This window comes from Vicia villosa, linkage group LG7 (genome assembly GCF_029867415.1).
Source record: "Vicia villosa cultivar HV-30 ecotype Madison, WI linkage group LG7, Vvil1.0, whole genome shotgun sequence".
Classification (NCBI taxonomy): Eukaryota; Viridiplantae; Streptophyta; class Magnoliopsida; order Fabales; family Fabaceae; genus Vicia; species Vicia villosa.
In genome coordinates, this window is record NC_081186.1 from 4,060,326 (window position 1) to 4,132,414 (window position 72,089).

General features: G+C 37.1%; 2 protein-coding genes and 1 long non-coding RNA gene across 15 annotated transcripts in view; 1 reads left to right on the forward strand and 2 right to left on the reverse strand.

Moving 5' to 3' along the window:
- The first annotated feature begins 17,109 nt into the window (after positions 1–17,109).
- On the forward strand, positions 17,110–21,348 carry LOC131620275 (uncharacterized). Of its 13 annotated transcripts, XR_009289042.1 has the most exons (7): positions 17,110–17,391; positions 17,499–17,593; positions 17,921–18,020; positions 18,129–18,156; positions 18,318–19,042; positions 19,224–20,599; positions 20,691–21,347. It is a non-coding gene; the product is annotated as an uncharacterized LOC131620275 (long non-coding RNA). The 13 variants fall into 13 exon arrangements; XR_009289041.1 differs by having other exon boundaries at positions 17,921–18,498; positions 18,911–19,042; positions 20,691–21,348; XR_009289036.1 differs by having other exon boundaries at positions 17,499–17,762; positions 18,129–19,042.
- A 25,249-nt stretch (positions 21,349–46,597) lies between these two features.
- On the reverse strand, positions 46,598–58,008 carry LOC131617019 (uncharacterized). Its single transcript, XM_058888410.1, has 3 exons — positions 57,867–58,008; positions 47,240–47,388; positions 46,598–47,104 (listed from the first exon to the last, which is right to left on the reverse strand). The coding sequence occupies exons 1-3, from the start codon at positions 58,006–58,008 to the stop codon at positions 46,598–46,600; spliced, it is 798 nt and encodes a 265-aa protein (XP_058744393.1).
- Positions 58,009–71,907: 13,899 nt separating this feature from the next.
- LOC131617022 (uncharacterized) overlaps positions 71,908–72,089 on the reverse strand; it is a 1,976-nt gene continuing 1,794 nt past the window's right edge. The window contains exon 5 of the mRNA XM_058888411.1: positions 71,908–72,089. This exon is cut by the window's right edge and continues 120 nt beyond it. Within this exon, the coding sequence (XP_058744394.1) occupies positions 71,908–72,089 (182 nt within the window).

A 72,089-nucleotide genomic window follows, 5' to 3' on the forward strand; every position in this document is an offset into this window, starting at 1 on the left:
TATGACCTTCTTCCCCGCAGTTGAAACAAGTTACAGTGTTCCCTTTGCACTCAATAGCAATGTGACCTGCCTTTCCACATCTATAGCACTTCTTTTCCTCACTTTTGCACTCGTGAATGCGATGTCCAGGTTCTCCACACTTGAAGCACTTAATAGGGGCACTAGAGTCTCCCCCACTAGGTTTCTTCCAGCCTCCAGCTTTCTGGTTACCCTTACCATATGGCTTACCACGATCCATATGCTTTTTCCCTTTCCTGTCGACTAACTCGCGAGAGTGTGACGACTTCAGCTTAATATTGTCCTCATCAAAGATTCGGCTGCAGTCAACCAAATCGACAAACCTGCGAATCCTCTGGTATCTGATACCCTGTTTAATCTCATCACGGAGACCATTTTCAAACTTAACACACTTCGAGAACTCGCTAGCCTCATCATTATTGTAGTGGACATAATACTTTGCCAGTTTAACAAACTTAGACGCATACTCTGGCACGGTCATGTTACCTTGTGTCAGCTCCAAAAATTCAATCTCTTTCCTGCCTCTAACATCCTCAGGAAAGTACCTCCGCAAGAATTCTCTCTTGAACACAGCCCAAGTGATTGCAACACCTGCAGCTTGCAGTTTGTCCCTACTAGCCATCCACCAATCATCAGCTTCTTCAGACAGCATGTGAGTACCATATCTCACCTTCAGATTTTCGTCACAATCAATCACCCGGAAGATCCTTTCAATTTCCTTTAGCCACTTCTGGGCGCCTTTGGGATCGTGAGTGCCTTTGAACAACAGAGGGTTGTTCCTCTGAAAACTGTTCAGCTGCCTGTCAGCACCAACACCAGCTCCATTGGCATTCCCTCCTAACACACCAGCAATCATACCGAGAGCCTTAGCAATCGCGTCGTCGTTTCTTCCTCCTCTTCCGGCCATTGTTCTGCTAAGTATAAAACAATATTTATTAGAACAAGAAGTATCGACAGTGTCAATCTTACACTAATCGCATACGAGGGATTAACCAACACTAAGACTCTGACTCAAACGACCGACTATGCTCTGATACCACTATTGTAACACCCTTCTAATACCCCGCATAATATTAAACAAATATCAGAGTAAAACATGAAAATGGCATTACAACTTCCATATAATTAAAATAATACTCATGCCATGCCATAAAAGGAACGTTAAACTCAAATATCATTCAGATCGTCATGTCAACACAGCGGAAATATATTTAACATCTGAACAATGCAACATCCAAAGTCATAGACTTAAGACACCACCATAATAAAATACTGAAGTAAAAAGAGTTCCACAAATAACTCTAAACAACGTCCCCAGTGTTACATGACCAGAGCATGACACAGACCCAACTGACTCTAACGAACTACTTGACAAGCTAATCCTCACCAAGTACAAGAGCTACTCCTCAATCTGAAAAATAACAACAGTAAGGGTGAGTCTCATTCACATTTAACTAATGTTATAAGATATAGATAATAGAATATCATTTCACATGCCATTCACCCAATCGCAGTTATGATCAGATTCAAACCATACAATCAGTAAGCAAACAACCAATCACACATATTATAACATTGGACAATCTTCCATTCATGTTATAATAGCACAAACAGCCTAATGCAATGCAACTACATGCATGTGGTACAAAAATCTGGGATAACCCAACTCACCGACCCGTCATCGTCAAGGATACGGTAACGCCCACTCACTAATTCCACACAATGGGAATTAGCTACCACTGATCCACCATCGTCAAGGACCAGCCACAAAATGATTATGAATGCATGCATCAACCATAACATGCTCATCACCCACATAAATCGACCAAATGTCATAATCATCAATTACCATAATAAATGGCCACACACAATCATACTATTCCTCAATCAATGTAAAACACATATTTTACACCAACAATACATGTATAACAACACCGGTTACAACCACAACATCATACAGGTAAAACATTCATTAGTGTACCTATAAGCATAAACCACCACAACCAAATAAAATCGAGTATTTTAAATAATTTTGAGTCACAACTCAAAACATCATTTTATTATGTAAATTATCTGATTAGCTTCACCATGCTCGAAACGACACCAAAATCCGGTTTACGGTTTAAAAGTTACACATTTTTAAACTTTCAAAATGGCCTGTCACCAACAGCACGCGGCGCCAACCTTGGTTCGCGACGCGAACTGAGCGAGTCAAAAATCCCCAACATTCTGCCAAGCACTTCGCGGCACAAACATGTGCTCGCGGCGCGAAATGAGAAAAGAAGTACGCCTTCGCGGCGCGGCCATATGCTCGCGGCGCGTACTGAACACAACAAAACTTCCTGGCTTTCTGCCAAGCAGTTCGCGGTGCCAACTCCTGGACGCGGCGCCAACTGGCGATTTCCAGAACTCCGAATCGCAGAAAACAGCCTGCGATTTCGCCCTTCCTTCACCCAGTCATTACCAAACCAATCCCATTCTAACCAGATTTCGAATATGATGAAACAAACATAGATTATAACACATCATAATACATTTAAATCATCTAATTGACACCATACTTGATCAACACAATCATTACCAATCAATTCTCCCAAAACCTAACATTTCTACAACCTAAGCATAACTCAATTGGTACGATTAACATGATCAATTCTATCATACTACCTATAATCCCATAATAGAAGATAAACGGAAGAGTCCCCCCTTACCTAAAGGTTGATTCTTCGCTCTTCCTCTTGTCGCACTTCTCCGCTCCTCTTCTCTTTTCACGTTCAGGCTCTTTTTCAAAATGCTGTAACCCTCTCTATTCCACAACTCCTTCTATTTTATTAAAAAAAATAAAATAAAATTATTTTAATTAGTAATAGGGCCTACCAATGCACCCCCTTCCTTACTAACCACAACTCAAGCCCAATTGCTTAATTCCTCATAATCTTCCATAATTCCAAATAATTCCCCATAATTCAATTAAATTAATTAAATTAAATTATGAAAATAAATGGAGTGTTACAGGCCATGGTTCCCATACGCAATCTACATGCTCCAACCTGCAAAACCATATATTCAAATAAACCAAAACTGTAATTTTCAAAAATGTTACCATAAACTATGCATGTTCACTATCCAAACCATACAAAAAAGGCATATCAATTCATATTCGAATGCTATTCGGGTTCGTACCATGTCGTGTTCATAGATTCACAAACTGATCTAAAGCACCTACCTCAGTTCCATTCAAACTTCAATCGAGCACAAACTACCACCTTCCATTCTTGAACACTTCAAGATGAATCAATCATGTCCTGCATTAATAAAACAAGCCAGTGTATTCACTTCAAACTGAAACAAAAAAAAACCAGTTCCATAATCTCCTTGAAGTCAGAAACAGAAAATCAGAAAAAGTAACCATATATTAGGTCACATCATAATACCCATGCTTTAGTCAGTCCCAGTTCTAACAGAACTAGCATTCATCCATCATCTTCAATTTTGTTTACACTAACGTAACAACTTAACTATAAACAAGAACCTGCACTTAACCATTCAATACACATCCAACTTCGTTGATTGACTACCCTTAGGGGAAGGGCCTGAATATTCTATTGAGCAGATACAATTTGATTGATTTCCCTGAGGGGAAATGTTAAAGGCTCCGTTGAGCGTGATAAAGTTGCTTCCACAATTTGCTTGATCATAGTAGAACTTGAGGATTCTGGTAATATGTGCATAATTTGGGGCAATCAAGTCGAGGGATTTTTCTTGAGTTCAACCAATCTGGGGCAGTTACGTTGAGATTCGACAAATCTCTTCAAGGATATGTTGATCATGAGGGACTATTTCAAACGCTGGAACATACTGGAGCATATTATCTCAAGTATTTATGGTGCAAGGATCCTTTGGGCAAATTCCTTTGTAGGTCATGAAGCTAGGCGAACAATCTTTTGAGTTGTATTATCTCTCCCCGATCATAGGAGTTTATTTCTCTTGGAAATTTGGTCTCTCCCCAAGCACATGAATTTATTTCTCCTTGGAGTTGTTCCACTTCCACAACCTGGTTTCCTTATCTTGATTTTTCATCCCCAACATGGTGAATCGAGGGAATCTCCTCAAGCTGGAAACCCTCCAAGCAGTGGCACATGGATAGAAGTCAAAAGTTATTCTACGTTCCAAAAGGCAACAACCAGAAGGTGTACCTTGCAAAGTTAAAGTCCAATGTCTATTGGCATCTCTTCAGAGTTCACAAGTGTGATTTGCAATTCCCCACCCGAGGTTGGAGACGATGGTTGATCGGCAAGTTAGTGGAATATTCCCTACAGGGCCCCCATCATTTTGCATATAGTAATCATCATTATATTGCATCTACAAAAACGGGTAGCATTTCCATCAACATGGAGCATTACACCATAGAAAAATTCAAACATGCATACGAAGCATAAGCCAGATAATCAGAATCAGTACTCAATCAAGACAATAATACAACCCCGTGGAATGTTATCCTTACAAACCCTAACTGATATCTATCATTATATTACACACCTTCTCAAGCCACGGTGCCAATACCTGGCATTCTCAGTCCCCAATGATGTTTACCTTTCTACTATTCTCCAACCTTAGTATTGATGTCAGTCGTTTCTTTCCCCGACCTCAGTGTCGATGCCAATCGTCATTTCTAACCTTAGTGTTGATGCGTATCATTTCTTGTCCGACCTCAGTGTTGACGACAACTGTTTTTCGAACCTCAGTGTTAGTGTCTATCATTTCTTCCAACCTCGGTGTTGATGTCTATCGTTTTCCCCCAACCTCAATATTGATGTCGATTGTTTGTTTCTCCAACCCCAGTGTTGATGTCAATCTTTATTTCTCTGACCTCAGTGTTGATGGCAATCGTTTTCCTCCAACCCCAGTGTTGATGTCTATTATTTCTTGCACAACCTCAGTGTTGATGTCTACCATCTTTTTTTCAACCTCAGTGTTGAAGTCGATCATTTCTTTTTCCCAACCTCAGTGTTAATATTAATCTTTTCCTTCTCCAACCTCAATATTGATGTTAATCCATTCTTTCTCCAACCTTAGTGTTGATGTTAATTCTTTCCTTTCACTAACCTCAGAGTTGACGTCAAACATATCTTTTGTCCCCATCCGCGGATATGTTGAAAATCATTCGTTACCCCAGTCACCGTACTAATCTTTCTATCTTTTGGGTCATAAATCATGTGTCGATCTTACTCCAGGATTGTTGATCGTCTGTAGATCTTATCCACATTTCAAACCTTGGATCGTAGATCGCCCGTAGATATTATCCTCATTTCCTTCAACCTAGATCGTAGATGGCCCGTAGATCTTATCCTCATTTCAAACCTGGATCATATATCGCTCGTAGATCTTATCCTTATTTCAAACCTTGGATCGTAGATCGCCCGTAGATCTTATCCTCCTTTCTTTCAAACCTTGGGATCGTAGATCGTCCGTAGATCTTATCCTTATTTCAAACCTTGGATCGTAGATCACTCGTAGATCTTATCCTTGACTCCCTAAAATCTTCTAGGATCGTAGGTCGTTCGTAGATCTTATCCTTGTCTCTTCATTTCAACCTTTAGTCATAGATCACCCGTCGATCTTACCTTTTTCGTTAGACATACTTGCAATCACTATTTCATATAGCAGTCATTTCCTTTAAGAACCTTGTATTGGCACCATTACCATGTTACAAGCTATCACCATTCAACCATCACTTACCGTAAATCCTTTCATCATAAAAAACAATTTATTTTCCCAGCAGATATCAAAACAAAATATGAAAAAAAAAAAGATAACATCTACACCATCTTTTTAGGACAAATTTCAGGTCTTTATATTTAATCTTCTTCTACCTTGAATGTTCAAAAGGCTATAACGTTGTAATGCCCCGAATTTAATTAATTGGTTAATTAAATTAATTAAGGATTTAATTATTGGAAATTGTCGAAATTGAGATCTATCGGTATGATTTTATGAGGCGCAATTGGATTAATATGGCGATTGGAGTTGTTAAGTATAAAATTGGATTAATTAATCGGTTTAATCGAAGAAATAATATTATAAATAATATTATTATATTGGACTAGTTATTTTATTAAATTGGTTTGGTTGTTGTATAGGAATTAGTGAATTTGGAGGTGTGCCAAGAGTAAGCCCAATGTGACTAATACAATTGATAAATGGAATTATAATATATTATGAGGAAAAATAAGAAATAAGCAAAGAGGTTAAGTTTTTGGGGATGTTGTGGCAAAAAGAAGAAAGAAAAGAGGAATACATGAGAAAGCATGGAGGCACAAGGTATTGGTGGTGGTAGGTGAGCTTTGCCAAAAGGAGGAAAATTGAGAATTATACGAAGCCGGCAATTGGGAAATTCGACCGGAAGTTGTAAAGTGGACTCCAAATCCAAGGTAAGGGTGGGGTTCTTGCTCTATAAACGGGGATATGATAGACCGTATGTGGGGTTTAGGGTATTAATATTATCTCTATGTTGGTATGATTTTTGGTGTTAGTTGTAACACCCCAAATCTACCTGATAATTATACGGAAAACCAAAGTGTAAAATTCAAAACATGCAATCATTTGGGATATCACATTTTCATCGTCTCAAAAACATTTACGGCTTACTTGCCTTCATATAGATACATAGCACAGGAATTTAAAACGATAATCAGATCATTAATAAAAATCACTTTGTTCAAATTCAATAATTAACTCGCAGCGGAATCATCAAACTTCATAGATATTCAAATCAAGTCGTAGCATCATTGCATGGTAACTTTAAGTTACAATTTAAAAACATAATTCACTTAAAAATTCAGCAAACAAAATAATAAATAAAACAATCACTTTATCCCCCCGAGTGCTACGTATTAGAGCAAGACACCAACTCGAATAATAGCAACTAAAGACTTCATAAAATTACTTCAAACTTCCACCGTTATCTTGAGTACCTGTATGTTTCCCATGGTAGGGGAAACATCAGCAGAAGAGGTGAGATATCGAAAAATATAAACAAAAGTATGATAGTTAATATATTAGATCAGATCATACAATTATCACCACTTTCAAACAACAGTTATAATAGCAACTAGCAACAGTTTGTAACAACAATTATAACAACCACCGGCAACAATAATTATCACAATAATTACAATAATTATTTTGCAACTCAAACCAACACAATTTATATCAACAATAGCTCATAACAACATTAACTTCACAAAAACTCAAAATGCGACACAACTATTCACATGCATGTGGTACCCAGGGCTTCAGCCCCCATCGCCAATTGCCAGTTAAACTAAGGCATCAAGGCATAAGCCTTCGTCACTAATTTGCCAATCCAGGCCATCGCCAAAAAAATGCATATGCATATGAATGCAACAAACATATACAACAACGTCATTGTCACAAAGGAATAAGCTTATATCGTCGCTATACCAATAAATAGAGGTATACATCGTCGCTGAAATATCCTACAACTTCGGATAAAACAACAATAATATACACACCGCTGAGAAATCACAAGGAAAATAACAACACAACATACTCCTCATAATTCACAAAACAAGTCAATCACGATCGCCTACTAACATATACGAATTACCTCTACAATTTTCAATTAATTTTGGATAACTAAATTTACCGCTTGAATCTACTAATTATCACTTTCGATACTATTTTATTTTACAACTAACACTGTTACTTAATTATATCTATATACTACTTTAATATCAATTCTATATACCTCTGCTAAATTACTAGTATTCTGCTTCATAAAAGAATAATTCTACAAGAGTCCCTACAGTCCCTACAAATCTAAAGTGCTCAAAAACACCTTATTAACAACCCTTACATATAAGGATGACTCTTATGAATTTAATTGGCTAATGGTTTGACTCAAGTAATAATAAGACAACTCTAAAGAGTCAAATACCTTCAATTTTATATAAAGTATTTTAATTTATTAGATCTTACTCTAAACAATTCGAAAACAACTTTGACAACTCTATTAACAACTCTAACAATCCTATTGACATCTCTAACCGGACTAACAATAATTTAAATTAGCCAAATAATTTAAATATATATCTTTAACTTAAAACTCCTAAAAATTATTATTCTAATATTACCAAATTATTATTATTATTATTATTAAACAAATAATCTAATTTACGCTACATTACCATTGTTCTAAACATCTAAACTTAAATGCCACTTTCATGTATTGTTCCTAAACATTATCACGCTACAGTACCACATCAATATATGGTTCATCACAGAGTTATATATTACATAATATAGATTTGATAAAAAGTTATGCTACATGAGGATATATATATAATAATGAAAAGTGCCATTGCCCCTCGGCACAATTGCCTTGTGCCACTCGGCATGCACTTCTTTTATGTGCCCTTCGATACACTCTATGTGCCGTCCGGTACAGGATTTTTCGTAACCTTCAATTTCCAGTCTGTTATGAGTTCAACACAGAATTTCTTCGATGACCGTTTCCGACCAACGCAACATAATTGCAGCAACATTAATTTTCACAGAAAATAATAATTTTACAAATTGGTATCAACATGAAAATAACAAGGATTCAGTATTTTCTTCGACACAATTTACACACAATAGCAATTTCTATACAAGCCAATCCCACATACTAATTATCATATTCTCGGTTATATAATTCGAACCTCACCCTTACCTTAGATTTAACGGCCTCCCTAACTCCGATTGAAACTCCAATTCCAGTTCCGACTTGCACTTCTCGTATTCTCTCCTTCCAAATCCTTGTGCTCTAACTTTTGTTCTTCTTTTTTTTCTCTACGTAAAAACCTAATATTTTTCTTTTCTACTACTACATAAAACCTAGTATCTTACTAATAAATCAATTAATTTCCTTAGCCTATATTCTTAATGGGCCAACTAAATACACCTCCACTTCTACTACTCCCAACACTAAATAATTCTACTAACTTATTTCCAATATTATTTTCTTAAACTCCATATTTACTCGTTATCTCATATTTTCCGATCTATTTTTATTTGCTCTGAAAATTTCCAAAATAATACACGACACTCTAATAATATTTCTAATACTAAAAGTATTAAAAATCTCGATTAATTATCGATCTGCTATCCCGAACTAATACCGACTAAATCGTCCCAAAATACGAAAATTTCACTAAACACTCCAAACGTCTAGATTAAGCGAATAATCGAATTTCTGGGTGTTACATTAGTGATGTTACTAGGTGAACTTTCTGTGAACCGTATGTGAAAATTTTGTTATGTGAATATTGATTGTTGTGTTGTCTATAAAAAATTGATCGATGAATCGTTCTATGTTGTGTTTCTAAATAACTCTGTGATGGTTGTAGTGATCAATTTTCTGGAATTGGAATTGTTAATTAATACTGAGACTGGGAGGAAAATATAAACTGGAATGAGGAAGGAAAATAGGTGGTACGGGGGCCATAGCTTAGTGGGACTAGGGGTGTTCGCGGTGCGGTTTGGGCGGTTTTAGCTTAAAAAATCATCCGAACCGCAAGAGAAAAAGGCATGCGGTTCGGTTGGCTTTAAAAAAAAACCAAACAAAACCAAACCAAACCAAACCAATGCGGTTTGAATTGGTTCGGTTGGTTTGTTTTTTTAAAAAAAAATACAAACTTTTATTTTATATAATCTAGTAGGTTGTAATTTTTGCACCTCTTCATAATCAAAGCTTACACAATAAAATCTTACAAAACCACAACAGTAGGCGACATTCAATGTAATCTTAAACTACACAACCACAAAACTCCAAATTAATACATAATAAAGTCTTACAAAACCACAAAACCAAGCAATTCTGTTAAAGTTTCAATATGTAGACAAAACTCCAAATTAATACATAAATTAAAGTTCAACCATTCAAATCATAAATCATTCAAAATTCAGTTCACCCATCTTGTATGTTCAACCATTCAAAATCCAGTTCAACCATTCCATATTGCTTCATGTTGTTTTCTAGCATCCATCCTGATTGTCTACAAATACAACATTCAGTCAATTATTTCCATAATTGGATTTTAGTATCCTATAAGCATAAATCACTTAGTTATTTAAGCATTTCCATATTGTCATTAACTTTCATAGTTCATATCATCACTTAGTTATTTAAGCATTTCAATATCATTAATTAATTTTTATAAACATAAATCAATGTTAAGTGCATCACATTCTAGAAGAAGACCAGACCATGCATCTTTTGAAAACTAGTTCTAGAATATTGCTGTTATGCTGTATTACAAATCAAATAAAGGCAATGCCATTCAAATTATAGTTCTGTTATGCTGTATTACGACTGACATGTTATAGTAATAAATTATAGTAACAAATTATATTAACAAATTATAGTATCAAATTCATACCATTTTTTTTCAAGCATGTCTATTAGTCCGATTCAATGTCAGAAAATCCCTCATTTAATTGTGGGATCGGAGCCATTTCTACAAACAAAACAAACATATTAACAAACGTTAGACAAACAAAACAAACATATTAACAAACGTTAGACAAACAAAACAAACATATATATATATATATATATATATATATATATATATATATATATATATATATATATATATATACCTTGTTCGAGCTTCTCCAATTCTTCCAAGTTCTCTTCGATATCCACTTTCAAAGGGGAGGATCTTAACCAATTTTGTGCACATATTAAAGCTTCGACAGTGTGTGGTGTAAGAGAGCTCCTATAACAACTAAGAACTCGACCCCCGGTACTAAAAGCGGACTCGGAAGCAACCGTAGATACTGGCATAGCCAAGATATCTCTAGCCATCATACCAAGAGTAGGGTATTTGGTGGAATTTACCTTCCACCAATTCAAAATGTCAAAGTCTGGACTTTTCTTCTCCCTCGTCTCCATGAGGTACAAATCCACTTCGTTTTTATTTAAGTTCGAATCTTGATCCATGTCCTTCTCAAATTCATCATCCATATGATCAGAAGATGTAACAAATTCGGATGGTTCTTGTGCAACACTTTCGGTTTGGCCTTTACTTAAATAAAGTGTATAGCTTTCAAACATTTTGTTTAATGTTTGCCTTACCTTATCACACAAAGAATCAACAACATTCTTCTCATAAAACTTATCCAATCCCCACCTAATGAACTGAAACTTACGCCGAGGGTCAAAAATTACAGCAATAAATACTAACATGTTCATCTTTACGACATCCCCCCAATACTTACTATATTTTTCATGCATAATGTTAGCCATACTTGTAAGTAGTGTGTCATCTTTGTGACATTCCTTCCAAGTCTTTAATGCTCCTAATATTTTACAATGCTCCATGAAATACATAGAAGATGATACATATGTTGAACCTGACACATTCTTAGTGATTTCAAAAAATAACTTCAAAAATTTCACAAAACACTTGGCATTATCCCAATCCTCATTATTTGGTACACCACCTTCTAACATCGTATACTCAACACATTTCTCTCCTAATCTCTTAAAGGCCCTTTCAAACATCTATCTATGGTTAACACAAAATCAAATATTCTTTTAGTTTATGCCAAACAGAAAATATTCTAGGTAATAATACTCAGTTATGCCACTTTTTCTTTTTACTTTCAAACTACATAATTATTCATCACAACCATAAGTTTCATAAATCAACACACTCACACATGAAAAGGCTATGGCTGGATGAAACTGGTAGTTTCTTTCACTACACTAAAAATTAGTTTTCATTCCTAGACACATCTTAATTTTATATCAAACTCAACACTTGTTTTAACTTGTTCTTATTTTCATAATAAAAATTATTTTGTTTTAACTCAGCACTTGTTTTAACTTGTTTTCATAATAAAGATGCATAGTAAAAAATAGTTCCAAACTCAGCACTTGTTTTAACTTGTTCTTATTTTCATTTATATCAAACAATGAAATTAATTTCTACACTACTAAAAATGACCATGGAAATTAATTTCTACGGTTGTTGTGTGAAGTAATGTGTAATTAACGTATTATATTCAAAGTTTGGGGCTCAAAGACAGTTACCTGATTTTCGGCCATGGAAATGGAAAAGGAAGCATCAGAAACATCAACTTCTTTATCATTATCAATAGCCATGTCTATTACAGAAAGAGATGAATATATTAGAATCAGAAGATATAATTTAATTTTTACAATGATTCTCAACCGGTAGAATTAGAGCTCACTTAAGAAACGAAAGTTTAGAACAGATTACGGCAAGCCTGTGACAATTCGCAAGCAGCTGCAGCTCCGCTGATGAAGTTTAGAACCACCGTGTTTCTAATGTAATGGAGCTTGGAAGCCGCTGACAAATGTTTGCAATCTCAAATATCTCAACACTAGCCAACCACCGTGTAATACTGAAATGAAACTTGGAAGACTCACACGACACAACAGGCCAGGTATGGCTTCAGAATGACTTTTTTTTCTAAATATTGGGCCTTAAACTCAAATAATATGGGCCTTAAAGTTAAATATATTTTAAAATATAAGGGTTAATTTAGAAGTATTGCAGTTTGGTTTGGTTTGGGCCGGTTTCAACATATAAACCGCAAACCGAACCGAACCGCGCGGTTCTCTCACAAAATGATCCAAACTGATCGGAAACAAATGCGGTTTTTGCGGTTTTCGGTCTGGTTTGGTTCGGTTTGCGGTTTTTTATTGGGCTGGTTTGGATTTGAACACCCCTAAGTGGGACGGACATCCCATTTGAAGAAACAAAGTGGGGAAGTCTTGTAACACCCCGAATCTACCCCGCAATTTATATATCAATCAAAGTAATTAAAGATACAAAAACATGCATATTCAGAGTGTCACATTTGATCAACATAAGCAAACACAACATAATGCATCAAAGCTCATATAATGGATACGTAACAATATTCATGAGGGAATACAAAGTATCATCACAACTATGCAAAACATCGCATAATGTACCAGCGGAACACATAAATCATAACATCTCAACATAATGAGAACTTGCCAACATGGCATCCATGAAATGTCATGTCATCATACGAGTTAATATCAAAATCCAACAAATACAAGGTAACATAAAGAGACACAAATGGCGAAACCCCCAGGTGCTACGTATTAGAGCATAATACACACCGACGCGAACAATAAGCTAATGTCTACTCGTCATCAGTACCTGCAAGTTACCACCGAAGAGGTAACATACAACAGAAGGGGTGAGATATCATTCACGATAAAGAAACATATGATAATACTTATAGCGGAAAAATAAGAATCATACACATTCACCACTTCTCAACATATGCATTTTTGCAACAATCATATATATTATCAATTATCCAAGCTATATAGTATTCAAGCAACACAGCATTCAAACATCATTCACATCATATAACAAATGCAACATATTCATCATTGCATAATACCAAAATATGACTCAATATGTAACTCGACATAATGCACATGCATGTGGTACCATTTGGAGTAAAACTCCCACTTCGCTTTTGCCATTAGGGCCACTTCGCATTTGCCATTTTCAGGCCATTGTCACACTTGCCATTAAGACCACTTCACATTTATGCAATGGATGAGACTCAATGATGCAACATCCATATTCACGTCATTTATCACATAACAACTAAACATCATCAATTCAACGTCGCAATTTAACGACAAGCACAATATCATTATTGTTCATAGCAAGGAATCACTTCGCAATCACGTCACTTATCATATCAAAGCACAATAATATCACTTCACATCACATAAAGCCATCAAGGAAGAAATACAATTTTCAAAACGTTGTCAAGGGCTATTCAATTATATATCATTATATAGGAATTAATTTCAGCTTCACATAGGTTCAAACGACATATAAAACAGATCTACGAATCAAAAGTTACGCATATTTGAGTTTCCCCAAATTTGCTTCAGTTCGCGGCGCCATCCATGTTCGCGGCGCGATGACAGAAGTTTTGCTGTTCGCGGGACAAACCGAATGAAAATCAGAATTTCAGTCCAACTAACAGCTACGGGTTCCAATCAAAAATCATCCAAAATCTCATTCCAGACCAATTCCAGCACATATTAGTGATACCTAGCATGTTACCACTCATGGGCAATCATTATAACATCATTCAACACAACAATTCACAAAAACTCAATTGATTTCACTCAAAACCTAACATTTATCAAGAAAATGATTCAATACATATAACCCCTAAATCCCACCATAAACTATCATCATACATCCCTTTAGAATGAAAGAACCACACCCTTACCTTGGTTGGATTGAAGGAACCTCTAAATCTTCAATGGGTTCTCCTAGTTTCTCCTCTTCCTCCTTTCTCTTCTCCCTTTCTCTTATTTCCCAAATAACCTCTAATTCTCATAAAACCCTAGTTTTGTTAAACCCTTACTATTTTATTATTACTAATGGGCTCTAATTAAGACCCCACTCTTACTAACACCAACATAGGCCCAAATGCCAATTGTCTTACTAACTTAAGTTATTTACTAACAACATTAGCATAAAAAAGTCAATTAATCACGTAATCACTTAATTCACATATAATCATACAAATAATATGAAAATTTACCAATCACACAAATAAATAAATAAAGCGATTAAAAATGGGGCGTTACAACTCTCCCCTACTTAGAATATTTTGGTCCTCAAAAATACCTGAGACGAACAACTCGGGATAAGACTCCCGCATCTTACTTTCCAACTCCCACGTCATACTCTCGCCGGCGGCACCTGACCAAACAACCTTCACCAAGGCAATCTCTTTGCCTCAGAGAATCTTCGTTTCCCAATCATCAATTCGCACTGGCATAGTCTCCACCGTGAGATTATCCCGCACTTGTACGTCATCCATACTAATCACATGAGAAGGGTCACAAATATACATCTGAAGTCGCGACACATGAAACACGTCATACAAATTCGAAAGATTTGGCAGTAACACCACACGATATGCCACATTACCAATCCGATCCAAAATCTGATATGGTCCAATGAAACGTGAAGTAAGCTTCTTCGACTTCAACGCACGTCCAACACCGGGCACTGGCGTGACTCTCAAAAACACATGATCACCAGCTTGGAATTCCAAATCCTTCCTTCGCTTTTCATGGTAACTTTTCTACCTACTCTGAGAAGTCTTCATCTTCTCACGGATCAACTTTACTTTCTCGGTAGTCTCTCGAACAATCTCAGGTCCAAGAACTATACCCTCACTGAATTCATGTCAACACAACGAAGTCCTACACCTCCGACCATACAATGCCTCGAAAGGTGTCATACCAATACTCGAATGGTAGCTATTGTTGTAAGTGAACTCGATCAAAGGAAGATAGGTATCCCACGTGTAACACCCCATATTTCCTATTATTTAAGTTAATCAAAATTAATTATTTAGAATTAATTAATTAATGGAATTATTGGGAAATTGTGGAATAAAGAGCTATTGGGCTTAAGTTATGGTTAGTAAGGAGGGGGTGTGATGGTTAAAGCCTTTTACTTAAGATAATTTTCATTTTTCATAAAATAGAGGAAATTGTGAAAAAGGAGTCAAAAAGGCAAAAAGGGGAGAAAAAGCAAGAACACGTAAAAGAGAAGAGAAGAAGAGGAAGGACTTTCAAGACTTTGAATCAAGGTAGGGGGACTCTTCCTTTTAGTATCTCTTATGTGATTATAGGTGATAGGATTTAATAATATATGGTTTGATTTGATTGGGTATATTGGGGTTGGAATTGTTAGGTTTAAGAATGTCATAGTTAGGATAATTGATGAAATTGCATGAACTATAGATTGAAAACCGTTTTCGTTGAAGTTTGATCATGTGTGATGATGTATCTGATAATTTTATGCCTTTAATTGATGTTAGAAGGGATTTTGGGCAATGGATGTGTTGAATCGCAGGTCTGTCACAGAGGTGAAACTCTGCATAATAGCACGTCCTCTAAGCGGTCCCTGACTCGTTAAGCGGATGCTGTTTGTTTTTCAAAAATTAATTAGGCTCGCTAAGCGGAGCTAGTCCGTTAAGCGGAGGTCCCAACGTAGTTAGCTTCTGTCATACGCCGCTTGACTAGGGTTATTGAAATTTCAATTGCATAAGCGCGCTTGAAGGTCGCTGAGCGGACCTTGCTGTATGCAACTTTTTCCAAACTTCAAAATAGCGTATCTTTTGATCTGTGTATCCTTTTTAAGTGCCGTTTTGGGAATTGCAAAGCTAATTAAATGTTTTATATGATAATTTGATGAGATGGCCAGTGACCCTATTTTATTACTTTGGTAAAATGAGACATTGTGCATATATGTGATTTTATGAGTATGACAATGTATTGGTGTAGTGATGGGTGAATTGTGATTATTACTGTAACGCCCCAAATTTAATTAATTATTTAATTAAATTAATTAAGGATTTATTTATTGGAATTATTCAAAGTTGAGAGTTATCGGTATTATTCTAAGAGACGTAATTGGATTAATATGTTGATTGGAACTGTTAAGTTGATAGTCGAGTAACTAGTCGGTTTAATCGGAGGAATAATATTAGAAATAATATTATTATATTGGATTATTTAAATGATTTTAGATAATTAAGATAATTATTTATAATTATTTTTAATTAATAGAATTGAGTATTATTGGTGTTAGAGATAATAAGGACAAAATAGCCAATTGTAGAAGAGTAAGTGAGACACTAGTACAAAAATACCTTTTTAGTAGAGGTTGTTAAGTCAGTTCACCTACCACCTGACTTAAAAAGTGACACGGTGGCAATTTCGTAAATATTTGTAATATAGTTAGGTCGGGTGCATTTAAATCCGACTTAACAAAGATTAAAAAAAATATATAATTTGAATTTAATTTCTTAAGTCGCCTGTAGTTACCAACTGACTTAAGAAGTCTATTTATTAAGTCAGTTGTCAGCCACCTGACCTAAGAAGTTTTATTCATATAATAAATTAATTAAATAAGAAATAGAGTTAAATAAGAAATAGAAGTCTATTTTTCACGTGAACACTTGTTGTAAAGAGTCAGACTGCACGCGGAAAGTGAAATCCAACTTAGCCTATTATTCCTGATCGATGAGAAAAAAACCCCTATCTATGGATCTCTCTCGATTCAACTTTCCTTAACCCCTTTCAAACCTTCGCCTTGACAGTTTCAGCTTTTTTTAATACCGATTCTCATTCTCTACTCCAAAGCTTCGATTTCTTATTCTCTGCTCCGAAACTTGTTCAATTTCACATCCCTTCACACATTTTCGCAGAAGTCACTCACCAAAGCGTAATATCTGACGAAGAAGGTGAACCCTAATCTCCTATTTCATTCTCGGCATAATGTTTTCCTCTTCTAAGTTTTTCTTTTGGTTCTAATCGGAACCTTAACTTTTTCGGTATTCAATGGGTTTAGATGAAGTTGAGTTAATATTGATGAGAGAGAGGATAAAGAAGAATTTGAAATGGGAGCTGGAGATACCAACAAGGATGATGAGGATGAAGAAGAGGGTATGAACTTTGATTGTTCTGAGTTTTTCGTATATTTGTTGTTTACCGTGTGGTTACAGGTGAATGTTTAGAATATTGGTGATTTCAAATTAGGGTTTCCTACGTGGCATTGTTTGATATTGATGTGAACTATCATACAATTGCTCTTTCGGGCAGGCTGTGCATAATGGTAACGAATTTATCAAACTGTGTCTAGACCTTGCTCTTTTAGTACTGATTTTGTTCAATTTGAGATATGTTGATTTGAGAATATGTGCATTTATGGATTTATGGGTGGGTAGGACTTTCCATCAAGTTCACATTTGGATTTCTTTCCTTTTATACCAGATTGCTCTTGCATTCTTGCTTGGACAGTGAACCTGGTCTTGAGACATATCCTGACATTTGTGAAGCTGCTTTTGGTACTACTGGATGTATTGCCATTTTAGTAAGTCTATCTTCACACTCATCTTTATGCTCTTTTCTTGTATGTATTTTGAAGTTGGAGTGGTGTCTAATCTCAATTTCCATTGATTCCTCCATTTTATGGTTGCAGATAGTATTGTATGTCAAGTTATATGCAAGTACATCTTCCTTCATTCAATTAGTACAAGATAAATAGCAATCCATGATACCTTTTTCTATTTTTCAGTGTTATATTTTGAGCTTTTAAATTTTGGAGTTGAATAAATGTCACATACCTTGGATTATAATTTTTTTTCATAAAAACTATGTTGTCACGCAGGGATGTTGCATTGAGTATATAATTTTGGAAGGTGACAACTTGGCATCCTTGTTTCCAAATGCATACTTAAATTTAAGTGTATTTGTGTTGACTCCGAAAACACTCTTTGCTGTGATTACCCCATTGGTTGTTCTTCCTACAGTTTGGCTTCGTGACCTTCGTATTCTTAGTTAAATTTCAGGTAACTCTTATTTTGCGCAATAGTGACTTGATTTTTGGTTAACATTTGAGCTTAATATAACCATTTATTTACCATGTCTGTGATAGCCGGTGGAGTTATTGCACCTGTTTAAGTAATTATGTGTTTGTTATGGGTCGGCGTAGAAGAAGTTGGCTTTCAACGTTCATGGACAATGCTCGATCTTGCAACCCTACCTATTGCGATTGGTCTTTACGGATACTTTTATTCTGGACATGCTGTGTTCCTAAACATTAATACATCAATGTCAAATCCAAACTAATTTTTTAAAATACTAGTAGCATAATTAACCCAAGATCATCTTTAGTCATGGTTTAAAATTCCGAACGAATGTGTTATGAATGATTATCCTTTTAAATCTATCTAATATAATGTATGATTATTTTTATTGTAGCTTCGGAGTTTGTAGCTCACTCTATGTTGGAGGTGCTGTTATGGGATACGTAATGTTTGGAGAAGATACTCTCAATTCACTCTTAACCTGCCCCAAGATTTGGATGCAACCAAGATTGTTGCCTGGACTACGGTACACTAATTCAATATTCTATTTACGATATTTTCTCAGTAGAATAAACTTTAGAAACTGAATCGGATCGAGATCGATACTTTAGAGACTAAATTGATAGTTTATTCTATATTAGCATATTCTTGTTGTTTTATAAACCATATAAATTGCTAACATTATTTTCTGCTACTTTATTTTGCAGGTGGTTTATCCATTTACCAAATATCCTTTATACATGTCGTGTGAATATATATATGCATGAATATAGAATGAAAAAAAATCATCATGAGAAGTTTCATTTCTTCTTCAATCTCTTCATAGAGTATTCTTATATACAGATGATGAATTATGATTTTTCTTAACTAGCATCGATACGTATGCATTGACTATGTCTCTCTTGGCAACGAGTCTTGAAGAGTTAATACCATTAAACCATTCAAAGGCTTACCTATTTTCCGTTTTCATCAGAACATGCCTTGTATTTTCTACCCTTGTTATTGTTCTCTAAGTTCCCTTTTTCAGTAAGCCTTATCAATCGTTGCAACTGTAATATGACATAGTCGTACTATGTTATAGATAAGACGCATCTGATGATTTTTTGCAGGTTTGGTAATATCGTTGATTGGATCAATACTTACAATACTTGTATTAAGTTCCCTTCCTTTTTTCGGTTATTTCTCATAGTGTTATTGACTGCATCATTTTACTGACTAATATCAACCTTGCTGACTGACTTTGATTCTACCATGTGTTTTTTACCTAAGAAACTTGCGAGGCAAAGTCACGCGATTACAGATATGATAGTTCAACTAATATCACGCCATCAATTATCATTTGAAGTATCATGTAGAGAATTCTAATTTTTTTAGTGTGTTTAATGGATGCAGATTCTTTCCTATTTCACATACATGGATAATTCTTGGAACAGTCTTGTAATATCAATTTTATCACAGGTACACATTTGATAAATTGATTTCAGGATTTTAACTGCATTATATTTTATATCCCTGTTGGATATATTTTTCAAAACACTGAAAGTCCTCGTTTTTTTATTAGGCACAATTTGTTTTTGAATGACATGTTAATCTTATTAGTTGTTCTCCTAATCTGTTCATTTTTTATGACAAGCAAAGTTCAAGTTTCATATGTTTTCTCTTTAGGTTGCCCAAAATTACCTGAAAAAGATTTTCAACATTGAAACTTTTGCTTTGATAACAATGGAACTTTGTATACAATATATATTCATGAATTCTGTTGTTCAGAACTAACACAATTTCAGTAGATTATCCAAACTCTGGAGAAAATGTGATACATACATTATGTAGCATAACAACGAGAGTAATTAACTATATTGAGACCAAGGTGTGCATGTTGTGTATGGTTCTAGATAACTAGTTTTTATATAAGCTACTCTCATTTTTTTTGCATATTTAAAGTTGTATATTCTTTGAAGTCATGGTGCAATTTTTTAATCCTAACAGAGGATTATCTTTACTGACTTGCTCTAGTTTTAGTTGGCTGGCTACAAGTGTGTTCTGGCATTAGTTTTAGCTGGCATTAGTGTTGTCATGATTACAGGTATGATAGTTCAACTAGTATCACCATTAGATATCACTATTTGAAAATCTTTGAAAACATTTGAATAATGTAAATTTTGTTGCTGTTATAGGTTTTCATCACCAGTTTATCACAAGAGTTCATTGAGGATGAGAGCTTCCAATCAATAGGGAAGTCAAGTAGCTTCACAGTGTCACCAGTTTAAATTGAAACCCTTTGTTATGAAACTCAATTTAAAGTTTTCGTTATGTAAATGCACTAGACGAACTTGGTTTTTAGTTAGATATATTTAGTGTTGCAACTTGTGAATTGACCTTTGATTCATTTTGGTTGTTACTGTTATTAGTTAGTTAGCAGAGTAAAGTTGGAACATATTATTTTATTTAGAGTAAATTGATATTAGTAAGGTTAGTAGTGTATAGAAAATTATTTGACTTTTGAAGTTTTATTTCTTATTCTAGAAATAATATAAATTGATGAACTGGAATAGATATTAAACTTAGATTAAGAAATAATTGATGTAGAATAATATTTAGTTTGATGATAAAATATAATATTTTATTTTTCAAATGATAGTTAGTACGAAGGTTGAATTTCATTTATTAAAAAAATACAACTTGTTAGGTCAGTTAAGTTTATCCGATTTAAGAAAGAAACTTCTTAAGTCGGGTACATATGGCATTAGAGCTTTCTAAAAGCCTAGACTTATTAAGTCGGGTACGATTTAACAGACCTAATAAAATTTTCTTAAGTCAGGTCTAAATCCGACTTAAGAAGTCAAAACTTCTTATGTCGGAAATTCTTATTACTGTAACGCCCCAAATTTAATTAATTATTTAATTAAATTAATTAAGGATTTATTTGTTGGAATTAGTCGAAGTTGAGAGTTATCGGTATTATTCTAAGAGACGTAATTGGATTAATATGTTGATTGGAACTGTTAAGTTGATAGTCGAGTAACTAGTCGGTTTAATCGGAGGAATAATATTAGAAATAATATTATTATATTGGATTATTTAAATGATTTTAGATAATTAAGATAATTATTTATAATTATTTTTAATTAATAGAATGGAGTATTATTGGTGTTAGAGATAATAAGGACAAAATAGCCAATTGTAGAAGAGTAAGTGAGAGTAAAAGAGGTAATCTAGAGCTGTCAATATGGGCTACCCGGCCCATATGGGCTTCGGGCTTTTTAGGGTCGGGCCCAAAAAACCCATTTTTAAATGGGCTCTAATTTTACTACCCAGGCCCGACCCTGTCTGGGCTTAGGGATGTCAACGGGGCAGATATTGTTCGGAGGATGCTTCTCCACTCCCCGCCCCGCCCCTAAATTTAGTCCCCATCCCCATCCCCAATCCCCGCCACGGGGGAATATTTCCCTCCATCCCCATCCCCACAGATCCCCACGGATATCCACGGAGATCGAATTTTAAGAAAATTTCTACACTTTTTGATCAAAACTATGACACTAGTATTTTGTTTTTTTTTTTCCGTATTTTTTAAAACGCATATATTTGCATCTTTATTTTATAAAAAAAAAATCAAAATACATCTTGCATCAATAATAAATAAAAAAAGCAAAAGAACTTGATGTTGCTAATATTTTTTATGTAAAAATAAATAAATAGTAACATAAATTCTTGCTACCGTGCTTCCACTAATTTACTACCACAATACCGATGTCGTCCAGCGCAAGTGGTTGATTATGTGTGACAAATCTATAACTTCTAATGACTCTTCATTTTCTAATACATTGTAAAATTATATAATTATATATTATATAAAATATATAAATTAACATATATTTTCGGAGTCGGGGAATCCACGGGGACGGAGGATACTTTCCCAATCCCCGCCCCAAAGTGTTATCGGGGGAACTTTTCCCTCCATCCCCATCCCCACGGGGAAAAAAATCCCCAACTTCGGATCTCCGCACAGATATTCCCCACAGGGATCCCCATTAACAGATGCAATTGACATCCCTATCTGGGCTGCGTGCTACCCGGCCCTAAATGGGCTTCGGCCCTAAACGGGCCCATTTCTATAAAAAATTAAAATTTTCTCCTTATTTTTATAAGTAACCATATAATTGCATGCAAGAATACATTTTATATATATATATATATATATATATATATATATATATATATATATATATATTAAATTTTATATCCAAAATTATAATTTCTAAATAATCCATATAAGTTAATAATTAAAATGTAAAACAACACATTAACTTAATTTAAACTATCCAAAATACATCACAAATTATATAATATAGCACAAATAATTAAATAACTTGTTCCAACAAATTTTAAGTTATAAATATTCATGACAATTATAATTTTATGATAATTATAACAAGAAAATGTTATAAATTTTTATAATAATTATAATTAGGAAAGGATAAATTTTAATTATATTAAAAATATTTAATTTTTTCGGGCCGGTGGGCTACCCATGGCCCATACGGGCCGACCCATATTTTTTAGGGCTTTTTAGAGCCGGGCTAAAAAAGGCCCGGATGTAAATGGGCTTGAAAAATGAGGCCCAGACCCTAAAAAATTTCGGGCCAAATGGGTCGGCCCATGGGCTTCGGCCCATTTTGACAGCTCTAAGGTAATCCATAATGAGGGACTTTATAAAGAAAAAAAATTAGAGAATGAGAAGAGAGTTTTAAACATACGTGAAAGTGAGAGCAAAAGGGAGAAGAGGCTAGGGCAAGAAGAAGGGAGGAACCCGTTGAGGAAGAGGAAAAAAGCTTATCAATCTAAGGTAAGAGGAGTTATCTTGATTATTATAATTGGTATAAGGTTTAGATAGTTGTGGGTTTTGTGGTTAGGTTTTGGTTGTTTGTTGTTTTGAGTTAATTTGTGAAAATTGATCATAATTGATGTTATAATCTTGTTTGAATTGTTGTGTAATATGTGTATGGAATTGGTTCAATGGAGAAATTTGATTTGGTATGATTTGGGGAGTTTTGGATTGAGTTATAGGGATTTGGTATGTTGGGGTTTGAGATTTGGGATCAAAATCAATGTGTTAAAATTCATGTTTTATGGTTCCAATTCACTACTATATGTTAGGTATGAATGAATATATGTTTGTTTCATGAAAAATAATTGAATTGGTTGGATTTTAATGGAAAGATGCATAAAACCCATAGCTGTTCCTGGGCAAAAAACCGATTTTGGGGAAAACTTCAAAAATTCATATCGCTTGATCCGTAAGTCCGTTTGAGTCCTTGTTTGAAGCGCAAGAAAGCTAATAATCTGTATTTTCTTATAAAAATAGTTTCATGTTCTGGAAATAAATTTAATTGGTGTGTAATGAGGTTTTGTTGTGTCAGTGTATGATGTCGATGTTTGCGCTTTCTGAAAACTTAGAAAACTCGTAACTTTTGACTCAGGTGTCCGTTTGACACGCCGTTTGGACCGTTGGAAAACTAAAATTATTTTATATCTTGTAAAACTATTTTCAAAACTAGTAGAATAATTTTTGGTAAATCGATACGACTTTCCGTGCGTAATTTTACTTAAGTTTTGGAATGTGTGGATTTTCTCGTACGTTGAATATGTTGTTTTGTCCCGGTTCATGGGCATGTTTAAGTTGTAGGTCGAACGACCATTGTTGGATAAAGTTGATGCTATTAATGCATGTTTGAGTTGTTGTTTTTGTTGTTGTTGATATTGTTGATTGTATGTCATTCATAATGTCGCATACATTGCATTGTTTAAGTTGGCCTTGATGGCATCTGATTAAGTTGGCCTTGATGGCACCTGATTAAGTTGAAAATGCTTCGATAACCTGGCATATGTTTAAGTTGGGAGTTTTACTCCGATAGTACCACATGCATATGCATAGTTGAGTCGCATGTTGTGTCACATTATTTATGATGTTTATGTTGATTGAGTTTATTGAAGTGATTAAGTCGTTTATGTTGTTTAAGTTGATTAAGTTGATGAAGTTGTTTTATGTTGTTTAAGTTGTTCATGTTGATTAAGTTGATGAAGTTGTTTTATGTTGTTTAAGTTTATTAAGTTGTTCATGTTGATTAAGTTGATGAAGTTGTTTTATGTTGATTAAGTCGCTTAAGTTGTTTATGTGGTTTATGTTGATGAAGTAGCTTATATGATTATGTTGACGTTGAAGAAGTTGAATATGTTGTGTATATTTGTTGAAGTTGATGAAGGTGTTTATGATGATTTTATAGTTAAAGTTGATTATGTTGATTAGGTTGATTCTAGTGATCATGTTGTAAATGTTGATATGTGTAATAAGTGATAAAGTATGTTGATAAGTGGGTTATATGAGTATACTGCTATCCTACTATATTTATTCCTTACACTTTTTATAATGATTGTGATTTCTCACCCTTTCTGCTGATATTTCCCCTACCATGAGAAATGGGCAGGTACTCAAGAATAGCAGTGGAAGTTTGAGATAGTTCTTGGTGAAGTCTAGTTATTATTCCGCAATGAAGAGGGTCTTGCTCTGATAGATGTAACATCAGGTCATTGGGGATCGTTTGAATTAAATTATATGTTGATGATGATGTATTTGAAGTGTTCTATCTTGTTTTAAAAATGATTTAAACAAGATTTATGAATTATGAAGTTGACGATACATTTTAAATTGAAGTATTTTAATAAAGATGTTTTTGAATAAATTATTTCTCTAAGATGTTAAAGTATGAATTTTGAGAACCCGTGTTATGGAGCGGGATGTTTTTATTAAAAAGTTTTATGAAGAAATGTTGCACCCTTTTTATGTAACAGCCCGAGCCTTCGACGTTCCCGACACTGTCACTTCATGATCTTCTCTATCCCCCCTTACTAGTAGAGTTTTTGCCTTCTGTATGCAACTTTTATCCAAACTTCGAAATAGCGTATCTTTTGATCTGTGTATCCTTTTTAAGTGCCGTTTTGGGCATTGCAAAGCTAATTAAATGTTTTATATGAAAATTTGGTGAGATGGGCAGTGGCCCAATTTTTTTTTAAACCTCGACTTAATTACTTTGGTAAAATGAGACATTGTGCATATATGTGATGTTGTGAGTATGACAATGTATTGGTGTAGTGATGGATGAGTTGTGATTATTACTATGTTGATTGCGATAAATGTATAAATGATTGAATGATTGCGGAAGCATATGCATACTTGTTGGTGACGAATATGGTGAGTTATGGTGAGACGATCTAATTCATCGGATCGGTGATGTTGTAAGTATGTCATATGTGTGCATTCATTCATAAATCATTTGGTGATGGATCCCGGCAATGTTTGAATCATTGGTGGGCTTAATTCCAATTGTATGGAATTTGTGCCGGTAGGGCCGTATCTCGGTGATGTTTAGATCGGTCAGGTGGAGTAATTCCATGGCTTATTGGTACCACATGCATAGTGTCAGTCGATTCATATGCATTTGTCATAACATGATTGAATGAATTTCAGTGTTATGTTTGGTGATGCAATTGTTGGGGTTGACGAATGATAATTGGAAATCTGAATATATTGCAAATTGGGTGAATGATATATTATGAAGTATTGTTGCTTATGAATGCATAATATTTATTAATTGTGAATGAGACTCACCCTTACATGTTGATATTTTCAGATTGAGAAGTAGCGACATATTGCTCGGTGAGGATGGCTTGTAGAGTTCATCCGTTAATTGGTGTTGTGTCGTCATGCTCTGATAGTGTAACACTGGGGAACGATTTAGTTTAGAGTTTAACAACGTATTCTATTTCATGGTTTTCGATTTTGTTTTGTTACTTTGGTTTTGGTGATGCGTATTTTCCGCTGTGTTAAACATGATATTGTATTCTGCCAAATCGTTTCTACTAATGCATGACAAATGACATATGTTTTGGTTTAAATTAATTGTGGCACCCTTGGTTGCATGTTTTTACTCTGATTATTTTAAATATTGTCGCGAGGTTTAGAAGGGTGTTACAATAGTGGTATCAGAGCATAGTTGGTCGTTATGACCAGAGTCTTAGTGTCAGTTATTCCCTTGTATGCGACTAGTGCGAGTTATCACTGTCGATACTTTTGGTGCTAATGGAATCGTTTTGTGGATTAGCAGAAAAATGGCTATAAGAGGTGGAAGAAACGACGATGCTATTGCTGAGGCTCTGGGCATGATTGCTGGTGTGCTGGGAGAGAATACCAATGGAGTTGGGATTAGTGCTGACAGGCAATTGGGGAATTTTCAGAGGAAAAACCCTCCATTGTTCAAGGGCACGCATGATCCTGAAGATGCTCAGAAGTGGCTGAAGGAGATCAAAAGGATTTTCAAAGTCATTGATTGTGCGGAGAACTTGAAAGTGAGGTATGGTACTCACATGTTGCTGGAAGAAGCTGATGACTGCTGGGTCACTATGAGAGCTGAACTGGACGCTGACGGTGTAGCTATTTCTTGGGCTATATTCAAGAGAGAGTTTCTGAGAAAGTACTTTCCTGAAGATGTTCGGGGAAGGAAGGAGATAGAGTTCTTGGAGCTGAAAAGGGTTATATGACGGTACCAGAGTATGCTTCCAAGTTTGTTGAGCTAGCGAAGTTCTATGTTCACTACAACAATGATGAAGTCGGTGAGTTCTCGAAGTGCATTAAATTTGAGAATGGTCTTCGTGATGAAATCAAGCAAGGTATCAGGTATCAGAGGATTTGGCGATTTATCGATTTGGTGGATTGTAGCAGAATCTTCAAAGAGGATAACCTTAAGATGAAGTCATCTCACTCTCGTGAGTTAGTTGACAAAAAGGGTAAGAAGCCTATGGATAGAGGTAAGCCATGTGGTAGAGTAAATCCAAAGTCTGGTGATTGGAAGAAGCTTAGTGGGGGAGATTCTAGTGCTCTTATTAGATGCTGCAACTGTGGTGAGACTGGACATAGAAGGAATGAGTCTAAGAGTGGGGAAAAGAAATGCTTCAAGTGTGGTAAGGCGGTTCATATTGCTTCTGATTGTAGGATGAAGACCGTGACTTGCTACAACTGTGGAGAAGAAGGCCATATCAGCCGACAATGCACTAAGCCGAAGAAGAATCAGTCTGGTGGGAAGGTTTTTGCTTTGTTTGGGTCAGAGACTACTCCGGAGGATCGATTGATTAAATGTACGTTTTCATCCATGACACACCTCTAATTGCAATTATTGATACTGTTAGACGCTGGCCTAAGGATCTAGAGGGGGGGTGAATAGATCTCTCTAAGTTTTTAAGGATTTTTCTACTGACTCGAGCGAAAGCGGTTCTGAATCGACTTGCGTCTATTCTGGACCGCTATTGCAAAGATCGTACGTGTTTCAAAACCAAAGAATAAGTGGAATTGATGGTGAAGTAATATGATAGCTAACCAATACGTTTAACAACTGAAATCCAATTAACTTCTAGATTGACAACTTTGATTTGCAATGCAGTAAGATTGGATCAAGCAAAAACACAAACACTTGGTGCTTATAACCAATTATGAACAGAAAGTAAAAGAGAAAGTAAAAGCGACAAGAACACGATATTTGTTTAGGCAGTTCGTCGATCGTCCTCGCTACGACTACGTCTGCCCCCAATTCCAAATTGAAATTGGGTAATCTTTCATTAATGTTGAAAGTAGTATATACAAAGAAGATAACAAAGCGATAAACGATAAACCAATTATGTCGATCCTTTGAATCTTCTTCCCCCTTAATCTTGAGCCAGATCAAGGTTATCCAAGAGCTTCACTTTGATTCCCTTCTGCAGTGTCTTGATTCCTTGAACTCCCCGTTCCTCAATCGTTACACTCAGCCGAATCCTCAATGAACGCCTCTTGATAAAAACCCCCAAGAACCACCCGTCGTGGAGGACAAAACCCGCAGATTTTATTCACCAACAAACCCCACAGACCTTCACCCACTAGGAATCTTCAATTCCGTTCCATGGACGTTATCGAACTCATCACTAACCCGCAACGCAAGAATGATTATGTGTAATTGTGTTGGAGATGATGAAGAACGAAGATGAGAAGCGTTTGTGTATCTTTCAGTCGTTGGTGTTGATTGAATAATTACCCTTGCACAATATATATGATTGCATAACAGTTAGAACCAAGAAAAACTGATTTTTGAACTTTCTTGATCAGTTAGGTCGACCACTTGTAGTGCTTAGGTCGACCTAACAGAGCTTGCAGAATTTTTCTCCCAGTTAGGTCGACCTGTTGAAGGAGTAGGTCGACCAGAATCCTTTTCTGATGCATTCTGGGGACTTTTTCACAGATCAGGTCGACCTAGTTGCCATGTAGGTCGACCTAGCAGACTGATGTGAAGATTTCTTCATTTTGAGTCGACCTAAATGGTCTGTGAGTCGACCTAGCAGAGGTATATGGATTTTCCTTCATTTTAGGTCGACCTAGGTTGATAGTAGGTCGACCTAACTGCTGATTTTCTGCATTTTTCATGTCCAGCTTGTGTTGAGTCGACTTATATGCATAGTGGATCACCTTGTGCTTTCATGAGTGATCAAATGCTTTGCTTTTCTGATTCCTCCTTGTTGTTTGAATGCTCATTTGAGTTTGCCATAAATCAAAAACCTCTTTGAGTGTAATCTTGTATTCACAAACTCCCCCTTTTTGATGATGGCAAACCAATACTCAAAAGCTTTGGTAGTAAGTGACAAGGACTCAAAAGACTCCCCCGTACATCCAGCATCTATCTCTCAACAGGGCAATCTCTCACCAATGCTCCCCCGTACACTCAGCATCTATTGTATCTATCTCCCCCTTTGACAACATCAAAAAGAGAAACAAGGAGAGCAGAGTAGAAGAGAAACAAGAAAAATAAAGAATACCGGTAGTCATAGAGATAGATAACACATAAAAGGTGAAATCATAAGGGCTAATCATGTTTTAAAGCAAGCCAACAACATACATAGTAGTTCAAGAGAATTATAAAAGAGAACATAGAGTGCTACATCATATTAATGTTTTTAACAACAGAACAAAACAACAGAAACTTAATGGCATGAAATGCAATGAAATGATGATATGATGAACGATATGTCCTAACGCCTGCCCCTTCTTCCTCTTCCTCTTTGAAATGTGTGAGGTCGATCTTCTTCAACCTGTTCCAACAAATCCAGCACCGACATGTTAAGAGTGTTGAAGCTTTGGCTGATGTTAGCATGACGATGCAATGCCGTTTCCTCAAACTGATTCTGCCTCAATATGGAGTTGGATGCAAACGTCTCAAAATCGTTCCTTTGTTCCTGAACCAAGCCGTACAGAGATTGGTATTGCCGTTGTTGTTCCTCATATCTATCTTGTTGAAGCTGCTGCATGGTTTGAAATTGAAGCTGTTGAGTTTCAAAGTTCTGCTGTTGTTGAAGTTGCATAGCTTCAAGCATAGATATTATGTTGGATTGATCAGGAGGAGGTGGAGCAGTGTATCCCCAAGGGATATCCTCTTGTTGTGGCGGAACATATCTCCAATTTGCATCTGTGTCATGAGCTGCGTCTTCCATGGTATGATCCTCCTCATTTGCTATTTCTTGATCGTTTCCCTCTTCCTCATTTCCTACATTGTTTCCAAACTCCGTAGGATCGTCATAGTTGTAGATAACCTTCCCTGTTCCTTTTTGAATGAGATAATAAGTCTTCCTCACAGGATTCCAATGATATCCCATAAGAGTCAAGGTTGTTTGTGAGAATTCCTGGGATTGATGTACGCGAGTGTAGTGTAAGTGATCAAGTCGCATACCAAAGTGATTGACAATTGTTTGAATGATTGAACCATAACATAGGGCTGTAGTTTTCTGTTTGACTTCATGAAACTTAGCAGCAAGGAAGTGAGGCCAGTGTAAACGCGTTCTGTTTTGCAGCAGATACATGAGCACCACTTCATTTCTTTCAATTCTCGAATATCCTCCAGCCCTTGGTCTAATGATTCTTGAGATTACCCAGTTCAAGAGTCTAGGATCTCGCTTCAAATGACCAGCTGTTATTGTTTCATTTGGTCTATCAAATACGGGAGGATCTTTGAGGATTGACTTCATGTAGGCCTCATGATCATAGTTTCCCGGTACATCCCCGTCTACCATACGGAGTTCATCACCAACGATTGTCAGACCAAAAATACTAATCCAGACCCGTTTGTCAACAACATGCGATCTAGATCCCATTTTGAACCGGAAGTTACAACCGTCTCCTTTTGTAAATCCTGCATAGAAAGCCCTAACGGTATCCTCACAGTACGGGGTATCACATTGCAATAAGGGATGAATATTTTGATGTTCAATTAACGCAGCGACATCAGGGATATTCATGTTTTCGACAAGATTTGGATCATAAGTGTATTGCTTAACAACTTTCCTTTTCATCTGCCACTTCTCAAAGTTTTCTCTACAATCAGGGTGAACAAGAGCACTTACCGGTTGAGATGATGAACTGGAAGCAATTTCCTTTCCTTTTCTTGATTTTGGAGGCATGATTGGAGATGCTTTGAGTGAGAGAGGGAAGATTTTTGACAGTTTAGAGTTTGAGGGATTAGGGTTAGCCGTACCAAAAGGGATGAGAATGAGAGGGAATGCAAGAATGGAATGCTTTGAATGCATGACATTGGGTCGGGTCGACCTAACAGGCCCAAATATGGAAAAGTTTACGCAGTAGGTCGACCTAAAGTGAAGCTGGGTCGACCTAACAGAAGTAACAATACAAATAACCAAATTAGGTCGACCTAATTTGTGAGTAGGTCAACGCAACTGGCCCTTTTTGGTTTTTCTAAAGAACCTTCTTATGTAGGTCGACTCAAATACAGGGTAGGTCGACCTAAGTTGCTTTCAATGATGAAAATGCCTTGGAAATGTTTCTATATGATGTATTTTTGTTTTGTCATTTGCTTGAATGCACAACCATTGTATGTTATGAATGAAATGATGAACACATATACATAAGTATTTGAGAAGAGTAGATAAGAACACATGAAGTCACTATAAGCATGTTAATTGATAGCATATTATAGAATCAATGAAATTTTTGGAAGTGAACAATGTGCATGTTACCGCTTTCTTAATATGTAGGTGTTCTGTCTTCATTGTGTGACACCCTCTTGTTAAGTGTCGATCTTTTGGTTTTCAGTCTTCATAGATGACATATCAAGAGAGATATGCCTTCTTTTATGTGTCTTGAACATCCTTTATCAATGGAATCGTCAACTATCAATGATGTCAAGACACTTTTCCTGCAAAATTAATTTAGAGTGGAAGGTCCCCAATCTTCATTGGGTCCTGGATGGTGAGTACACAATTTGTTGCACTTAGGCAACCATTGAAATACTCCTTTAGGAACTAAAATTCTCCTAAATTTGCATTTTTCAATGGTATGTCCCTTTTTGCAACAATAATGACAGGTAATATGATGAGAATATGGAGTTTTGCTAGTTGATACTTTTGGTACAAAAGTGTATTTACTATATAAAGGAGTATACGATCTTTTGAACTTGTTTGGATCAACCGCAAAAGTCACTTTTGGTTGTAGAGCCTTGTCTAACTTGGCTTTTAGATCTCTTACTTCTTTTTGCCAAATGTGACATGTCTCACAACCAAACCATGATGTAGGATCTAATTCAACTTTGTCCTTTTGAATGTCTAGCATAGATTGTTTTAAAGCTTCCATATCCTTTTCGGTTTTCTCAACTTTTGATTCAAGGTATGAAAAAATTTTCTTATTTGAGGCCAAAAGTTTGAAAGCTTTAATTGCATCTCTATGTAATTCTTCAAAAGCAAGTTTTAGTTGAGAATGAGATACCTTATCTACAAGTTCAGGTCTAAGATGACTTACAGCTTTCTTTTTCTTGTTTTGATGAGCCATGAGACATAGGTTTGCTGATTCTTCTTCATCGCTTGACGAGCTTTCACTAGATGAATCACTTTCCCATGCTATGTAAGCTCTTTTAGATTTGTTATGACCTTTGCTTTGGTTCTTCTCCTTTTCTTTCTTAAGGTATGGACAATCCGGTTTGTAGTGACCGGCTTTCCCACAATTGAAGCAAAGACCTTTGATCTTTCCTTTGTTGTCGTCATCTTGTTTGAACATGTTTGATTGCTTTCTATAGTTGATCAATCCTTTGTCGGAATGTTTTGCTCCATTTTTCTTTAGATATTTGTTGTATCTTCGCACAAACAGTCCCATTTCCTCATCATCGGAGTCTTCGTCATCACTTGTGTCACTATCCTTTGGCTCTCGTTTTGAGGTCTTGGAGCTCGAAGCTTTTAGAGCTATTGACTTCTTCTCTACCTCTTTCTCCATGTTCTTTTCTTTCTTTGTCCTCTTCTCATGCATGTCAAGGCATTTAAGATGCTGTTCATGTTCCTCTAGTTTACCAAAGAGAGTGGTAATGTCTAAAGTGTTGAGATCATTTGCTTCCTTAATTGCTGTAACTTTGGGCTGCCATTCCCTGTTCAAACACCTTAAGATTTTGTTAGTAGCAACTGCATTGGAAACCGGTCTATCAAGAGAATTTAATCGATTTTTCAGGTGAACGAATCTTTTCTGCATGCTTTCGATGGTTTCACCATCTTCCATGTGGAAAAGTTCGAACTCTTGAGTTAACGTATTGATCCTAGCTAGTTTGACATCATCCGTTCCCTCGTGGGCAACTTGCAATGTGTCCCACATAGCTTTAGCTGATCTACAATGGGAAACGCGATAGTATTCATCAACTCCTAGAGCTGAGATTAGAATGTTTCTCGCTTTCCAATCGTATGCATATTTCTTTTCATCTTCAGCATTCCAAGTATCTTCTGGTTTTGGAACAACTGCACCAGCTGCATTTGTCATAGTGATCTGAAATGGACCATTGACAATAGCTGTCCAGATGTTCCTATCAATTGCATTGATATGGACACACATACAATCCTTCCAATAGCCGTAGTTTTCTCCGTTGAAAACTGGAGCTCTATTATGAGCCCCTTTAGGTCCAGAAGCCATCTTTCCAATAAGTGTTTCACTTAGCACGGAATAAACCAGAGCTCTTGATGCCACTTGTTAGACGCTGGCCTAAGGATCTAGAGGGGGGGTGAATAGATCTCTCTAAGTTTTTAAGGATTTTTCTACTGACTCGAGCGAAAGCGGTTCTGAATCGACTTGCGTCTATTCTGGACCGCTATTGCAAAGATCGTACGTGTTTCAAAACCAAAGAATAAGTGGAATTGATGGTGAAGTAATATGATAGCTAACCAATACGTTTAACAACTGAAATCCAATTAACTTCTAGATTGACAACTTTGATTTGCAATGCAGTAAGATTGGATCAAGCAAAAACACAAACACTTGGTGCTTATAACCAATTATGAACAGAAAGTAAAAGAGAAAGTAAAAGCGACAAGAACACGATATTTGTTTAGGCAGTTCGTCGATCGTCCTCGCTACGACTACGTCTGCCCCCAATTCCAAATTGAAATTGGGTAATCTTTCATTAATGTTGAAAGTAGTATATACAAAGAAGATAACAAAGCGATAAACGATAAACCAATTATGTCGATCCTTTGAATCTTCTTCCCCCTTAATCTTGAGCCAGATCAAGGTTATCCAAGAGCTTCACTTTGATTCCCTTCTGCAGTGTCTTGATTCCTTGAACTCCCCGTTCCTCAATCGTTACACTCAGCCGAATCCTCAATGAACGCCTCTTGATAAAAACCCCCAAGAACCACCCGTCGTGGAGGACAAAACCCGCAGATTTTATTCACCAACAAACCCCACAGACCTTCACCCACTAGGAATCTTCAATTCCGTTCCATGGACGTTATCGAACTCATCACTAACCCGCAACGCAAGAATGATTATGTGTAATTGTGTTGGAGATGATGAAGAACGAAGATGAGAAGCGTTTGTGTATCTTTCAGTCGTTGGTGTTGATTGAATAATTACCCTTGCACAATATATATGATTGCATAACAGTTAGAACCAAGAAAAACTGATTTTTGAACTTTCTTGATCAGTTAGGTCGACCACTTGTAGTGCTTAGGTCGACCTAACAGAGCTTGCAGAATTTTTCTCCCAGTTAGGTCGACCTGTTGAAGGAGTAGGTCGACCAGAATCCTTTTCTGATGCATTCTGGGGACTTTTTCACAGATCAGGTCGACCTAGTTGCCATGTAGGTCGACCTAGCAGACTGATGTGAAGATTTCTTCATTTTGAGTCGACCTAAATGGTCTGTGAGTCGACCTAGCAGAGGTATATGGATTTTCCTTCATTTTAGGTCGACCTAGGTTGATAGTAGGTCGACCTAACTGCTGATTTTCTGCATTTTTCATGTCCAACTTGTGTTGAGTCGACTTATATGCATAGTGGATCACCTTGTGCTTTCATGAGTGATCAAATGCTTTGCTTTTCTGATTCCTCCTTGTTGTTTGAATGCTCATTTGAGTTTGCCATAAATCAAAAACCTCTTTGAGTGTAATCTTGTATTCACAGATACTGGGGCGACTCATTCGTTCATTTCATTGGATTGTGTTAAACAATTGGGATTAGAAATATCTGATATTAATGGAAGTATGGTTATTGACACTCCTGCGTCGGGTTCAGTAACTACTTCTTCTGCTTGTTTGAATTGTCCGGTTGATAATTTTGGTAGAAAGTTTGGGATGAACTTATGTGCCTTCCATTGGAACAACTTGATGTCGTTATGGGTATGAACTGGTTGGAATTCAACCGGGTTCATATTAATTGTTTTACGAAGACGGGTGATCTTTCCTGAAGAGAGTAGTGTCGAGGATTTGACGATGACTACTAAGCAGGTGAATGAAGCGGTTAAAGATGGGGCTGCAATATTCATATTATTTGCATCAATGGAAGTGAAAGGTAAAGCGGTGAGTAGTGAATTACCGGTAATACGAGACTTTCCCGAGGTTTTTCCAGAAGATGTTAGAGAGTTTCCACCTGAGAAGGAAGTGGTGTTTGCGATCAAATTAATTCCTGGGACGAGTCCTGTATCGATGGCGCCTTATCGCATGTCGACATCTGAGTTGGCTGAATTGAAGAGTCAATTAGAAGAGCTGCTAGAGAAGGAATTTATTCGTCCTAGCGTTTCGTCGTGAGGTGCACCGATGTTGTTGGTAAAGAAGAAAGAGGGTTCGATGAGACTATGCGTGGATTATAGACAGCTGAACAAGGTTACTATCAAGAATCGATATCCATTATCGAGGATTGATGATTTGATGGATCAGCTGGTTGGAGCAAGTGTATTTAGCAAAATTGATTTGAGGTCTGGGTATCATCAGATTCGTGTGAAAGCAGACGATATTCAGAAAACTGCATTTAGAACAAGGTACGGTCATTACGAGTATACAGTAATGCCTTTTGGAGTTACAAATACACTTGGTGTTTTTATGGAGTATATGAATATGATTTTTCATCCTTATCTCGATAAGTTCGTAGTGGTGTTTATAGATAATATTATGATATATTCTAAGAACGAAGAAGAGCATGCGGGACATTAAGAGTAATATTGGAATTGTTAAAAGAGAAGAAGCTTTATACGAAGTTGTTAAAGTGCGAGTTCTGGTTAGAGGAAGTAAGTTTTCTTGGTCATGTGATTTCCAAGGATGACATTTCTGTAGATCCTACGAAGGTTGAAGCGGTATCACAGTGGGAAGCGCTGAAGTCCGCGTAAGAGATTCGTAGTTTTCTGGGTCTGGCGGGTTACTACAGGAAGTTTATTGAAGGGTTTTCGAAGTTAGCATTACCGTTAACTAAGTTGACAAGAAAGGGGCAAGCGTTTATTTGGGATTCTAAGTGTGAAGAAGGGTTCCAAGAGTTGAAAAAGAGGTTGACTAGTGCTCCGATCTTGATTTTGTCAAATACGGCGAAATCTTTTGTGGTTTATTGTGATGCTTAGTTAAAGGGATTAGGTGGTGTATTAATGCATAATCAACAGGTTGTGGCTTATGCGTCAAGACAACTCAAAGTGCATGAAAGGAATTATCCGACTCATGATTTAGAGTTGGCAGCTGTAGTCTTTGTATTGAAATTATGGAGACATTATCTGTACGGTTCTAGGTTTGAAGTGTTTAGCGATCACAAGAGTCTGAAGTACCCCTTTGATCAGAAAGAGCTTAATATGAGACAGAGAAGATGGTTAGAGTTTCTTAAAGATTATGGTTTTGGGCTGAATTACCATCCAGGTAAAACGAATGTCGTTGCTGATGCATTGAGTAGGAAGTCCTTACATATGTCTATGCTAATGGTGCGGGAATTGGATTTGATTGAACAATTCCGAGATTTAAGTTTGGTATGTGATGGTACTTCTAATAGTATTAAATTGGGTATGCTAAAGCTGACAAGTGGAATTCTTGATGAAATTAGAGAGGGTCAGAAAACTGATGTTGAGTTGGTTGATAGATTAAATTTGATTAACCAAGGAAAATGAGGTGATTTCAAGATGGACGAGAATGGTGTGATGAGGTTTGGTGATCGTGTTTGTATTCCTAATATTGTCGAACTTCGGAAAAATATTCTTGAAGGAGGACACCGAAGTGGGTTGAGTATTCATCCTGGTGCTACCAAGATGTATCATGATTTGAAGAAGTTATTTTGGTCGCCTGGAATGAAGAAAGAGATTGCTGAGTTCGTTTATTTTTGTTTGACTTGCCAGAAGTCGAAGATTGAACATCAGAAGCCGTATGGAGCTATGCAACCGTTGTTTATTTTGGAATGGAAGTGTGACAACATATCTATGGATTTTGTTTCTGGTTTGCCGAGGAGAATTAAGAATTGTGAAGCAATTTGGGTTATCGTGGACAGATTGACTAAGTTTACTCACTTTATACCGATGAGGATGGATTATTCAATGGAGAAGTTAGCTCAATTGTATATTGAGAAGATAGTGAATTTACATGGTATTCCTTTGAGTATTGTGTCACATAGAGATCCAAGGTTTACATCGAGATTCTGGGAAGGTTTATAGAAAGCGTTAGGTACTAAGTTGAGATTGAGTTTTGCTTATCATCCGCAGACTGATGGTGAAACGGGGAGAACGATTCAATTGTTGGAAGATTTGTTGCATGCTTGTGTGTTGGAAAAAGGTGGTGCGTGGGATAGTTATTTACCGTTGATTGAGTTTACCTACAATAATAGTTTTCATTCAAGCGTTGGTATGGCTCTGTTTGAAGCTTTGTATGGTAGAGGATGTAGGACGCCATTATGTTGGTATGAGTCCGGCGAGAGTGCGGTAATTGGACCAGAGATTTTTCAAGAAACGATAGAAAAGATTAAGATGATTCAGGAGAAGATGAAAGCTTCTCAGAGTCGTCAGAAGAGCTATCATGATAAGAGGCGTATAACACTTAAGTTTCAAGAAGGAGATCATGTGTTTCTGAGAGTGACTCCTACGACGGGTGTTGGTCGAGCGCTGAAGTCAAAGAAGTTGACACCGTGTTTTATTTGTCCATTTCAGATTACGGAAAGAGTAAGATAAGTGGCTTATCGTATTGCTTTGCCACCGATACTTGCGAATTTGCATGATGTATTTCATGTGTCTCAATTGCGAAAATACATTGCGGATCCGTCTCATGTGATCCAAGTGGACGATGTGCAAGTAAAGGACAATTTGAAAGTTGAGGCATTGCCTATGGGGATCGAAGAATGAAAGTTGAAGCAGTTGTGTGGCAAAGAGATAACATTGGTCAGAGTAGCTTGGGGAGGAGCAACAGATGGAAATGTTACATGGGAGTTGGAGAGTCAGATGAAGGACTCTTATCCTTAGCTGTTCACTTAAGGTATGTTTTCGAGGACGAGAACTCTTTTAGTGGGGGAGAGTTGTAACACCCCATACTTCCTATTATTTAAGTTAATCAGAATTAATTATTTAGAATTAATTAATTAATGGAATTATTGGGAAATTGTGGAATAAAGAGCTATTGGGCTTAAGTTGTGGTTAGTAAGGAGGGGGATGTGATGGTTAGAGCCTCTTACTTAAGATAATTTCTATTTTTCACAAAATAGAGGAAATTGTGAAAAAGGAGTCAAAAAGGCAAAAAGGGGAGAAAGAGCAAGAACACGTAAAAGAGAAGAGAAGAAGAGGAAGGGCTTTCAAGACTTTGAATCAAGGTAAGGGGGAACTCTTCCTTTTAGTATCTCTTATGTGATTATAGGTGATAGGATTGAATAATATATGGTTTGATTCGATTTGGTATATTGGGGTTGGAATTGTTAGGTTTGAGAATGTCATAGTTACGGTAATTGATGAATTTGCACGAACTATGGATTGAAAACTATTTTCGTTGATGTCTGATAATGTGTGATGATGTATCTGATGATTTTATGCCTTTAATCGATATTATAAGGGATTTTGGGTGAATGGTGTGTTGAATCGCAGGTCTGTCACAGAGGTGAAACTCTGCATAATTGCACGTCTGCTAAGCGGATGCTGTTTGTTTTTCAAAAATTAATTAGGCTCGCTAAGCGGAGGTTCCAACGTACTTAGCTTCTGCCATACGCTGCTTGAAGCGGAGTTACTGAAATTTCAATTGCATAAGCGCGGTTGAAGGTCGCTGAGCGGACCTTGTTGTATGCAACTTTTTCCAAACTTCGAAATAGCGTATCTTTTGATCTGTGTATCCTTTTTAAGTGCCGTTTTGGGGATTGCAAAGCTAATTAAATGTTTTATATCAAAATTTGGTGAGATGGGCAATGACCCGATTTTATTTTAAACCTCGATTTAACTACTTTGGTAAAATGAGACATTGTGCATATATGTGATTTTGTGAGTATGACAATGTATCGGTGTAGTGATGGATGAATTGTGATTATTACTATGTTGATTGCGATAAATGTATAAATGATAGAATGATTGAGGAGGCATGTGCATACTTGTTGGTGGCGAATATGATGAGTTATGGTGAGACGATGTAATTCATCGGATCGGTGATGTTGTAAGTATGTCATATGTGTGCATTCATTCATAAATCATTTGGTGACGGATCCCGGCGATGTTTGGATCATTGGTGGGCATAATTCCCATTGTGTGGAATTTGTGCCGGTAGGGCCGTATCTCGGTGATGTTTAGATTGGTCGGGAGGAGTAATTCCACAGCTTATTGGTACCACATGCATAGTGTCATTCGATTCATATGCATTTGTCATAACATGATTGAATGAATTTCAGTGTTATGTTGGGGGATGCAATTGTCGGGGTTGACGAATGATAATAGGAAATCTGAATATATTGCGAATTGGGTGAATGATATATTATGTGGTTTTGTTGCTAATGAATGCATAATATTTATTAATTGTGAATGAGACTCACCCTTACATGTTAATATTTTCAGATTGAGAAGTAGCGGCATATTGCTCGGTAAGGATGGCTTCCGTTAGTTGGTGTCGTGTCAGTCATGCTCTGATAGTGTAACATTGGGGAACGATTTAATTTAGAGTTTAACAACGTACTCTATTTCATGGTTTTCGGTTTTGTTACTTTGGTTTTGGTGATGTGTATTTTCCGCTGTGTTAAACATGATATTGTATTCTGCCAAATCGTTTCTACTAATGCATGACAGATAACATATGTTTTGGTTTAAATTAATTGTGGCACCCTTGGTTACCTGTTTTTACTCTGATTATTTTAAATATTTCCGCGGGGTTTAGAAGGGTGTTACACCACGAACCTCCCTGCTCAAGTACACAAGCTCTCAACAAGTCCTCCAATGACTGAATAGTTCTCTCCGTCTGACCATCCGTCTAAGGATGATACTCCGAACTCAACCTTAACTTAGAATCCAACGCTCCTTGCAAACTCTTCCAAAAATCAGAAGTAAACTGCGGATCCCGATCCGAAATAATACACAAAGGAACGCCATGTAACTTAGCAATCACATTGGTATAGATCTCAGCCAACCTCGAAACAGGATAAATGATGTTAATAGGAATAAAGTGAGCCGACTTTGTAAGCCTATCAACAATCACCCAAATCGAATCATGTCCCCTAGACGTATTCGACAAACCTGTCACAATGTCTATAGAAATGCTATCCCATTTCCATTCCGAAACTTCCAACGGTTGCATCAATCCTGCAGGCTTCTGATGTTCAACTTTCAATTTCTGACAAGTTAAACATGCATACACAAACTGAGCTATGTCACACTTCATTCAAGGCCACCAAAACAACTTCTTCAAATCTTGGTACATGTCTTATTTGCTCCTGGATGAATACTCAAATTACTCCTGTGACCTTCTTTCATAATTTCTCTCTTCAAATCAATGTCAACAGGTATACAAATCCGATCACCGAATCTCAACACACCTTGTGCATCCAACTTGAAATCCTTATTCTCAGGTTGATCAATCCCAACCATCGAATCTACCAACTTCACATCAAGCTTCTGCGCTTCTCGGATACTATCCAGAAAATCATTGTTAATCTTCAACACACCTAGCATAACACTCTTCAGGGTCACTTTGCAAACCAAACTCAAATCTCTGAATTGCTCGATCAAATAATATTCCTTAATCATCTTCGCCGACATATGCAAAGTCTTTCGACTCAAAGCATCAGCCACAACATTAGCTTTTCCTGGACGCTAATTTAAACCAAAGTCATAATCCTTCAACAGCTCTAACCACCTTATCTGCCTCATGTTCAATTCCTTCTGATCGAATAGGTACTTCAAACTCTTATGGTCTCTAAATACTTCAAATCTAGAACAATAGAGGTAGTGCCTCCAAATCTTCAACACAAACACAACAGCAGCAAGCTCCAAATCATGCGTAGGATAGTTCTTCTCGTGAACCCTCAATTGCCTTGATGCATAATCAACAACCTTATCATTCTGCATGAGCACACCACCTAACCCAACCTTATCATTTAGGCAATATCAAAATCGAAGCCGACGTCAACCTCTTCTTCAACTCAGAAAAACTCTCTCCACATTGCATATCCCATACAAAAGCCTTACCCTTACAGGTCAACCTTGTCAACGGTAGTGCCAACTTGGAGAAACCTTGAATGAATCGTAGGTAATAATCAGCTAATCCCAAAAAGCTTATAATATTGGTAGCTAACTTAGGAGTCTCCCATCTCAACACAACATCTACTTTAGATGGATCTACCGCAATGCCATCACCTGAAATAACATGACCGAGAAAACTGACTTCTTTCAACCAGAATTCACACTTGGACAACTTCTCATAAAGCTTCTTATCCTTCAAAACTTGCAGCACCAATTGCAAATGCTCAGCGTGCTCCGCTTCTAACATAGATTAAATCAGAATGTCATCAATAAACACAACATCAAACCGATCTAGGTAGTCATGAAAAATATGATTCATGTACTCCATAAATACTACAGGTGCATTACTAACACCGAAAGGCATCACAGAATACTCGTAGTGTCCATAACGTGTCCTGAAAGCAGTTTTTTGCATATCCTCATCCTTCACCTTAATCTGATGGTAACCCGACCTCAAATGAATCTTGCTAAACATACGGGCACCAACCAAATGATCCATCAAGTCGTCTATCCTCGGAAGCGAATACTTATTCTTGATCGTTAATTTATTCAATTGTCGGTAATCAATACAAAGTCTCATGCTTCCATCCTTCTTCTTTACCAACAATACTGGAGCTCCCTACGGAGATGCACTAGGACTAACAAACTTCTTCTCAAGTAACTCTTCTAGTTGTTTCTTCAACTCTAACAACTCGGATGCAGACATCTTGTACGGTGCCATAGACACATGTCTAGTACCAGGTACAAGATCAATAGAGAATTCAACTTCCCTCTCTGGTGGTACATTAGGAATTTCATCAGGGAAAACTTCAGGAAATTCTTGCACCACTTGCCACTCATCTATAATAGCTTGATTCTCAACAGACAACGAAGCCATCAGCGTAAACACTTGAACTTCTCCCTTCATCAACAAACACAACTGTTTAGCAGATAACAAGTCCACTCCTTCCCGGAGCCAAGAACCTTAATGACTTATCCAAACAGTTAATATGAACATGTTTATGCTCCAACCAGTTCATACCTAAGATCACGTCGAATCCTCTCAACGGTAAGTGTAATACGGTGAACTGACTTTTTGAAATGTTGCGGATAGCAAGAGTCGCCACCGACTTTTATTTTATCCAAAAACATCAGAAAGGCTAAAAGAACAGGAAAAACCTTTTTTAAAAGAAATTGAGTACGGGGGGTAATTTATGCAAAGGGAAGGTGTAAGGCACCCTTTGCATCCATGGTTTTCCATGGGCTCTTAATTGCTTTGCTCGTTTGAAAGAAATGTAGAAGAAGAGAATACGGACTTTAGCTCGTAAATGAGCGTAGCCATATTGAAGGTTTATGAAAAAAGTGTAGAAAAAGATTTTAGCCAGAGCAAGGCAATTAGGAGCAATTACCTTAATAATGTAGAAAAACAAGTCTTTTAGCCTTTCAGGATGAAAGGGTCTATCCATGCCATAAGCGGGCATGAAGCCTTTCGTTTGGATGTTAATGCGTCATCAAGTTATCGTTCTCCATAAGACTATCCCATGCCATAGAGAGGCAGGTAGTCTAAGGGAAGGATCAGAATAGCCTTTCGTTAGGCAGCCAGAGGACACCTCAGCCTTTCGTAGGCAACTTCCGAGGGACGAGATCATATTAGTGTATCGAAGGCAGCATCATTAGGGACTTATGATCTTTGCATTAATCGAGGCAACATGGCTGAGGTATCCTCGTATTCAAGGGACATGGCTATTATGCAAAAAACACAAGGCAACAAGGCAACAAGCAACAAGAAACAAGAGGGGTTACCAAAAAAAGTGTGCGTGGGTGCAACAATCATGTGATTAATTCAGAAATTTTATCTTATAGTTAGTGATGCTAATTCAGTTCAAAGCTTGCACTCCCTAAGATTACTAACCACACAATTAATATGGGGAAGGGGAAAAAGAAACCAGCGAGGGAAAGGGAAGAAGAAACCAGTGGATCTGACTCAAGTAATAATTAAAGCAAAATAAATAAACAAGGTTAAGATTTAGGGTTACCGACTATTGAGCTTTGGCGGTTGGCTAACCTTTTGATCTGATATGGCTCGTAGTCGGCGGCAAAATCCTGTTGCTAACCCTAAAAAAGTTTGACAAAGGCAAAGGCAAAAGCAGGAAAGAAAGTGAGTGTAGGAAGATTCCATTGACTTTCGAGGATGAAACCCTAATTATATTTTATAATGTGAACACATGTTTAAATAAAATAATAGGGTCGGGACTTAGCTTCGTAATAGGCGAGGCGCATAGTCGGAAGATGGCTGATGATAACCCTGAAAAAATGCACAAAGGAAATATTTTTGAGTGTATGGTTAATTCTCGCAGATCCGGAATCGGGCGTAAATTAGATAAAAAACATATTTAATTAATTATTGGTTTTCAACCTAATTAATTAAGTCGGTGAAAATAAGGTTTCGATTAAATATCTAACCCTAACATGTATTTTATCAATTAATAAAAAAAATAATCAACTGTTTAATCAATTAAATTAATTTAATCCTTTTTTAAAAAAAAAAAAATAACTAAATTGAAATAATTATTTAAATTTAAAGATTTTATGAAAAAAGGACAATTTAAAAAGAGTTTTATTAAATAGATAAATAAACAATTAGAAAAATAATTGAACAAAAATAAATAAATAAAAAGGAGAGATTAGAAACTTAGTTTATGATTGGGTGTGGTTGGTTTCTGGACGCCCATGGTGGACTGATGAGTTCTAAGACGTTAGATTCATCTTAGTGGTGATCTGAGAGTCGTTGTGTGAGGGTACATCGCAGACGCGCGTGTGATGGCAGCACTGGATCTACAAACAAACAATGATAACAATTAGTGTGGCCAGAGGGACTCAAACTCAGGTTCTTATCCTTGCAAACATCGCCTCCTTGCCATCCTCGCTGTATTGACTAATTGATATAAATACAAACTGAATTCAATATAATAAAAACAGAAAAAAATAAAGAAATTTAAAAGAACAGCCTTTCGCGCCCAGGCTATCTTCTTCCCCAATTGCTTTCTTCTTTCTGGACTTTTGCTATGACTTAGTCGCAATTTGCCTACGAGTCATGGCATAGCAAATCCCTGCAAAAACATAACTCACCCAATACAACGAATAAATGCCATAGAAGAACACAGTTCGGTTAGAAATCATCTTCTAAACGTGATGGTGCCGTTGATTTAAGGTAATTTTGCTTCCATTGAAAAACCCCATCCTTGGACCTTCGAACCCTAGCCATGGAGAATCCGTATACCTGCACTAAAAATACAATTGATTCATGCAGACCTCTTCCAAACATCACCACGATTGCAAATATACAATTAAAACCGTATTATAATGCGTATATGTACGAGATTGAAATTCAAACTTCCCTGGTTCGGCGTGAGCACATCTTCACGTTTTTGGGGCCTTTGATCGAAGATAATGATATGTTTACGCTCAGTGAATGCCAAGGAAACGATTCAGACCTTTTATTTGGTCTGAAACCACCTGCCAATCGATTCACCATTTGCTCCTTGTTCGTGATTTTTTTCTTTGCACAAAGTCTCTGTCTTCATCCAAAATTCGTCCCCAGCTTCTAATTAGGTTTAGTATATATATATATATGAGGGATTTAGGTCACCAAACTTGTAAAAAATCCAACTGAATCTTGGCCTTTGATGATTGAAAAATTTGATATAAACTTGATTGGAATTTAGTCATGAAATCTTTCCAAATTTGCTCAAATAAAGCTTATCTCTTTCCAATCTTTTTGGTCACAAATTTGATCCAAAATAGTGTATTTGAGTGATTGGATTTGATTGGAAATCAAGGATAAATCACATCCCTTTATATTTTCTCAAATTTTTGGCTTTAACCATAATTTTAATGAATAAAATTCAATAAAAAATTAAATAATATTCATAAATTCGTGGCTTTGGATTTGGAGCTTCTATATGCCTTGGGGAACAAAATTGGGTCACGAAAAGTTAGGCCCATTTGGAAGAAATTCAATTTTAAACCATATTTGTTTCCCATTTTTCACTCAAATTTATCCAACTTTGACAAGGCATATCTCCCTCAATTTTTAAGATATGGAATATTTTTAGGACTTTTTGGAAACCTCAAGATGTCCTCTACAAGCCACTTTGGAAGCTTTTTTTCATTTGAAGATATTATCTTGATGATATTGGCTTTGACAAAAAGCTGCTTTTGGTTGACTTTCAAAAAGGACCTATAATGTTTTGATCCATATCTCTCAAATGAAGCATTTTTAGACTTGGCTTGTGAGAGACAAAATTGTAGGTAATTCAATTTCCTTCACAATGAGATTTGGATGGAAAATTTCTGACATGTGGGAGTTATGGCCGGTCAAAGTTTAGTTGACTTTCTCCTATGAAAACCCTAATTTAGAAACTTTTGGAATTGTTGATTTCTGATCTTTCCTTGATGAACCATGATCAATTCTTGATCAAATGGTGAATTATACTTCAATATGAGGATTTTGACAAAAAATCATGAGTTTTGGCTGTGGTTTGACCATAGTTTGACTTTTAGGTCCACCAGTCGATTGTTGATCATTTGAGCCATTGACTGAGCAATCTTGCGAATCAGAGCTTGAAACTTGGCATGAGGATTCTTTGAGGCATATGAGAGGTTATGAGGTCCATTTGAGGTCTTGTAACTTGATTTTACTTTGAAGAGATCAAACCCTAGTTTGAGGGTTGTTGTTTTAGGAGAGTGTACAGTCAGTCAAGTCTTGAGCTTCTGATATTCAAATGAGCTTGAGTATAAAAATGTGGTGGGAAAATTTTGGGGTATGACAGTAAGCAAACAAAATCAACAACAAAGTCTCTATCAAAAATCGACACGGGACACTTAGAACACATAAGAGATGTAGTTATCGATCCCTTAACTGGAAAATCGACTACCATCTCTCCATGCATAGCAGACACAACAAGACCCAACCTCTCAACACAATCAGCATAAATAAAGCAATGAGTAGCACTAGTATCAATAATAGTAATTAAAGGAATTATATTCATGAAACAAGTTCCTTAGATGAGTTTGTCCTCACTGGTGGTTTGAGTTCCCGACAAGGCGAACACCTTTCCACTAGATTGCTCCTTCTTCGGTTTCTGACACTTGGTACTAACGTGCCCCTCTTCACCACAGTTGAAATACACCACATCCTTACGCTTGCACTCAGGTACGACATGACCAGGTTGTCCATAACGGAAACACCTACTCACATCAGCAGTACACACATTGCTCTGATGACCGACTTTGCCACACTTAACGCATACTATACCAGCAGGAGCATCTCCCCCACTAGTCTTCTTGCCCTCATAAGCCCTCTGCTTACCCTTGCCACTAGAAGCATCATAAGGCTTGCCACGACCTTGTTGAATCTTACTCCTCTTCTCATTAACCATCTTATAGTGCGCATTACTGTCTTCCTCGAAGATACGACAACAATCAACCAAATCCACAAAGACACGAATCTTTTGGTAACCAACCGCTTTCTTGATCTCGGAACGCAATCCATTCTCAAACTTAATGCACTTTGAGAATTCACTAGTTGGCCCATCATAGTGTTGGTAAAACTTAGCCAACTCGCCAAACTTAGCAGAATACTCCATAACTGACTTGTTCCCTTGCCTCAACTCAAGAAATTCAATCTCTTTCTTGCCACGTACATTTTCAAGAAAGTACTTCCTCAAGAACTCCCTACGGAAAAAAGCCCAAGTGACTCCTTCGCCACTAGCCTCCAATCTCTCACAAGTCTCGAGCCACCAAACATCAGCTTCAACCGCTAACTGATGAGTCCCATACCAAACCTTATGCTCTGGAGAGCAATCCATCACACGAAAGATTCATTCAATCTGTTAGAACAAGATTTGTTCTGATCAATATTCTTAGTTTTGATGATAACAAGGATATGAACTTTGTGTGAGATAATGTGGTACTCTAATACATTGCAATTTCCCTTTCAGGAAATATATAAAGAGTATGGACAAATCAGCGCTCAGAAGCTTTGTCTCAGAAGGTTCAGCATGCAACATCAGAACATGGTCTGGCAAGACATCAAAAGATGGTCAAGGCAGAATCAGAACATGGGTCTATGGAAGCATCAGAAGAACTTGAGATCAGAAGCAGAAGCACTGAAGTTCTCATGGTATCACGCTCAGAAGCACTTCAAGGTCAGAAGACAAGAAGATGCTTTGCACCAAGCTGTTTGACTCTGATGATATTCAAATATTTTATTCACAAACATCAGATCAGAAGAAAGTACAAGTGGCAGGCTACGCTGACTGACAAAAGGAACGTTGGAAGCTATTAAAGGCAACGTCAGTAGACACAGCGTGAACAAGGCTCGAGGTAATTTACAAAAGCGTGAAACATTAAATGCAATGCTGTACGGAACACGCAAAGCATTAATTGCGCTCAACGGTCATCTTCTCAAACGCCTATAAATATGAAGTTCTGATGAGAAGCAAGGTTGACGATTTTGAAAGAACCAATTCTGAAAGACTTGCTGAAACGCTGTTCAAACTCAAAGCTCAGAAACTTCATCTTCATCAAAGCTCACTACATTGCTGTTGTAATATATTAGTGAGATTAAGCTTAAACGTTTAAGAGAAATATCACTGTTGTGATTATAGCTTTTCAGAAGCATTTGTAATACTCTTAGAATTGATTACATTAATTTGTAAGTAACTAGAGTGATCAAGTGTTGATCAGGATACTCTAGGAAGTCTTAGCTTGTGTCTAAGCAGTTGTAATTAGAGTGATCACGTGGTGGTCAGGATACTCTAAGAAAGTCTTAGCTTGTGTCTAAGCATTTGTTACTGGAGTGATCAGGTTGTGATCAGGATACTCTAGAAGACTTAGTCGCGGACTAAGTGGAAAACCATTGTAATCTGTTGCGATTAGTGGATTAAATCCTCAGGTGAGGTAAATTACTCAGTGGGGGTGGACTGGAGTAGTTTAGTTAACAACGAACCAGGATAAAAATAACTGTGCATATTGTTTTTATCGTTCAAGTTTTTAGACTACACTTATTCAAACCCCCCCTTTCTAAGTGTTTTTCTATCCTTCAATTGGCATCAGAGCGCCGGTTCTAAGGTGCAAGCACTTAACCGTGTTTAGAAAAGATTCAGGAAGAGAAAAACGCTTCAGTAAAAGATGGCTGGTGAAATTCCAACAAATCCAGCTGCATCTACATCTGGCTCTGCTGAGCAATACAATGGTAACAATGGTTATACTAGACCACCAGTATTTGATGGTGAAAACTTTGAATACTGGAAAGATAAACTGGAAAGTTACTTTCTTGGTCTAGATGCTGATCTATGGGATCTTCTGCTGGATGGTTACAGACATCCTGTTAAAGCTACTGGTGTAAGGCTCACGAGAAGCGAAATGAATGATGATCAAAAGAAAGATTTCAAGAATCATCACAAATGCAGGACTGTTTTGCTGAATGCTATCTCTCATGCTGAGTATGAGAAGATATCTAACAAGGAAACGGCCCATGACATATATGAGTCCTTGAAGATGACTCATGAAGGAAATGCTCAAGTCAAGGAGACCAAAGCTCTTGCTCTAATCCAGAAATATGAAGCCTTCAAGATGGAGGATGATGAAGACATTGAGAAGATGTTTTCAAGATTTCAAACTCTGACTGCTGGATTGAGAGTTCTCGATAAAGGCTACACCAAGGCTGATCATGTAAAGAAGATTATCAGAAGCTTACCCAGAAGATGGGGTCCAATGGTAACAGCATTCAAGATTGCCAAGAATCTGAATGAAGTTTCTTTGGAAGAGCTTATCAGTGCCTTGAGAAGTCATGAAATAGAGCTGGACGCAAACGAGCCTCAGAAGAAAGGTAAGTCTATTGCATTAAAATCTAATGTTAAAAAATGCACTAACGCTTTTCAGGCTAGAGAAGAAGATCCTGAAGAATCAGAATCTGAAGAAGAAGATGAACTGTCCATGATCTCTAGAAGGGTAAACCAACTCTGGAAGAGCAAGCAAAGGAAGTTCAGAGGCTTCAGAAGTTCAAAGAAATTTGAACGAGGAGAATCTTCTGGTGACAGAAGATCTGACAAGAAGAAGGCTGTCTGCTATGAGTGCAATGAGCCTGGACATTACAAGAGTGAGTGTCCAAAACTTCAGAAGGAGAATCCCAAGAAGAAGTTTCATAAGAAGAAAGGTCTTATGGCAACATGGGATGATTCTGAATCAGAATCAGGATCAGACTCTGAAGGAGAGCAGGCAAATTTTGCGCTGATGGCGACAGAAGATGATGGATCAGAATCTACATCAGAATCAGATTCTGAAGAGGTATTTTCTAAACTATCTAGAGAAGAGTTAGTTTCCAGTCTAACAGAGCTTCTTGAATTAAAAGCTCATCTTAGTATCAAATACAAAAAGCTGAAAAAGCAATTTGAATTTGAAACTAAGAAGCTTGAGTTGGAAAATTCTGAATTAAAAGAAAAAGTTTTAAAATTATCCAATAATGTTGGATCTCCTTCTGATTCAGAAAAATCCACTCCCAGTCTGAATCATATTCTGAAAGAATATGATTTAAGTTTCAGGAAGTTCTTATCTAGAAGTATTGGCAGAAGTCAGCTAGCTTCTTTGATATATGTTGTGTCTGGGAACAAGAGAGTTGGCATTGGTTATGAGGGTGAAATCCCATACAAGCTTGAATCTGTGGATGATATGAAAATATCATACAAGCCTCTGTATAACCAATTTAAATTTGGCCACTCCCATGATATTAAGCACACATCACATGCACAAAGTTTTCACATAACACACACCAAGAAGCATGTGACACAACCTAAGAAATATCATGGAACTCAGAATAAGAAATATCATGCTGTTCCTCCTGCTAAATATTTTGCTAAACCCAAGTTCAATCAGAACTTGAGGAGAACTAACAAGAAAGGACCCAAGAAATTGTGGGTACCTAAGGAGAAGATAATTTCTGTTGCAGATATCCTTGGCGGCAAAAGAGGACAGAAAGCAAAATGTCATGGTACCTGGACTCTGGGTGCTCGCGACACATGACGGGAAAAAGGTCTACATTCCAAGACCTGGTGCTTAAACCAGGTGGAGAAGTCAAGTTTGGAGGAGATCAGAAGGGCAAAATCATTGGCTCTGGAACCATAAGTCTTGGTAACTCTCCTTCCATAACTAATGTACTTCTTGTAGAAGGATTAACGCATAACTTACTGTCCATAAGTCAATTAAGTGACAATGGTTATGATATAATCTTCAATCAAAAGTCTTGCAAGGCTGTAAGTCAGAAGGATGGCTCAATCCTATTTACAGGCAAGAGGAAGAACAACATTTATAAGATTGATTTTTCTGATCTTGAGAAGCAGAAGGTGACTTGTCTTATGTCTGTTTCTGAAGAGCAATGGGTCTGGCACAGAAGATTAGGACATGCTAGTTTGAGAAAGATTTCTCAGATTAACAAACTAAATCTAGTCAGAGGACTCCCAAATCTGAAATACAAATCAGATGCTCTTTGTGAAGCATGTCAGAAGGGCAAGTTCTCCAGACCTACATTCAAGTCTAAGAATGTTGTTTCTACCTCAAGGCCATTAGAACTCTTGCACATTGATCTGTTTGGCCCAGTCAAAACAGCATCTGTCAGAGGGAAGAAATATGGATTAGTCATCGTTGATGATTATAGCCGCTGGACATGGGTAAAGTTCTTGAAACACAAGGATGAGTCTCATTCAGTGTTCTTTGAATTCTGCACTCAGATTCAATCTGAGAAAGAGTGTAAAATCATAAAGGTCAGAAGTGATCATGGTGGCGAATTTGAGAACAGATTCTTTGAGTAGGTCTTCAAAGAAAATGGTATTGCCCATGATTTCTCTTGCCCCAGAACTCCACAGCAAAATGGAGTTGTAGAGCGAAAGAATAGGACTCTACAAGAAATGGCCAGAACCATGATCAATGAAACCAATATGGCTAAGCATTTCTGGGCAGAAGCAATTAACACTGAATGCTATATTCAGAATAGAATCTCTATCAGACCTATTCTAAATAAGACTCCTTATGAATTGTGGAAGAACAGAAAGCCCAACATTTCATATTTCCTTCCTTTTGGATGTGTATGTTTTATTCTGAATACTAAAGATCATCTTGGTAAGTTTGATTCTAAAGCAAAAAAGTGTTTCCTTCTTGGATATTCTGAACGCTCTAAAGGCTACAGAGTATACAATACTGAAACATTGATTGTAGAAGAATCAATCAATATCAGGTTTGATGATAAGCTTGGTCTTGAAAAACCAAAGCAGTTTGAGAATTTTGCAGATTTTGATATTGATATATCAGAAGTAGTAGAACCAAAAAGCAAAGCTGCAGAAGCTGGCAGTCTTAGAAGCAATGGATCAGAAGATCAAGTTGCTGCATTTTTAGAGAATCTGAGAATTTCTGAAGAACCAACTATTAGAAGATCACCTAGACTTGCCTCAGCTCATTCAGAAGATGTGATCCTTGGAAAGAAAGATGATCCCATCAGAACAAGGGCATTCCTTAAGAACAATGCAGAATGTCAATTAGGTCTTGTTTCTTTGATCGAGCCAACTTCTGTTGATCAAGCTCTAGAAGATCCAGACTGGATAATTGCCATGCAAGAAGAACTAAATCAGTTTACAAGGAATGATGTATGGGACTTGGTTCCTAGACCAAAAGGATTTAACATCATCGGTACTATGTGGGTTTTCAGAAACAAGCTAAGTGAGAAAGGAGAAGTGGTAAGAAACAAAGCCAGACTGGTTGCTCAGGGTTATAGTCAGCAAGAAGGGATTGATTATACAGAAACCTTTGCACCAATGGCCAGGTTAGAATCTATTCGTCTATTAATTTCTTTTGCCACTCAACACAACATCACTCTTTATTAGATGGATGTCAAGAGTGCCTTCTTAAATGGTTATATAGATGAAGAAGTTTATGTTCACCAACCTCCTGGTTTTGAAGACTCCATGTCTCCAAATCATGTTTTTAAATTAAAGAAATCATTATACGGATTGAAACAAGCTCCCAGAGCTTGGTATGAACGTTTGAGTTCTTTCCTTCTGGAAAATGGTTTCACTAGAGGAAAAGTGGACACTACTCTTTTTTGTAAAACATTTAAAAAGGATATTTTAATTTGTCAAATATATGTTGATGATATTATCTTTGGAACATCTAATGCTACACTTGGAAAGGAGTTTGCTGAGTCTATGCAGGCTGAATTTGAAATGAGCATGATGGGAGAACTCAAGTACTTCCTTGGGATTCAAATCAACCAAACTTCCGATGGAACCTATGTTCATCAAACGAAGTATGTGAAAGAACTTCTGAAGAAGTTTAATCTTTCTGAAAGCAAAGAAGCCAAAACTCCTATGCATCCAACATGTGTACTGGGTAAGAATGAGGTAAGTAAGAAGGTAGATCAGAAGTTGTACAGAGGTATGATTGGATCTCTTCTATATCTAACTGCTTCTAGACCTGACATTCTCTTTAGTGTTTGTTTGTGTGCTCGATTCCAATCAGATCCAAGAGAATCTCATTTAACAGCGGTTAAGAGAATTCTAAGGTATCTGAAAGGTACTACTAATGTTGGTTTAGTTTACATAAGATCTAAAGACTACAACTTAGTAGGATTCTGTGATGCTGACTATGCTGGAGATAGAATAGAAAGAAAGAGCACTTCTGGAAGTTGTCAATTTCTTGGAAGTCATCTGATCTCATGGTACAGCAAGAAGCAAGCTACTATTGCCCTCTCAACAACAGAAGCAGAATATGTTGCTGCTGCTGGTTGTAGCACACAAATGCTCTGGATGAGAAGTCAGCTGGAAGATTATCAGATATATGAGAGTAACATTCCTATTTTCTGTGATAATACTTCTGCTATATGTTTATCTAAGAATCCTATTTTACATTCAAAAGCTAAACATATTGAGATTAAACATCATTTCATAAGGGACTATGTTCAGAAGGGTGTTATATCTTTAAACTTTGTGGATACAGACCATCAATGGGCTGATATCTTTACAAAACCCCTTGCTGAAGATAGGTTTAAGTTCATTCTGAAGAATATCAGTATGGATTTATGCCCAGAATGAGAGGATGAGAAGATCTTATGTATGAGTATCTTCTGAAATGAAATTGGATTTGTTTCTATAAGAAGTTCTGATTGAAATCAATTAGAAATTGTGATTCAGTTATTTCTAACGTTTCATTGTCTAAGTTGATTCAGAATCTTTTTAAAAGCAAAACAGCTGTAACTGGCTATCCAGATGGTAAACACGTGTTCACTATTTCTGGACAAGCGTGCGTGCAGTTGAGGGGACGTCTACTTAGGTAACTGTGCAAATCTCGTCTTTTGTCATTATTATCTCTCCTCACGTCATGTAACATTAAATGCTATCCATCATTTACTCTTTTTCAGTTTTCTTTTTATACTCTTCAAACGTTTCTTTTCCCTCTTATATTTCTCTCACTTTGCATTCAGTTTCTTTTTCGTTCTTTCTCTTTGCATTCATATCACAAACCCTAGCAGTTTTCAATATCTGCAACTTCATCATGAATCCATCGTCAAGCTCTGGAAATCAAGAAAATGATCGAAAACAAAAGAGAAAGGCAACTGATGAACAAGAAACCAAACCAAAGAGTAAAGATCACCTATGACCCTCTCAAAGTGAACCCGTTTGAAGCTATGATGTCTGGAAACTACTCTAGACGTGTGTATCAACCCCTCGACGGTATCCCTCAATCACCTCCCTCTTCACAGACCTCCACCACCTCTTCCTCCTCATTCATCCTTTCGGAACCACCTTCTTCACCATCTGATATCTCCTCTCCTTCAACCCATCCCTCAGATATTTCTTCATCTCTCTCACACCCTTTTCCCACCAGAACACCTAACCCCTACAGTGTTGTTTTTCCCGACTCCAGGTTCACTGTCAACCCTCCAACCCCTACCACTCAATCATTTCTGGAGCTTTTACATTCTGATGTAAATAGCTGGTTGGAGATTCTGGGTGCTGCTCACCTTAACCATCTGGATGAGTATGCTACATGCAACCTTTGGGATACCTTTCGTCAAGATTTTCTGGTTAGGGCTACAGACATTCAGAGAAGGATCATGTCTGAAGCACCTGGTGTTCGTGGTCTTCGGTTGGAAATTGGTGAAAGCAGCTATCACCATCTCATCAGGAACAGAAGAGTTCTTGAAGAGAGGATACCTGCAGATGAGTTGGAAGAAGAAAATCCCTGCAGAGACATCGTGGTGTGGAGACCATGGTATCCTGTGATGACTGGAGATTTTCAGTGGCTGTTTAATTGGTTCAGAATGAACCCTTCAGAAAAAGCACCTCACATGGTCTTTCCAGTAGTGGTTTATCCTGCTGAAGTTGCTGGTCCTACTCCTCCAACAAACCTAGCAGCTATTCTTCAAGCGTTGGAAGTTGGAACTTCTGAGCTGCCTGAACCAGAATATGCTGAGGCTACTTCTGAGTCAGACTCAGATGTGGAGATGGAAGATGCTCAAGCTGAAGACCTTCCAGAAGATCGCCCTGCTGAGATTGCTGTCCTCTTTGGCAGAAATTCTGGTGCCTCTTCTTCTGGTGAAACCTCAGCTCTGATGGAGACCTTGGAAGCTCTTCATCAGAATCAAGCTATGCTGGCTTCTCGTTTGGACGCGCAAGAAGCAGCCAATGCTGAGTTTCGCTCTTTTATGGCAAGGCAAGCCACAAGCACTAACGGGATTCATGATGTGCTGGCTTAGATTAGGACTAGGCTAGGGTTGGAGTCTTTGTGTCCTTGTAGTTTTCTTTGCTTGTTGCATCTGTTTTCCTGCATTCATCTTTTGTAATCCTTCTTGTTGAAATCAATGAAAAGTTATTTATGTTTCTTTCCTTTTGTCTCTTGCTTTACATCTGAATCTTTTATGCTTTTTGATGTTATGACAAAAAGGGGGAGAAAATATATGATAAATGATCTGATTAATATTATCAGTTACCGAGTAAAAAGGCTCCACATTTACTAACAGAACTTGCAAAGTTCTATGTTTTTAAGTTGTGTTGTTGCAGGAATCGAAGATTCAAGATCAACATAAGAAGCAATAAGATGAATCAAGCTCATGGATTCTTGAAGCAAGCTGAGTGCTAGGAAGCTTCAGAATCAGAAGCAAGAAGGAAGAATGTTCAGATATTCTGATAATAGAATATGATCCAAATCATTGTCTATTTGCTCTGATACATTGTCTATTGGATCTGATATATTCTATATGGCTTATATGGCTCTGATACATATTTTGTGTTCTGATACACATTTTATGTTCTAACGCATTCATGCTGACTTTTGTCGTTTAGTTTTGTTCTGTAACATTTCAGGATGTAGAGATGCTCTGATGATGCTCTGGTACATTCAACAATGTTCTGATACAATCTAGCATGAAGTGATGTAAGAAGAAATTCAAAGCTATGAAGCTATCCGAGGGAAGCAGAAATCAGAAGCTGTGAATGTTCTAAAGATCCAGAAAACTCAAGTTCTGAAGCTGTCCTAAATGGAAGCATGAATCAAAAGCTGTGAATGTTCTGAAGATCAAAGAAATTCAAGTTCTGAAGCTGTCCTAAATGGAAGCAGGAATCAGAAGCTGTGAATGTTCTGAAGATCAAAGAAATTCAAGTTCTGAAGCTGTCCTAAATGGAAGCAGGAATCAGAAGCTGTGAGTGTTCTAGGGATCCAAAGAAATTCAAGTTCTGAAGCTGTCCAATGGAAGCAGAAGTCAGAAGCTATGAATTATCAGAAGAAAGAAGCTTATGTGATCGTCTCTACCGAAATAATCAGGGAAGTCTTTTATTATTAAAGTTCTTCGAGTATTTATTTCAGGGGGAGATTATTCATCTCAGGGGGAGATTGTTAATCTCAGGGGGAGACATATTCATATGCTTATGCTATAGCTGTGTAATTTGTCTTTAGCCGTCTGCTCTTTCTGATCGCAAATTCATATCATTTATATATGTTTTTGTCATCATCAAAAAGGGGGAGATTGTTAGAACAAGATTTGTTCTGATCAATATTCTTAGTTTTGATGATAACAAGGATATGAACTTTGTGTGAGATAATGTGGTACTCTAATACATTGTAGTTTCCCTTTCAGGAAATATATAAAGAGTATGCACAAATCAGCGCTCAGAAGCTTTGTCTCAGAAGGTTCAGCATGCAACATCAAAACATGGTCTGGCAAGACATCAGAAGATGGTCAAGGCAGAATCAGAACATGGGTCTATGGAAGCATCAGAAGAACTTGAGATCAGAAGCAGAAGCACTGAAGTTCTCATGGTATCACGCTCTGAAGCACTTCAAGGTCAGAAGACAAGAAGATGCTTTGCACCAAGCTGTTTGACTCTGATGATATTCAAATATTTTATTCACAAACATCAGATCAGAAGAAAGTACAAGTGGCAGGCTACGCTGATTGACAAAAGGAATGTTGGAAGCTATTAAAGGCAACGTCAGTAGACACAGCGTGAACAAGGCTCGAGGTAGTTGACAAAAGCGTGAAACATTAAATGCAATGCTGTACGGAACACGCAAAGCATTAATTGCGCTCAACGGTCATCTTCTCAAATGCCTATAAATATGAAGTTCTGATGAGAAGCAACGTTGACGATTTTGAAAGAACCAATTCTGAAAGACTTGCTGAAACGCTGTTCAAACTCAAAGCTCAGAAACTTCATCTTCATCAAAGCTCACTACATTGCTGTTGTAATATATTAGTGAGATTAAGCTTAAACGTTTAAGAGAAATATCACTGTTGTGATTATAGCTTTTCAGAAGCATTTGTAATACTCTTAGAATTGATTACATTAATTTGTAAGTAACTAGAGTGATCAAGTGTTGATCAGGATACTATAGGAAGTCTTAGCTTGTGTCTAAGCAGTTGTAATTAGAGTGATCACGTGGTGGTCAGGATACTCTAAGAAAGTCTTAGCTTGTGTCTAAGCATTTGTTCCTGGAGTGATCAGGTTGTGATCAGGATACTCTAGAAGACTTAGTCGCGGACTAAGTGGAAAACCATTATAATCTGTTGCGATTAGTGGATTAAATCCTCAGGTGAGGTAAATCACTCTGTGGGGGTGGACTGGAGTAGTTTAGTTAACAACGAACCAGGATAAAAATAACTGTGCATATTGTTTTTATCGTTCAAGTTTTTAGATTACACTTATTCAAACCCCCCCTTTCTAAGTGTTTTTCTATCCTTCACAATCTCCTTTAGCCAAGTCAATGCGCCATCAGGATCATGGGTACCCTTGAAAACAGGTGGATTCTTCCTCTGGAAGGTAGCCAAATTGCAAGACGCATCATTCTCACCACCATTCAGCTGATGCTCCAAAGCTTGAGCCATTGCCTCCAAGGCAGCAGCAATCGCAACATCATTCCTTCCCGCCATCTCGACTTGTCACTACAACACAAAAACAATCAGAACAAAACAACAATACACGATTTCTAACCAACTACGACACGACACGTGGTCGGACGGATCGACCTGCTCTGATACCACTAATGTAACACCCCGAATCTACCCTGCAATTTATATAACAATCAGAGTAATTAAAGATACGAAAACATGCATATTCAGAGTGTCACATTTGATCAACATAAGCAAACACAACATAATGCATCAAAGCTCATATAATGGATACGTAACAATAGTCATGGGGGAATACAAAGTATCATCACAACTACGCAAAACATCGCATAATGTAGCAGCGGAACACATAAATCATAACATCTCAACATAATGAGAACTTGCTGTAACACCCCATATTTTCTATTTCAATTTAATTATGATTTAAATTAATTATTGGAAATTAATTGGCATTTTATTGGAATTATTTAAAGATTAGGGATAAGGAAATTGTTGGGCTTATGTTGTTGTTAGTAAAGGAGGGGTGTGATGGTTAGGCCTTTTACTAAAGCTTATGCTATTTTTCATAAAATAGAGTAATTGTGGAAAAAGAGAAATTAGAACCAATTTTGGAGAAAAGAAGAGATCATGAAAGGAGCAGAGAAAAGAGAAGAGAAGAAGAAGGGCTTTCAAGATCTTTAACCAAGGTAAGGGGGGACTTTTCTGGTTAATTTCTATTATGCAATTGTAGGTAATAGAATAGATTAATATATGATTCGATTCAATTGGATATATTGGGATTGGAATTGTTAGGTTAGTAATGCTATAATTGATGAAATTGCATGATTTATTGGTTAATAATGTGTTGTATTGATGTATGATGATGTATGACAATGTAATTGATGATTATGTCTGTAATTGGTGTTTGGAATCAGTTTGTGGTGATGGATGTGTGAAATCGCAGGTCTGTCGCAGACCTGAGAATCTGCAGAATCGCACGTCCGCTAAGCGGATGCTGTTTGCGTTTCAGAAAATTAAAGAGGCTCGCTAAGCGGAGCCAGTCCGTTAAGCGGAGGTCCAAACGTGGTTCGCCTCTATGATGCGTCGCTTGAAGCAGGGTTATTAAATTTTAATACCATAAGCGCGCTAGTGGTCGCTAAGCGGACCTGTAGTGCAGAAAATTATTAGCACTTTGAAATAGCGTATCTTTTGATCCGTGTATCCTTTCTTAGTGCCGTTTTGGGCTTTGTAAAGCAAATTAAATATTTTATAAGATGAATTGGTGAGATGGGCGGTGGCCTGACTTATTTTAAAAATTGATTTAATTTCTTGTGAAATGAAATATTGTGCATATGTGTGATTGTGCGAATATGGCAATATTTCGGTGTGATGATAGATGAATTGTGGTTATTGTTATGGTTATTATGATGAATGTGTAAATAATTGAATGATTATGCAAACATGTACATACTTTGTCGGTGATGAAAATGGTGAGACGATGCGGTGCATCGGATCGGTGATGTTCTTAAGTATGTTATATGTGTGCATTCATTCATATGAATTCAGTGATAGATCCTGGTGATGTTTGGATCGATGGTGGACATAATTCCTATTGTGGAATTTGTGTCGGTAGGGCCGTATCTCGATGAGGTTTAGATCGGTCAGGTGGATTATTTCCACAGTTTATTGGTACCACATGCATAGTGTCAGTTGGTCATATGCATTGTTGTCATAACATGATTGAATTGATTTCTGTGTTATGTTTGATGTGTAATTGTTGTGGTTGATGAATGATGATTGAAATCTGAATATATGAAAAATTGGGTGAATGATATATTATGATGTTTTGTTGCTTATGAATGCATAACATTGATTAATTGTGAATGAGACTCACCCTTACCTGTTGACATTTTTCAGATTGAGGAGTAGCGGCATTAGTGCTCGGTGAGGATGACTCATAGAGTTTATCCGTTATTTTGGGTCGTGTCGGTCATGCTCTGATCTTGTAACATTGGGGAACGATAGTTTTAGAGTTTGATGAGATTACTCTATTTTTATTGGTGTTGGATTTTATTTCCATTGGTTGTATTGGCGATGTTTTCTTTCCGCTGTGATGAACATGATTATGTTTTGATGTTTTGTTTCCTAATGAAGCATGACTTAAGACTATGGCTGGTTGAATTGTTTTTTTTTTTTAAATAATTGTGGCACCCTTGTTTCATGTTTTACTCTGATTTATCTATTAATTGACGCGGGGTTTAGAAGGGTGTTACACTTGCCAACATGGCATCCATAAAATGTCATGTCATCATACGAGTTAATATCAAAATCCAACAAATACAGGGTAACATAAAGCGACACAAACGGCGAAACCCCCCAGGTGCTATGTATCAGAGCATAAGACATACCGACGCGAACAATAAGCTAACATCTACTCGTCATCGGTACCTGTAAGTTACCACCGAAGAGGTAACATACAATAGAAGGGGTGAGATATCATTCACGATAAAGAAACGTATGATAATACTTATAGCAGAAAAATAAGAATCATGCACATTCACCACTTCTCAACATATGCATTTTTGCAACAATTATATATATTATCAATTATCCAGGCTATATAGTATTCAAGCAACATAGGATTCAAACATCATTTACATCATATAACAAATGCAACATATTCATCATTGCATAATACCAAAATATAACTCCATATATAACTCGTCATAATGCACATGCATGTGGTACCATTTGGAGTAAAACTCCCACTTCGCTTTTGCCATTAGGGCCACTTCGCATTTGCCATTTTCAGGCCATCGTCACATTTGCCATTAAGGCCACTTCACATTTATGCAATGGATGAGACTCAATGATGCAACATCCATATTCACGTCATTTATCACATAACAACTAAACATCATCACAATATCATTACTGTTCATAATAATGAATCACTTCGTAATCACGTCACTTGTCATTTCAAAGCACAATAATATCACTTTACATCACATAAAGCCATCAAGGAAGAAATACAATTTTCAAAACATTGTTAAGGGCTATTCAATTATATATCATCGTATAGGAATTAATTTCAGCTTCACATAGGTTCAAACGACATATAAAACGGATCTACGAATCAAAAGTTACGCATATTTGAGTTTCCCCAAATCTGCTTCAGTTCGCGGCGCGATGACAGAAGTTTTGCTGTTCGCGGGGCGAACCGAACGAAAATCAGAATTTCAGTTCAACTAACAACTACGGATTCCAATAAAAAATCACCCAAAATCTCATTCCAGACCAGTTCCAGCACATATTAGTGATACCTAGCATGTTACTACTCATGGGCAATCATTATAACATTATTCAACACAACAATTCACAAAAACCCAATTGATTTCACTCAAAACCTAACATTTATTTCAATACATATAACCCCTAAATCCCACCATAAACTATCATCATACATCCCTTTAGAATGAAAGAACCCCACCCTTACCTTGGTTGGATTGAAGGAACCTCTAAATCTTCAATGGGTTCTCCTAGTTTCTCCTCTTCCTCCTTTCTCTTTTCCCTTTCTCTTATTTCCCAAATAACCTCTAATTCTCATAAAACCCTATTTTTGTTAAATCCTTACTATTTTATTATTACTAGTGGGCTCTAATTAACACCCCACTCTTACTAACACCAACTTAGGCCCAAATGCCAATTGTCTTACTAACTTAAGTTATTTACTAACAACATTAGCATAAAAAGTCAATTAATCACTTAATTCACATATAATCACTCAAATAATACGAAAATTTACCAATCACATAATTAAATAAATAAAGTGATTAAAAACGGGGCGTTACAATTCCCATATTAGGAGAAGGGGGCGGGCGACCCTTGACTATGAGGTGGGCGCCCTGGCCTTAGAAAGTCCCCCTTTTTTGGGACGTGGGTTAGGTGTTGGGGGTGGGGGCGTCACCACTATGGGGTGGGCGCCCCAGTTAGTGAAGGTGGTCCACAATTTGTAATTTTTTTGTCTCATTGAATAAATTGATGGTGATAAAGTGTCATAGCTACATATATCTTTACATGAAAAATGAATAATTGGTTTTTGGTTAAACCACTTGTATACCAGAGTGATTAATACGGTATCAGTAGGATAACTAGATTAATAGAATATGTTGCAAATAATTGGCACTGTGGGGGAAGTTAAATTAACAGAGTTGATCAATAGCACATGAGAGTATATTTGGAAATATAGGTGTAAGTAACAGATGTAGCTTACCAGTTGTAATATATCAGTAGTAGAGGATTAATTAGAGTAGTAGTATAGTGTAGCAGTATAACTGAATCATGTTGAAACATAAACAATTGTGATAGCAGAGACGGGACTTGACATTAAATAGTGAACTGAAATAAATAAATGGTAGACCAGAACTAATTTAGCCGAGTAGAATAATTTAGGCGAGTCCGGAATTGATTCGGTATCCGTGAATTGGCGACATTTGGCGATGTTTTGGCGATATGCATGTTATTCTATATTGTAATTTTGTGAATCGCGGGAAAATAATGTGACGTTTATTTATCAATAATTAATGATATATTTTGGTGATATAGGCGAATGCCTTTGTGACGATATTTATCGACGTGTTTGTGATTATTGTGAAATGCATTAAATAAAGCGACGTTGAGTTACCCTGATGATCAGTAACATTTGTGATATAGGTGATCGGAAAAATAGCAAGTGTACTATTTTCACCAATGTAGTAATAATGGGTTTTAACCCAAATATCGATCTCGAGGACTACGTAGGAAATACTGCTTCTTAATCTTAATTCAATTGAACAAAAACAATAGTTTGTGGAATATGGAATAAATCCGTACACATAAATAAAAGCGGAATAATAAAGTTGGTTCTTTTTACTTTAAAAAACATGCTAGGGTGAGTGGTTGCTTTGTCTTGCAACAACCCTGAATTCAGATCTCTTCAACAAGTTCATGGTATTCTATTACCAAACCTCTAGGATGTTTTCCCCTAAGTCCTTAGTGGGAAAACCTTTGGTCTTTCAACCTAATACCTAAGTCCTTAGGGAAATAAGCTGAAACCAAGCCTTTATTTTATCAAGATTTAATTGGTGATTTTAGGGTATCCCTAGTCCTAAGTGATATCTACTATAATCAAATTATGCACAAACCCTAACAACTACAGTCCTGTACTTGTTAGCCGTAGATTAATCCTTATTTGACCGATAAAGAAAACATTAAGAATATTGCATAATTTCACTGAATAACATAAACCAATGTATTGATGAAATCAAGAATTCAGAGTCATTACATAAACCAAATCAGGACCACCCCCTAGCATTGAGGGGTTTAGCCTCTCATAATATTCAAGAAACACAAAACAAAGAATTTAGACATTACAAAGATTAATGAGAACTTTGATCTTCAATGGTGTCCACCGTTGAATCTCTCCGTCACCGAAACCCTTGATGAAGCTATCTTCTCCTCTTGTGGAATTCTATCGTATGTTGCCAAAAAGTGCCTTCTCCTTGTCTCTCAAATCACTTTTAACTTCTCTAGGTTTTCAGATCCCAGCCAGAATACCAAAAATGCCCCCGGGACCTTAAAAGTATCACAACATAAAAAATACAGAATTTCTGTCCGCACAGGCTGACACGGGCTGACCGTGTCAGCTTCTGCCACTTTTGGGGAGAATTCTTCAGCAGGTTGGACACGTCCGTGTCATCTGACACGGTCTGACCGTGTTGGCCTCTGACTTCATAATTTGGATTTGACTTCAACATCAAAGTTGTAGCTCTTTTCGTTAGCGAAATTTTGCCACCGGAACCGCGTCATTCCGAGTTACGAAGCTCCAATTATGATCAAAATACTACACGCTTGTCACGATTTTCAGCTTCTTTTACACCAACACTTGTGCAATTTCCATCTGATCCAAAATTAACCTACAACCACCAAGTAGAGAGATCAAAGGCACCTAATAGATAAAGATAAATGTCACAAAAACAAAATGCACACAAATTAACTAGAACTAGATGAATCAAAGAAAAACACTTAAAAACAACCACAAAGTGTTACCAAGTATGACGATCTTATGCCGAATTTATGACAACATTAAGTAGAAATGGTGACCGATCACAACCCAAACTTATCTCATTGCTTGTCCCCAAGTGATGCAAGAGAACAAACCGAAGTCACCTTAAACTTTTCTTTTCCACAACATAGTCGATGTCTTTCGTAACTTGCTTCCCTTTCTTGATTAAGCTTTTGGGCTTATCAAACCTTGTTGTCCATCACACTTTACCACAGAGTGTATTTCACCTACAAACTTTTCACACTTCTCACATTGTCTCTCGGGGTTAGAGTGCTTTTTGCTCAACATCACGATATGCAATATCAACCCTTGACTTTGCATACATCCTACTTTCACTACACAAAAAGAATTCACACAATTTTGAGGACTTTTTAGGTTGTAACGGGGCTGAGGTGGAAGGAAGGATAAACAAGGAATTGATATGCAACTGGTTTGTGAACTAGCACTTATGTTATTCTTCTTGTCTTTGTGTTCAGTTTTGTGTGAGGGGGTTTCTTCTTAGACTCTCCTTTTTACCTAATTACTGGGTAATCAACATCGTTCGAGTCTTTCAAATCTTTTTAGGCAAGTGTTTCAAACTATTTTTTTTCTCTTTTTTTTTCATATCACACTTGCCCTTTATTTTCTTAAGCACCACCCCAAACTTACAATTTCACACAAATTCAAAAGAAACAATAACTACACAAGTGCCAAACAAAAATGATAGAATTATGGTTAAGGATGACATGTGTGGGTTGAAACAAACAAGGGGGAATAGCTCAACGGGTTTAACGAGGGATAAAACAAAAATAAATGAAGGACGGAAAGGCTCTGGGGCGAACAAACAAGTGCCTCAGTGTGTGATTTCATATTTGTACTGCGTCGGTAGGACAAACGCAAAATTAGAGAGATAAAGTCATACCAGATTTCACTCTCATGATGATCTTTACATGTGTTTGGCTTTTTATGTTCCTCACCATGTAGGCTAAGTTTGCAGCTTCAACACACCTTTTATGTCATGTGACTTTCCTTTCTGGCTCGATTTCACCACTTACCTTCTCAGTCCAGTTCTTCAAGTTGCGTCCGACACTTTCGGCTATGTCCACTTCCAAAGTACCTCGAGAGATTAAGTTCAGGTTGCACCTTTCATCCACTAACTACCATTCATCATTCATTCGACATCCATCACTCAATCTATAACACAATGTCAACACAACACACAACAAAAAGAAAAATGGAAAACAACTAAAAGCAAATGCAAAGAACCCCTCCCACACTTGAACTAAACATTGGCCTCAATGTTTTAGAACAAGCCATGGAGAGGTTACTTACAGAGGGTATTGCACTCCAATGATCACTTCCGAGCTTTCACTAGAGATTCCCTCTTTTATTTCCTGAAAATAAAACAAACAAATAGAGAAATTAATTATTAAAATCGTGGGTTGCCTCCCACGGAGCGCTTCGTTTAACGTCGCATGGCTCGACGGTCCATTACCCTTTATCATGGAGGGTATTTCCTTTTCCAAACCTTGTTGCTTGCCACTTCCGCAACCACGAACTCATGAAGATGAAAAGCATGGACAACTTTTCTCTTCAATTCACTTCCCACATTCTTCTTCTCGCCTTGCTCTTTCTCTTCCACCTTCTTCTTGACTTCCTTAGCCTTCTTAGGACTTTTGATAGTTACATAATTTGGTTCCACCCTAGAGGCTATGCTTGAAACTTTTTCTTGGAGATGTTTAGGACTTTTGTCTTCTCCCTCACTTTCGATCATACCAACAGAAGCTTGATCATGTACACCTGCACTTTGTTTCTTGACTTCTAACATCTTCAAGGTTACTTCTTCATCAAATGATTTCACCGTTAGTGTCCCTTTCTCAATGTCAAAGTTGCAACGACTTGTTAACAAAAAGGGTCTCCCAAGAAGGATAGGAGTTTCTTCATCTTTAGGAATGTCCATGATGTGGAAGTCAACAGGGAATACAAACTTATCAATCTCCACCAGTACATCTTCAGCTACCCCATATGATTTCTTGATGGTGTGATCAGCGAACTTTAATTTTGTCTCACTTTCGCTTATCTTTCCCAATTCAAGCTTTTTGAAGATAGATAGTGGCATTAAACTCACACTAGAACCAGAATCAATGAGTACCTTTTTAAACATTCTGTTCTTGATTGTGCATGGTATCGCCACTGCTCCAGGATCTCTCTTCTTGATGGGGATCTTCCTTGCTGGCGAGACTATACCACACTTTTCAGTTGCAATTTCTGGTTCTCCTCCCACGGGTTTCTTTTTAGCAATCACCTCCTTCATAAATTTCTTATACAACGGCATGTGCTCAAGTGCTTCAAAGAAGGGGAGATTGACTTCTAACTTTTTAAACAAAGCTGCAAACTTCTCAAAATCCTTTTCTGTTGAATCTTCTTTGTCACTCTAGAAGGAAAAGGTAGCTTGATTGACGGTTTATCATTTTTCTTATTTTTCTCTTCAAGTTGGTTAACCGGTGGTATCACAATTTTGGGCTCTTTCACATTCTCTCTTATCTCCAAATCTACCTCAATCACCAAGGGATCATCCCTTTCCTCTTTTTCTTTTTCTGATTCTGCCACTTTCTTACTCCTTGTAGTAACAGCATTAATCTTCTCTTCGTCTTTTGAATTTTTCACAGTTGAACTCGGAAAGGTACCTTGTACATGTAGAGTGAGATGCTGTGCTATTTGACCCACTTGAACTTCTAGATTTTTGATCGAAGCTGTGGTGTTCCTGTGGTTGTTTCTGGTTTCTTCGTGAAACTGAGAGCATTGTCCATCCAATCTCTCAATAGCTACTTCCCACTTTGCCTTTTGAGCATTTTGTTGTTGATCTTTCCAAGAGAAGTTGGGATGATTCTTCCACCCTGGATTATAGGTGTTAGAATACAGATTGTTTTGCCTTAAGAACTTGATTTCTTCAATTTGCTTGGGAGTAGCAACACAATACACAGTTTGGCGAGGGCCATTACAAATTTCACAGATTACAGGTTGAGCGTGTTGGACTTGAGCAACCTGTTGATTACCTATATTCATAGCCTTTAATCTCTTTTCTACCTCTGCAGCTATAGCATCTTCAACCCGAATTTTGTTGGTGTCTAGCTTCAGATCAATGACTCCTTCAGGTTTGCTCGTATACCTGTCATACAACTCCAAATGCTCATTTGCAGCTATTGCTTCAATGATCTTGATGATACCAGAGGCTGTTGTGAAATTTGTTGAGCCTCCAGCTGTTGTATCGATAAACTGCTTTGTCTTGATTCTGAGCCCGTTGACAAACATTTGCATCTGTTCAGTTTTGTCCATATTGTGTGTTGGACATGCCACTAGAGTCCTCTTGAACCTTTTATAGGCATCGCCCAAAGACTCACCCTCCTTTTGCTTGAAGTTCAGAATTTCATACCTTTTTCGTAAAAAGACTAACGCTGGAAAATATTCATTCAGGAAAGCCTTTTCCATCTCTTCCCACGATGTGATACTACCCGCTAGTAGAGAATAGAACCACTCTTCTGCCTCTTCCGCTAGAGTGAAAGGAAACATCCTAAGCCTCTTTGCTTCTTCCGTGTGACCGTCAATTTTTAGAGTGGTGCTCATGGTCAAAAATCTCTGCAGATGCTTGTTTGCGTCTTCGTTAACCTTTCCGGTGAAAGGTTTTCTTTCAAGCTGATAAATGGTGCTTGGGTGCAGTTGAAAGTTGGCAGCATTTACCGGTTGGTTTACAATTGTTTGTCTTCCCCCCGGTGTATTTGCAACACCGTAGTCACCAAGGAGCCTCTCAGGAGGAGGAGGATTTTCACCCATGACTTCTTCTTCACTTTCAAAACTTGAACCTGAATGAACTGTAACAATTTCTTCTTCAGATTCCCGCTTAGCCGACCGAGCTTGTCTACGCCTTGCATGCAAAGTTCTTTCAATTTCTGCGTCAAAAAGAAATTCAGCTGAGGCCTTACCTCGCATACACAGATTAGACAAATATAATAATTAGAAAGAAAAAATAAAATAAAAAGTGCAGAAAATAAAATTTTAGTCGCAGAGCAACAAAATTTCAATTGAACTTAAGTTAAAAATCTGTATTTTGGCAGTCCCCGGCAACGGCGCCAAAAACTTGATCGGAAAAATAGCAAGTGTACTATTTTCACCAATGTAGTAATAATGGGTTTTAACCCAAATATCGATCTCGAGGACTACGTAGGAAATACTGCTTCTTAATCTTAATTCAATTGAACAAAAACAATAGTTTGTGGAATATGGAATAAATCCGTACACATAAATAAAAGCGGAATAATAAAGTTGGTTCTTTTTACTTTAAAAAACATGCTAGAGTGAGTGGTTGCTTTGGCTTGCAACAACCCTGAATTCATATCTCTTCAACAAGTTCATGGTATTCTATTACCAAACCTCTAGGATATTTTCCCCTAAGTCCTTAGTGGGAAAACCTTTGGTCTTTCAACCTAATACCTAAGTCCTTAGGGAAATAAGCTGAAACCAAGCCTTTATTTTATCATGATTTAATGGGTGATTTTAGGGTATCCCTAGTCCTAGGTGATATCTACTATAATCAAATTATGCACAAACCCTAACAACTACAGTCCTGTACTTGTTAGCCGTAGATTAATCCTTATTTGACCGATAAAGAAAACATTAAGAACATTGCATAATTTCACTGAATAACATAAACCAATGTATTGATGAAATCAAGAATTCAGAGTCATTACATAAACCAAATCAGGACCACCCCTCTAGCATTGGGGGGTTTAGCCTCTCATAATATTCAAGAAACACAAAACAAATAATTTATACATTACAAAGATTAATGAGAACTTTGATCTTCAATGGTGTCCACCGTTGAATCTCTCCGTCACCGAAACCCTTGATGAAGCTATCTCCTCCTCTTGTGGAATTCTATCGTATGTTGCCAAAAAGTGCCTTCTCCTTGTCTCAAATCACTTTTAACTTCTCTAGGTTTTCAGATCCCAGCCAGAATACCAAAAATGCCCCCGGGACTTTAAAAGTATCACAACATAAAAAATACAGAATTTCTGTCCGCACAGGCTGACACGGCCGTGTCACTTGACACGGGCTGACCGTGTCAGCTTCTGCCACTTTTGGGGAGAATTCTTCAGCAGGTTGGACACGGCCGTGTCATCTGACACGGTCTGACCGTGTTGGCCTCTGACTTCATAATTTGGATTTGATTTCAACATCAAAGTTGTAGCTCTTTTCATTAGCAAAATTTTGCCACCGGAACCGCGTTATTCCGAGTTACGAAGCTCCAGTTATGATCAAAATACTACACGCTTGTCACGATTTTCAGCTTCTTTTACACCAACACTTGTGCAATTTCCATCTGATCCAGAATTAACCTACAACCACCAAGTAGAGAGATCAAAGGCACCTAATAGATAAAGATAAATGTCACAAAAATAAAATGCACACAAATTAACTAGAACTAGATGAATCAAAGAAAAACACTTAAAAACAACCACAAAGTGTTACCAAGTATGACGATCTTATGCCGAATTTATGACGAAATTAAGTAGAAAAGGTGACCGATCAATAGGCGTATGCCTCGCGACGTTGTTTTGCGATGTTTGTGATTTGTGCATTTCATCAGTGTCTCATGATTTGCATGTTTTAGCGACGACTTGGATTGGCAAACAGCGACGAAGGCTTATGTCTGTTTTGATGCCTCTATTTATTGGCAATTGGCGATGGGGGCTGAAGCCTTGGGTACCACATGCATGTGCATTTGTTAGAGTCGCATTTCATTTGTATGGTCATGAGGTTATGTGTTTTGATGTGTGAACTTATGTGACTTGTTGTGAACTTTGAATATGACCTTATGTGAGATATTATGACTTGTGTTGTTGACTGAAACAGTGAAGTAAACTAGACGGTAATGATTATACCTCAATGTGATAATTATTATAACTTGAACCTGAATATACTATTTACCATCACCCTATTTATATGGTTTACCATCTCACCCTTTTCTTTTGTTTCCCCGTTACCTTTATACTAGTAACATGCAGGTGATAGCTTTGACAAAGATTTAGACGTTGTGAGTCGAGTCGATGGTCGCTCTGATACGTAGCACTCGGGGGGATAAGCGATTGTTTTATTAATTGTTATGTTTGCTGGATTTTTAGTGATGTTTTACTTTGGTTTGTGAATCAAAGTTGTTTTTGTGAAGATGCTATGATTAAAATAAATTTTGCGAAGTTTGATGATTCCGCTGCGAGTTAAAATATTTGTTTTGGACGAAGTGATTTTTGAAGATTAATTAAATTGTCGTTTATGTTATGTGCAATGTATCTATATGAAGGCAAGTATGTCGTAAATGTTTTTGAATGACGAATATGTGATATCCCAATGTGTATGTTTTGTTGAATTTTATACTCTGATTTTCCGTATAATTATCGGGTCGAATTGGGGTGTTATAACGCCAATCTCAAATTCATCTTTAAGACGATAAAATAGGGGCAATCGTCATATCCCAAATTTTGTCCTACCCCTTTAATTTCTAACTGGCTCAAGCTTCGCATTTCATCTGCATACCTCAATTAGGTCATCTAACATGAAATTCTAGTAACAAACAACTGATGTTGTATCTGATGTCGTAACAATAACAGTAATAAAGAAGACAAGGAATTGTTTACCCATTTCGGTGTGTAACTACACCTACTCTGGGGGCTACCAAACCAGGGAGGAAATCCACTATAAGAGGTATCAATTCAGGATTAAACCAACAGTTTACACCCCTCACTTAAAACCTGCCCAATGCAATTTCAATCTTATTCTTAGAACTGAGTTCCTACTCACTCCTCCTCAATCACAGCAGTGATATCAAACAAATTTAACAAGTAAAAAGTGAAGACACACTTCAAACATATCTTGATTATGCTTAAAAGCTTCAATAAAGGAACATAACACTCTTTCTTAAAAGCTTTGAGTGACACACCAAGTAACAACTCTAAACACCCTAATCCAATACAATTATCAAAGTGACAATTGCTTGGCTCACAAGAAAACACTTAGAATAATAAAACCTAACGCACAGATTGCAACACACAGTATTCTTCACGTAAAATCTCTACCTCTGAAAGTAGGACTAGCAGTCTTTTTATAGGCAGCTCCTGGGCTTTAGGCATAACAAACATAAATTAGGGTTAACCAAGTTAACCTAATTTTCACAAATCAGGGTGCTAAAAATCAGCCCATGGCTCGTTCTCCTACTGATATACAATCAGCACAATCGTTAGTTTCCTAAAATATAGCCTAAGATAAAGTAGGAAACAAAACAAAAACATAACATCACTTGATGTTCAGGTAACGATGTCACAACATTCATCTTGACATCACTAAAATCTGTATTTGCTAAAATCACATCTCCTACAAAAACCATACATGCATGTCATAACATCAGTCAAGACATCTAAACTCACAATTATGTTTTACCACAAAATGCAGCCAATCAAAAACATCTACAAACTCCCCCTTTGGCAAAATTTTGGCTACTACAACCTGTCAGCACATCAGAGATCACAAGCAGCAGAAAAGAACAACTAGACATACCAATCATGCAGGAGAGCTAATACCACTACACATTACCAACTTCAGAACTCAAGACATAAATGGAACACCATAATTCTTGATCATATCAGGAAGCACTTAAGTTCATGGGTACATCATACTTCTCCCCCATTTTGGCCAGAAAGTTGCCAAAGCAACTAAGATATTCAGATTATGATTATAGACCATGAGTTAATCAGAATAGAAATCCAGACAAAAATCATTAAAAGGAACCAAATAAAAGGATTAACAAGGCTCTAGTCAGCAAACTCTGAGTTGTCTTCATCACCATCCTTGTCTTCATTAGTGCCATCCGTAGGACTAGCAGCTGCTTCTTCCTTTTCATCTGAACCAGCTTCCTGTTCATCATCACCAGAACCATCTTCTTGTTCATCTCCTTCCTCAGGACCAACTTCCTCTTCATTCTCAGCAAAATCAA

What these genes read in the sequence shown, in the direction of transcription:
- LOC131617019 (XM_058888410.1), bottom strand. Translation starts at nt 58,008, where the DNA reads ATGGCGGGAAGGAATGATGTTGCGATTGCTGCTGCCTTGGAGGCAATG. An exon ending in GAATCCACCTGTTTTCAAGG is followed by an intron (nt 47,389 to 57,866) that starts GTACCCATGATC and finishes ATTGCTCTCCAG; the next exon opens with AGCATAAGGTTTGGTATGGG. An exon ending in GGAAGTACTTTCTTGAAAAT is followed by an intron (nt 47,105 to 47,239) that starts GTACGTGGCAAG and finishes GAATTCTCAAAG; the next exon opens with TGCATTAAGTTTGAGAATGG.